This window comes from Euleptes europaea, chromosome 2, assembly GCF_029931775.1.
Source record: "Euleptes europaea isolate rEulEur1 chromosome 2, rEulEur1.hap1, whole genome shotgun sequence".
Lineage (NCBI taxonomy): Eukaryota > Metazoa > Chordata > Lepidosauria > Squamata > Sphaerodactylidae > Euleptes > Euleptes europaea.
In genome coordinates, this window is record NC_079313.1 from 2154873 (window position 1) to 2226613 (window position 71741).

General features: G+C 47.8%; 1 protein-coding gene across 1 annotated transcript; it reads right to left on the bottom strand.

Moving 5' to 3' along the window:
• Positions 1–17640: 17640 nt before the first annotated feature.
• Positions 17641–47407, bottom strand: MIER2 (MIER family member 2). Its single transcript, XM_056867619.1, has 13 exons — positions 47377–47407; positions 38470–38557; positions 38085–38236; positions 37409–37534; positions 32992–33115; positions 31334–31440; positions 30368–30437; positions 27734–27885; positions 26171–26252; positions 24807–24901; positions 22499–22602; positions 19708–19844; positions 17641–18107 (listed from the first exon to the last, which is right to left on the bottom strand). Exons 1-13 carry the CDS (start codon positions 47383–47385, stop codon positions 17641–17643), a joined length of 1713 nt encoding a protein of 570 aa, XP_056723597.1. The 5' UTR covers positions 47386–47407.
• Between the last annotated feature and the right edge of the window lie 24334 nt (positions 47408–71741).

Consider the following 71741-nt stretch of genomic DNA (forward strand, 5'->3'; position numbering starts at 1 on the left):
CCATCAAAGTTAGTATTGTCTACTCAGACCAGCAGTGGCTCTCTAGGATCTCAGGCAGAGAAAGGTCTTTCACATCACCTACTTGCCTGGTCCCTTTAACTGGCGATGCTGGGGATTGAACCTGGGACCTTCTGCATGCCAAGCAGCTGCTCTACCACTGAGCCACAGCTCCTCCCAAATACACATGAAACTGCCTTCTACTGAATCAGACCCTTGGTCCATCAAAGTCAGTATTGTCTACTTAGACCAGTAGTGGCTCTCCAAGGACTCAGGCAGAAAAGGGTCTTTCACATCACCAACTTGCCTAGTCCCTTTAACAGGAGATGCTGGGGATTGAACCTGGGACCTTCTGCATGCCAAGCAGATGTTCTACCACTGAGCCACGGCCCCTCCCAGCCTCTGTTTGTGTCCCCAACCTTCCCAATCTACCAAACTACCCGGGGTGGAGGCAGTATTTTTGAAGCCAAAGATGGCAACTGTGTAGGCAGCCAAACTTTTAATGGCCAAGGTATGAGGCAGACTACACTTCCCCCTTGGCTAACTGGAAAATCATGCCTTTGCGCAAAACAACGCAAACTGTTGGGGTTCGTTTATAACTTGCACGGGAAACGACAGATTTCTCCCCAGACTCTGACGTGTTTCTGGACCCTGTTCCTGGCTTCGGCACGGGCGGCTCAGCTCTTGTCCTTCTGCTCGCGTTTCCCGAAGGCTGCTTGCTCATTCACGGCTTAGCAGAATTCACTCTGAACGTGCTCCAAGGGCCAAGAAGGGAATCGAGGGGAAACGTCAGCAAGAGGAAACAGTAGGGATCTCTCAGGAGGAGATGCACATTGTTGCTGTTCCCGGTGCGGTGTTTCTGGGCTCGATTCGCCCCTTAGCGAGAGCTCTGTATTTGGCTTTACCCGCTGTGGCCAACAGTACAGGAAGACACCATAAGTGGCAAACTTTCCATTTTTCTCCCTTTTGTCCTCCAGTTGGCTAGCAAAGCAGGGCCCCGGTGATGCCATTTCAAAGTCTTCTCTGGGCATTGTGGGGAAGGGAAGGTGATTGTAAGCTGGTTTGATTCTTCCTTAAGTGGTAGAGAAAGTCCTCGTCTTCTTCTTCTCAGGAGAACCAGGTTCGATTCCCCAGTCTTCCACATGAAACTTGCTGGGTGTCCTTGGGCTAGTCACAGTTCTCTCCGAACTCTCTCAGCCCCACCTACCTCTCAAGGTGCCTGTTGTGGGGAAGGGAAGGCGACTGTAAGCTGCTTTGAGTCTCCTTAAAAGGTAGAGAAAATTGGGGTACAAAAACCAAGTCTTCTTCTGTCCCATAGGCAGCAGAATTGACTGTGCCACCTGTGGATTAAAGGTGGGCTGTGCCATTTTCACATTGCACCCCACCCCCATCGAAACAAACTCACTTCAAGAAAAGAGGAGGACATCAAGGGGAAAGGTCCTAACTCCGCCCACTGCCTGCATGCTAATTTTCTACTTGCAGGAGTTTTATTTACATTGGGGGAGCATGGAAGAGACTGCCCCCCTCCTGGCAGTGAGGAAGGAAAAGAGAAGACAGCATAGCTACACTCTTTCCTCCTCCTCCCCTCCTTCATCCTGCCTCTCTCTCACCCCCCACCCCCAGTTCATTCCCAGGGACTTGACCACCTCCAGTCCCAAGAGGCAAAGCAAATTAAGAAGAGAACTGCCTTGCTTCTAGGATCCTTAAGTCCTCTTGACCTTCCCCAGTAATCCTCTCCTCCCGCCGGGTTCGAGTTTTCATCCCAGCCAAGCTGGTAGCTTTTTCTTCCGTCGCAAAAAAACAAGCTGCGTCGAGCATCGGGACGCCTGTGTACTCTGGCCAGTTGGAATGTTTGTGAACATCCCGTACCCTCGTGCCCGCTCGGCCAGTTGGAGTCAGGGGCTCCATCCTGGCAGAGACTGGAGGCGAATTGTCCCATTCGAGACTCTCCGCCCTTGCCATTTTCCCTACCGACCTCCTGCCCAAGATTGCTGCCAGGATCTACGATGGCAGCAAATAATTTTGCCTGTCGTGTTTTTTAAAAAAAATAAATAAATAAAGTGATTAATACTAAACCGTAGGGCTGTGGGGATTCTGCACCGTGTATCTGCTCCTCCACTGAGTCTTTTCATGCCAGGGAGGTGGACAGATGGGAGGATTAATGAAACTTGCTCTGGGGGATATGCCAGACAGCCTGACAATGTTCCTGGAGGCCCCAAAGGGGAGGGAGAAATTGGGATGCTTACGGGCACCCTGGGCAGCAGCTACCTTGGCAGTGTTAGGAGCCGACAGGCTGAAAGCGGCAGGCCGGTCTGCAGAGAGGACCTGCTTTCCATGTTGCCAGACAATTGTACGGCAAGCGGAACGAGTGTGCCTGTCGTCGTGGCGTGTGTGGAGGGCCGAAGATGTGTCGAGCTGTCACACATGAACACACATGAACACATGAAGCCGCCTTACACTGAATCAGACCCTCAGTCCATCAAAGTCAGTATTGTCTACTCAGAGCGGCAGCGGCTCTCCAGGGTCTCAGGCAGAGGTTTTTCACATCACCTACCTGCCTGGTCCTTTTAACTGGAGATGCTGGGGATTGAACCTGGGACCTTCTGCATGCCAAGCAGAGGCTCTACCACTGAGCCACGGTCCCTCAAGGCTGGCACAAGACTGGTGTTGGCAGCACAAGACCATTTCACCACGCTGACTCTCTCTGTGTAAAGTACCGTCAAGTCGCAGCCGACATGACAATCCTGTAGGGTTTTGACATTAGGAAGGATTTTCTGACAGAGCGGTTCCTCAGTGGAACAGGCTTCCTTGGGAGGTGGTAAGTGCTCCTTCCCTGGAGGTTTTTAAGCAGAGGCTAGATGGCCATCTGTCAGCAATGCTGATTCTGTGACCTTAGGCAGATGATGAGAGGGAGGGCACCTTGGCCATCTTCTGGGCATGGAGTAGGGATCACTGGGGATGGGGGGGGGAGGCAGTTGTGAATTTCCTGCCTTGTGCAGGGGGTTGGACTAGATGACCCTGGTGGTACCTTCCAACTCTTATGATCTATGATGCTATGGTTATGGGGCTAAAATAAAGATGGGGGAAAGGTGCTCCTTGAAGAAAGGTTGGGAGAAAATGGAGCTTACTACATAAACTGATAGAACAGAGCCTCATGCAGAGAGACAGCAGGCAGCCTCCTCCACCGGCAGTTCCAATTATTCCATCAATTTGTTTCTTCGAGTCTGTTTGGGGCACCCTCTGCCAGAGAACGGCTGCTTGCGTGGCTTTAGCAGACGTTCTTTGCCGATCAAGAGATGAGCAGTTAAACCCAGCTGTTTCTGCACGTTTGTCTGGTCCCCCCCCCAGCACTTCACTCCCACAAAGCCCCTTGGAGCCTGTGGAGGGGAGGGGGAGCCGATGAAACACAGCTCCCCGAAGAACCGGAGAGAAGACCTGGCCTCGTTCCAGCAATTTCCAGCTTCCGGACACAATGTTCTCTCTGCTTTGGCGGCGAAAATGATAATAATAATAATACATTTTTTGCAATATGGAACAGCACCCAACACGGCTCGAGAGGAGAAAAATAAGTCACCGCAAAACACGCCAGGGCTGGAGGGGACCCCCAGAGAGCCGCAGCGCTTGCAAGGAGCTGGGCAAAGACGCATCTCCGCCAAGTGTGGGAAGGAAGTGGTGGCACCAATCTCAGCTTCAAGAACCTGTGGCAAGCTTACCCTGCTTCCCCCCCACCCCTTTCCCAGCACTGCTCACAACCTGCTGTCTATTTCTCTCTCAGGTGATGCACGACATTTGCTTCCAAGGAGCTTCCATTTTCACCTCTCTCCTCCGGCATCGGATGCCCTGTGGTCCGATGTTCTTTTGTGTTATCAGCTCTTCGGTGACACACGATATGGAGGCATTGTGAAAGAAGGACTTGGGGGTTACTGTCCTCCCCGTGGCGACGAGCCCGTCGGGCTGCCAACCTCCAGGTAGGCCTCAAAAAACAGCACTATGGCCTTAACTAGAAAAGTACATCTATCAAATATAAAAAAAGACTCAAGGCCCTGGATGCTAAACATTTACCTCTGAAAGTAACATCAACGTGAAAGCCCTATCTATCTAGCTACACAAATACCACAGATACAATATTTATAGGGTTGCCAAGTGCCCGGCGGTGGTGGGTAAAATCCCACCAATCCACCGGGCTGCCCGCCGACCAGCTGAGGGCCGGCGGGAACCATGTGCGCCCACACGCGACGTGCCTACGTCGCTTCCGGGTTTACCTGGAAGCAATGCGGGTGCTCTAGCAACTTCGGCCGAAACTCTATGGCTCCAGAAAACCTCCCGCCCATGGACGGACAGGACCTGGTAAGCCTAAATCTTTACAATATGAGGAAAAGATACACTTCCAGTGTACAATTTCAAACCAACATGTACTATAACCGGAGCACCAAAAATAGAAATTTGGTGCTCTATTTTTGGTGTTCCAGTTATAGTACACATTGGTTTGGAATTGTACATTTGAAGTGTATCTTTTCTACGTAAACACTGTATCTGTGTTATACGTGTAGCTAGACAGGGGCTTCACGTTGATGTTACTTTCACAAGTAAATGTTTAGCATCCAGTACCTTGAAGTCTTTTTCATATTTGATAAATGCACTTTTCTAGTTAAGGCCATAGTGCTGGTTTTTTAGGTTTACTTGTTAATTACAGCACGATTGCAATTTTTATGCGGGTTTACTAGCCTCCGGGGAGGGCCTGGAGATCTCCTGGAATTTACAGCTGATCTTCAGACGACAGTCAGAGCGCCTGCAGGAAATGGCTGCTTTAGAGGGTGGCGTCTATGGCAGCGTACCTCGCAGAGATCACTTCCTTCCTCAAAGCCTGCCCTCCCCCCGACTCCACCCCCAAATCTTCAGGAATTCCCCAACCCGAAAGTTGGCAAACCTATGAAACACAAAACTATTCAAAATCCTGCCTTCCAGCTTCATCTTCCAGGTAGGGCTGCCAACCTCCAGGTGGCTTGGAAATCAAACTACAAGGCTAAGTGTCCCAAAAGGAGGAATTACAACAATCACATGGCACTTATGGCAAAAAAGCACGAAACTACTACTGCTTAACAAAGGAAGTCAATGTAATGTAAGCACCTAAACGTAAGCAAAAAGGCAAAGACAAAGTACATGTGCAAAGTCCCAGTGCTCTTATACTAGGTAAGTACCAAAACAACCATATAGGTCAATAAAGTCCAAGAATGCCAAAAAAATATAGGTTTCCTGTACAGAGTCCTATTTCGCATAAGCTTTTTTGATTCTGGCAATCCCGCGACAATCAGTCACAGTTCCACAGAACATATGTTCTGTAAAATACATACATGTATATCCATAAGACAATTATTTAAAGTGAGACACATAACAAATGAAACAAATCAAGGTATCCATGTATACATACCCCAAAACAAGGCTTGTAGCCCCTCAGTACTAGTGGATGGCGAATCTGCGTCATCTGCTAGAGTACGTGTGTTTTCCAGATTACATTCCACCACTCTTAACCACTATACCACTCTGGCTCTGCTTGCAAAATATGCCCAAAGAACAAGAGAATGGCTTTTGGTGGCCTTGATCAGCCTTTGAGTGGCCAAGAATGAACAACCCTGGTTCACTTTTTTTAAAACCTCAGATAAATACCCACGAATCCCAGTTACAAACTCTCCCCTTTTCGTTTCTTACCCAAGCAGGAGAAGGGACAGAGGAGAGCCACGATCCACACCAGAATCAGCCACATTCTGAAAGTCACAAAGATTCACAGGTTGGACAGAGAAAAGGAAAAGTCTTCTGATATTTTTCCCCTCTTAAGTCAAAGTTGGAGGTTTCAAGGATGATTTAATTCCCTCCTCCCCAAACCTGGGACCTTGGAATAAATCTCCTTCTGATAGTTTGACCAAAACTGGGTTTGGACTCTCATACATGCAGTAGAACACACCAATAAAAGCAACAGTGTTTATTGAAAACAGTGTTTATTACAAAGAAAAGGTTCAGACGTAAGCATAAGGCAAAGGACAAGCAGGTGCAATAATTTTTTTAAAAAAATCTAGCTTCCTAACATGCACTTACATACATGAAGGCAAGCAGGATACAACATCTTCAGATCAGCATAAGTAGCGAAGTGGCAGGTAGGAAATGCAGCAAGATGCGTGAACAGAATCTGGGCAGCGGTGTGTGTGAACAGGATCTTGGGGTATGGGTGGAATGTAAGGTAAATATGAGCAGCCAGTGTAATGCAGCGACAAAAAAAGCTAATGCGGTCTTGGGGTGTATCAAGAGAAGCATAACATCCAAATTGCAAGATGTCATAGTCCCGCTGTATGCTGCCTTGGTCAGGCCGCACCTGGAGTACCGTGTGCAGTTCTGGAGGCCTCACTTCAAAAAGGATGTGGACAGAATCGAGAGGGGTACAGAGGAGAGCAATGAGGAGGATCAGGGGCCTGGAGACCAAGCCCTACCAGGAAAGGCTGAGGGAGCTGGGAATGTTTAGTCTGGAGAAGAGGAGGCTGAGGGATGACATGATTGCTCTCTTGAAGTATCTGAAGGGCTGTCACTTAGAGGAGGGAAGGGGGCTGTTCCTGTTAGCAGCAGAGGAGAGGATTTGGTATAATGGGTTTAAATTGAGGGCGGACAGGTACTGGCTGGATATTAGGAATCTTTTTTTTTACAGTAAGAGTTGTTCGGCAGTGGAATTGGCCACCTAGGGAGGTGGTGAGCTCCCCCTCCCTGCTAGTCTTTGAGCCGAGGCTAGACAAACACTTGTCAGGGATGCTCTAGGCTGATCCTGCATTAAGCAGGAGGTTGGACTATATGGCCTCTATGGCCCCTTCCAACTCTATGATTCTGTGTTCCCTGGGCAATTTATGGTCCCGATGGTGTTATTGGGCCTGATTGGTATAAGCCAATCAAGTGACTGTCCCCAAATATATAATACTGTTCATTAAGGCTAGATTAAATGTACTTCCATTGGGGGAGGTAGCAGGCAAGTTTTCAGGGATCCCTTTTTCTGAAAGATTTTGCAATTGTAAATCAGGTAATTTAGATACTCTCTGGCATTGTTTTATAAATTGTAAAAAGTATGATAAATGGATTACGGCAGGGGTGGGGAACCTTTTTTCCGCCAAGGGCCATTTGGATATTTATAACATCATTCGTGGGCCATACAAAATTATCAACTTAAAAATTAGCCTTCCAAGCCCCAAGCAGGCAGCTGCCCCAGATGATCCCCCCACGTGGGCAAGCAGGTAGGCATCCACCTGGTGGCACAGGATGGTCTGTTACACCAGCCGGGCGTAGCCATCCAGCCACACGCTGGAGTTGCTCCTGCTCTGCATGGTCGGGCCGGGTTTTACAGCCGGCTCCTGCTACCTCTGCCTGCAGGGGTGAAATGAGGACACACTGGCTAAGAACTCCCCCCACCCGCACATTCTGGCCCTGCCTCCTTTAACCCCTCCATTGTCACCACTTCTGCCCCCAGCCCTCTTGTAGTACAGAGGGAATACGTTTCTCCACAGTCCGGGTGGGAAAGGGTTAACACAGTTACTTGGGCGGTCCTAGCAGTTCCATAGCTAACAACTCTTCTGCAAGGGGGAAAAAAGGTTCCTTTTCTCAGCAAAACAAACTCACATCCGCCTTGAATAGAGGTTATTCCTGTTCACAGGAGGGGGCAGATCGCCAGTCTTAGATCTTTCTGAGCTAGAGATCTGCCAGGATCCAAGAGGGGCCAGACCAAATGATTTTGGGGGACCTAAATGGCCCCCGAGCCTGATGTTCCCTACCCCTGCATTACAGTATACATTCAGAAGTGGGGGCTTGGTCTAAAGCAAGAGATAGTTGCAATGTTCTTGGCTGATATTGATCCAAATGTAACAGTTTGAGAGCAGCAGTGGGGGAGGGAAAGGACTCAATCTTGCCACTTTCCTGTTCAAAATTGTACACCCCGGTAAGGAGCCCGGGGCTTAGGGCCGAAAGGAATACGTGCAAATATTCATCACTGTTTGTCAGACTGTCCATCAGCTCTGGTTTGAAACGTGAACCTGCTTTGCACACGTGGAGTCAGGCCACTAACTGAACTGTGTGGTCTGCTCCAACCAGCAGTGACTCTTCAGGTGTATGGACCTTAGGGTTGCTACCGCCATGTAGTAGCTGGAGATCTCCTGCCATTACAACTGATCTCCAGCCGCTAGAGATCCCTTCACCTGGAGAAAACGGCCTCTTTGGCAATTGGACTCTATGGCATTGACGTTCCTCCCCTCCCCAAACCCTGCCCACCTCAGGCTCCGCCCCAAAAACCTCCTGCCGGTGGCAGAGAGGGACCTGGCAACGCTAATGGACCCTGATGTCAAAGGAAGACTAATTGGGAAAGGAGGAAGGTTCCTTGAGGGGGGGATGGATAGACAGACAGACCAGCTTGGGTCAGGAGAGCTCCCCCTTGCAGGGAGACCAACTTTCCACCCACTTGTTGCCTCGGGTGTAGACATCCTTGCCTCCAGCTCCTGCACTGAAAGGCAGCGCCTGGTCAGCTTGAACTCAGCTGCCTGCCTGCCTTGCCTGGGAAAGATGGCACAAAGGCAGGGGTCTTTCGTTACCCTGGCCCCTGAGATATTTCTAAACTGGAGGTGCCAGAGATAGAAGCCGGGACCTTTTGCACAGGAAGCGGGGGCTCAGCAAAGTGGCTTTTGGCGGCGGGGACGGGGGGACGGGGACGGGACCAAATGGAAGACCTACTTGATTTAGTAGGGAGCCAGCGTGGTGTAGTGGTTAAGAGTGGCGGCTTGGAGCGGTGGACTCTGATCTGGAGAGCCGGGTTTGATTCCCCGCTCCTCCACATGAGCGGCGGAGGGTAATCTGATGAACCGGGGTTGGTTTCCCCACTCCTCCACATGAAGCCAGCTGGGTGACCTTGGGCTAGTCACAGTTCTCTCCGAACTCTCTCAGCCCCACCTCCCTCCCAGGGTGTCTGTTGTGGGGACGGGAAAGGAGAAGGTGATTGTAAGCCGGTGTGATTCTACCTTAAGTGATAAAGTCGGCATATAAAAACCAACTCCTCCTCCTCCTCCTCTTCTTCTTCAAGTCCCAGGAAGACAGTATGAACCACACCAGGAAGTCACAGGAAGTACAGTATGAACCACACCAGTGGAACTCTCCTCCACTGCACATTATTGCTAGAGGCGTGAACTCTCGCTTTGCATTCTGGCAACCCTTTTCCCGTTTCCATGCAGGGCATTTACTCACCTTTGGCTCTCCGTCTGCTTTGTTTAAGTACGGATCACCCAAGTACTGTACATACACCCGCCTAACTTCCCATTTACCTTACCTATTTGCTACCTGTTGCAAAGGATGGCCGGCTCTCTCTCTCTCTGTGAGTTAATTAATTTCTGGCACAGCTCTTGAGCCTTTGACATTTTCATGAGGACGAGTGGAAAACTAAGCTGGAGGTGGAGAAATGGGGTGGAGGTTCCCCTGCTGTTTTTCTTCCACACTTCTTGAAGGACTTTCCTGTTCCATTAAACAAGGTGTCAGACCCACCCACCCCACACACAAAAAAACCCCTGTGGTGAATTCATTAATTCCCTTTCCACCTTTTCTGTTTATCCAGGCATCATGTTTATTTATAAATGATTTGGATGAAGGAATAGAGGGGATGCTTATTAAATCTGCAGCAGATTCTAAATTGGGAAGGGTAGCAAATATGGGAGAAGACAGAGCCAGGACACAGGATGATCTTGACAGGCTGGAGAATTGGGCTAAAAGTAATAAAATGCATTTCAACAAAGATAAATGTAAAGTTCTGCATTTAGGTAGGAAAAATCAAATGCATAATTACAGGATGGGGGAGACTTGTCCTAGCAGTAGTGTGTGCAAAAAGGATCTTGGGGTCTTAGCAGACCAAACACTGAACATGAGCCAGTAGTGTGATGCGGCAGCTGAAAAGGCAAATGCGATCTTGGGCTGCGTCAACAGAAGTATAGTGTCCAGATCGTGCGAAGTGATGGTATCGCTTTACTCTGCTCTGGTTAGACCCCACCTAGAGTACTGTGTTCAGTTTTGGGCACCACAATTTAAGAAAGATGTAGACAAGCTGGGACATGTCCAAAGGAGGGCAACAAAGATGGTGAGGGGTCTGGAGACCAAGTCCTATGAGGAAAGGTTGCTACTGTTTTGCTTTGTTTTTGCAAAGGGACGAAGCTACCCCTAGCTTTTTCATTGCCACCTTTGGTAAACAGATCTTGTAGGGTTTCCAAAAACCAACCCACTCAATCTGTTTGGCCACACATGACAGTAAGACCTAACAGCAGTGACAGGTTATTGCAAGAAACACATGCTTTTCTCTTATGGCTTTCAGTCTCTCCAAACACAGAGCTGTCTCTCATCTCCTTCCCGCCGTTAATTCCACTTTTCCCGCTACACACTGACAATTCAAAAGACGGCACTCACCTCCGAGAAGAGCTCCCGCTGACGTTCTGAGACAGAGATTTTCCCCTTGCTCTTCCAATAGTCCTTTCTATCTAGACAAAGAGGTCCTGGGGCTCAAACCTGTTGGGAATCTCTGATCTGGAAGCCATCTCCCTCTGTCCCTAAAAAAAGAGGTCTCTGAAGTTGCTTAGGGGTAAGGGGAATGCACTCTGCACCTGCTCAGCGGCATTTGTTATCTAGGTTGGTCTGGACACAGCGACAGGGACTGTCTGCCTGGGCACAAATGAAGCCAAGAAAGGACAGCCCCCTTCAGCCCCCACCCCTACTCCAGAAGTGCCCAAGGATGAAGCCAACAGGTGAGTGAGCAAAGATGGGAAAGGTGGACTCCCTCCTTGCCTGATGAAGGGGAGGGGCCAGTGGCCGCTGGCCAATCAGAAGAAAGGAGGGTCTGATTGGTCTGAGCATACCTGATGCTGTGGTAGAAGGGAAACCTGTGTACAGCAAAGCGACACATTAGGGGGATGATTCTGAATGTCTCAGCTCTGCCGTTCCAGCCTGAAAAATCCCCCTTTCAATGTAGCTTCTTCTCTTGAGCAAATCAAAGTCATGATTCTTTATTTCCATGCTGGGTTTTTTCCCCCCATTCCTTGCATCAAATCTGTCCCCGGTGCACATCACAGTCTTTACTCCAACAGACGAGAATGATGTACGTGTATTATGCTGGGGATGTCTCGGCACCAGGATCACCTTCCTTCTTCGTTTTCTGTCCAAGTTTTAGGAATGCTTCTTCTAGCAATGTTAGAGGGGTTCCTCAGTGGAAAAGGCTTCCTTGGGAGGTGGTGGGCTCTCTTTCTTTGGAGGTTTTTAAGCAGAAGCTAGATGGCCGTCTGGTAGCAATGCTGATTGTGTGAAAGGCACATGAACACATTAAGGTGCCTTCTACTGAATCAGACCCTCAGTCCATCAAAGTCAGTATTGTCTACTCAGGCCAGCAGCGGCTCTCCAGGGTCTCAGGCAGAGGTCTTTCACATCATCTACTTGCCTAGTCCCTTGAACTGGAGATGCCGGGGATTGAACCTGGGGCCTTCTGGATGCCAAGCAGATGCTCTACCACTGAGTCGCAGCCCCTCCCCATTGTGAGAGGGAGGGCAAGAAGAGTTGCGTCAGTGCTTGGCTCTCGTGGACCCTTCTTGCATGCCCAGGGAAATGCTGATTGCCACTTTGGGGTCAGGAAGCCATTTTCCTCCAGGCCAGATTGGCCAGGCATCCTGGAGGGTGTTTTTTTTTTTTGGGGGGGAGCATTTTCTGGGCATGGAGCAGGGGCCACTGGGGGTTTGGAGGGGCGGTGTTTATTTCCTGCATTGTGCAGGGGGTTGGACTAGATGACCCTGGAGGTTCCAACTCTATGATTCTATTCCTTGGAGGTCTCACATCCAAATACTAGCCAGGGTCAGGGCTGAGAGTGTGTGACTGGCCCAAAGTCACCAGCAAGCCTCCGTGGCAGAGCGGGGATTCGAACCTGGGTCTTCTAGGTCCTACAACACCTTAACCACTACACCACGCTGGCTCTCAATCTCGGGCTGCGTCCCCACTCTTAATTTCTACCTGAAGAGGGAGAAGCAGCAGTGTGCCGATTCTAAGTGCCTCTCCAGAAAAAGGAACGCACGATGCGGAGTCACGGCGCACCACGTTCCTCTGCCCTGGCCCCACTCGCAGGGCGTGAAATGCTGAATGGAGGCGGCCACGCTTCTTCTACTAGATGTGAAATGTGTGGGAGAGACGTGGTTGGCAACAAGGTCTCTGCCATGCAGAGGCTGCGTTGGGTAAGGCCCTTCTGGCACCAAGGTCAACTGCCTCACCGGTGTGACGAGGCAGCTCCTGGGCCCCAACATTTCTGAAGGGCTCCTTGACAACTCAATTGCAGAGCAGGAGCCTCCAGGGCTGATTCCCACGCCAGCAGCATGAGGCTCGGATGGAGTACACGAACGTAAGAACACAAGAAAGGCCATGCTGGATCAAACCAAGGTCTATCAAGTCCAGCAGGGGCCAACAGGTGCCTCCAGGAAGCCCACAAACAAGATGGCTGCAGCAGCATTATCCTGCCTGTGTTCCAAAGCACCTAATATAATGGGCATGCTCCTCTGATCCTGGAGAGAACAGGGATGTGTCATGACTAGTATCCATTTTGGCTAGTAGTCATTGATAGCCCTGTCCTCCATAAGAAAACCCTGCTGGATCAGACCAAGGTCCATCAAGTCCAGCAGTCTGCTCAAATAGTGGCCAACCGGGTGCCTCTAGGAAGCCCACAAACAAGACAACTGCAGCAGCATTATCCTGCCTGTGTCCCAAAACACCTGATATATTCGGCATGCTCCTCTGATCCTGGAGAGAATGGGTATGCATCATGACTAGTATCCATTGTGACTAGTAGCCATGGATAGCCCCATCCTCCATAAGAAAGGCCATGCTGGATCAGACCCAGGCCCATCAAGTCCAGCAGTCTGTTCACACAATGGCCAACCAGATGCCTCTAGGAAGCCCACAAACAAGACGACGGCAGCAGCATTCTCCTGCCTGTGTTCCAAAGGACCTAATGTAACAGGCCTGCTCCTCTGATCCTGGAGAGAATAGGCATGCATCATGCCTAGTATCCATTTAGACCAGTAGCCACAGATAGCCCTCTCCTCCATGAACAGGTCCACTCCCCTCTTAAAGCCTTCCAAGTTGGCAGACATCGCCACATCCTGGGGCAGGGAGTTCCACAATTCAACTATGCCTTGTGTGAAGAAATACTTCCTTTTGTCTGTTTTGAATCTCCAGCTTCAGCAGATGACCCCGCGTTCTGGTATTATAAGAGAGGGAGAAAAGCTTCTCCCTGTCCACTCTCTCCATACCATGCATGATTTTATAGACCTCCATCATGTCTCCCCTTGCATGTTGAGCTCCTTCTCTCTGGGCTGGGTGTGTGTGTGTGATTGGCAGAGCCATCCGGCAGCCAGAAGGATGAACAGGCCCTCTGGGGCCCTGCTGGGCACCTACTCTGTCAGCCCCAAAGGATCCCACTGTGGGGCAGGGCAGCTGTCACCTCCCCTCATCCTCGCAAACCAGAGAGGTCAAGCCCGGGACGTGCTGCGTTCTGACCACTGGGACAGCCCATCGCCTGACTGGGCTAAGGAGGCTGTGCTAGATAAGGCCCTTCTGGCACCAAAGAACGGGGCCAAGACACCAGTCACGGTTCAGCAACAATTCCATCCCAGGCAGGGTTTGGGTGGAACTCAGGCCATTTATGCACAGCTGTTTCCTCACAGTCATCCCGACTACTTTGGGGCTTTCCTTTGAATCTGCTTACATTTTCTGACCGTCAGAGGTCGCCCGGCTCTCCCTGCACGTTTTGCCAGCGTTTTCTGGATTTGTGTTAAGCCAGCATCCAGAAAACGCAGGGAAAGCACGCGGGGAGAGCGAGGCGACCTCTGCGTAAATAAGCCTTGGCGGCAACCCCGGCCTTGCTGTCCAGTTCCCTCTCCCTTTTCTCAGCCCGCATCACCCCCAGCCTGACTTCCAGTTGCCTTCATAACCCCACCAGTCCGCCAGCCTTCCTCGGATCCCGGCCTCGGCCTGCGTTCCACTCTGGTTCTGCCCTCTCGAGCAAGATCGCTTGGGCTCGCTGCCCCTCGAGGGGAAGGATCTCTCCTCCTCCGTCTCCCCAACGGTACAGCCCACGGGCACGAAAGGGTTTTTATCAAAAAACAGAAGCCATCAACACGTGAAGCTGCCTTATACTGAATCAGACCCTTGGTCCATCAGTCTACTCAGGCCGGCAGCGGCTCTCAAGGATTTCAGGCAAAGGTCTTTCACATCACCTATTTGCCTGGTCCCTTTAACTGGAGATGCCGGGGCTCGAACCTGGGACCTTCTGCAAGCCAAGCAGATGTTCTACCACTGAGCCATGGCCCCTCCCCTTTCTCCTGGGAGAAAGAGCTATGGAACAAAATAGAACTTGATTCCAATGAAGCATGCAGAAAAAGAAGACGGACTCCAAAATCCTCATGGTTTTCCAACGTAGGCTTTTTAATTAAATAAATAAATGGTGAAGGGCATTTCAAGGCATCGGAACTTCACAGTGGAGGGCTTCCTAGCTGCCGGAGGGGGAATGTAGGATGCAGGCTGTTGGAAGGAAGCTGCTTTTCCGAACGCCGTGCCCCCCTGGAAAGAAGCCCCCAACCGTTGTCAGTCCCTCCCGCTTCTTCTCGGCGGACAGCCCACCCACGTTTTCGCTGCCTTCCCTTTTAAAGACAGGCCACCTCCCCCCGAATCTGTAAACAAAACTGAAAAATATATTTATATATATATATATATATAAATAATAAGACATATTTGAAAGTATGAAAATGGAAATGAAAAGAGATAATGGTGGGCGGAGCAAGAGAGAGAGAGAGAAGGAGGGTGGTCCCTGTGCTGTCCCTTGGGGGGCAGGAAAACCCGTTTGGCAAAAGGGTCCCCATGAACCTGGAGGGGGCTTTTTATTGCAGGGAGGGGGGTTGAGTTTTGTTTCCCTTTTCCACTAACTGCCGAGTGGGGGGGACCATGCATCCAAACCAGAAGCCCCTAGGATCCAGTGCAAACCAAGAGCCTTTGAATGGAAGAGACCCCCTCCCCAGGCCCTTGAGGAGCAAAGGTCGCAAAGGAATGGCTTCCTGATCCAATTTCACCCCAATTTCGCTCCTTCCTTCAGCAGAAAGGGGTGCAAATCAGTCCGGGGGCCTCAGTGTGGCTGTCTGTGGGGCCCTCCGGCCTGAGGAGGCCCAGCCGCACGAAGCCGCCCAATGCCACCACTGAAAGCGGCACGCCTCCCCGTGCCACATCCTCCAACCCCAAGCCCCACAATGTGCAAAACGGCCTTCAGCCACAGGGCTGGCACCTTCACCCCGGAGCACCCAGCGCATTCACAGGAAGTGGAAGAAAGTACCATGGAAGCAATTTTAACCCCTGAGCGTAGTGAGTTGACTGAGCTGGGGCGAAGCGCACCAGAATCCACATCCCCCCCCCCCGATAAAAGCGAAGTGGAACCGAGAAATGGGTCGACGGAAAAGCACCCTGTTCATCTCTCGACAGATGCTGCGGGTCCACCCACCCGGTAGCAGTGGAGATCCAAGAGGGGCTCGACGATCGGCCGTCGAACTGCCAGACGCAATGGCAGCAGAGTGCCACGCCGGCAGCCGACTGAGCCACCCCGGGGTAAGGAGACCCGTTGTAGTACGCGGCATTCTTAGGCCAAACTACACACCAAGACCTCGGGGGGGGGGGCACGGAAGCAGGCGTGGGCAGGTTGACGAGCCTCAGCCAAGCCTGCAGGCACGGCCGCGGCCCGTCTTCCTCTTGTTGTGCCTGCACAAGGTCGGCACTGGGCCTGTCGCTGGCTTCCTCTCGCCAACGAGCCCCGGCTATGGGGATGTGCGACGCGGTGCTGCTCAAAGTGCCTGGTGGCCCTTCGGCAGCTGCCGTCCCGGTCTGTTTCCTTGCCCCTGTTCCCGTGTAGGGCTGGGTCTCCACGGGTCTCTCCCAAGCCTTGGCGCAGCTGGCACGAACTGTGGCCGGAGAGGGGGGGAGCCATCCGTGGGGCTCGCAATGACAGCTGCACCCACAGCCTCTTGTCAGTTCCGCTGCCCCGAGGAAAGGTGTGTGTGTTTGGGGGGGGGGGAATCCGGCAAGGACAAAGCTGGGAGAAAATTTGCGGAAGGGGGTTCCCCACGTTTCCCCTGCCCGCTTGCCCCAAAGTGCTCCCTGCCTACAAAAATATGGGGGGGGGGCAGACATAAGCGCAGTGTTCAATGGATGCGGGATGAAGTATCCAGAAGTATCCAGGGCCCAGGATCTTTTCCCAAGGGCATCGGGCTGAGGGTACAAAGGCTATACCGGTGCCACCCCACTCCAGCCAAGGATCTGTCTGGGGGGGGGACAGCACTCCTCCATGCTAACACACACAATTTCCGTTTGGCACTCCAAAGCAGCAGCAGCTCAATGTTTCCCTGCTGCCCTCTGAACATGTCTTCAAGCCCCGGGAAAAGTAAACACATTCTTTCGCTCGCTTTGACTCCTCACCCCGCTCTTGCCACGAGAGGTATGCCTCATCCTTGCCCAGTACCAGGGGCCGCGCAGGGACACCAGTGGGCCAGATCGCCAAAGTTCGAAGGGCCAGAACACACCCAGTGGACGCCGAAGTTCTGGAACACCCTCCCCGCTGGGGCCCGTGAACCATGGTGCTTTGGCAAGAGGGCTACAGACCCTTTGCCGTTGTGGCTGTCCTCCATGGCCCCTGACCCTGCCTTCTGCTCTAGCCTCCCTCTGTGTGCGCGGGACCAGCCGCGGCTCAGCTGGCCCTTGAAAAGCTGCAGGGCGGGCGCCCTTGCTGGGGGGGGGGGGAAGGACGAGCCAAACCAGAAAGGGCCTTTCCCTTCCTGGGTGACTGAAAGTAAGAGGGCGGATGAAGCCCTAAGGTGGACAAACGGAGTAAAGGTGGCGTCGCCCAGCCCCGCAGCACGGGACACAGCTGGAAGATTTGGCAAGAAACCCTCCCCCTCCCCAAAATTATGCAGAAAAAATACAAGGGAAAAAAAGAAGAAGAGGTACCTATTTCTGCTGTTGCAATTGAAAACTCGAGGGTCTCTCCTGCCCCCAGTTTCTGATTCTTGCCTCCATGGCCAACTGCATTTCATGTCTGTTTCCCAACTGCCCGAAGTCTCCTTGCCTCACCCCAATCGGGTCTCCCGCCTCCAAAAAGCGCTCACAGGAACCCACCTGCCCTCTCTCTCTCTTTGTCTCCCCCCTGGGGCATCCCTTTTTGTGCTGGAGCACCCTTGCCTGGTGACGCCGGATGCCCAGCTTGGGGGAGAACCCACCCGCTCTTCCGCCCCGCGCATGGCTTTGGCCTCCCGTCGATGATGACCCCATGGGGGTCATAGGCTCCTTTCTACCAGCTGTACAAGAGTACGCCGGAGGCGTTTGGTTTCACCGGAGAGCAACCGGGACTTCGAGGAAGGGCAGAAGGAGAAGCCGATTCGCCGGCAATCCGGGAAGGTGGGCTTCCGTGCTGCCCGGGGAAAGGTGACGTCCAGCCCGCCACTCCAACCAGCCTCCGTGATCCCGAGATTTCGATCCATCCTGGTCCGAATCGACCTGGCCCACGACGACCCCGTCCCCCGGGTGCCGTCACTGCGACAAGGATTCCGTGCGAGTCACTGGCGCCGGGCAGGCCTGCGGGGTGGCCAGGAAGCTATTTACATCTCCAATGCCCAGAAGGCTGAAGTCGGGGACCGATAAGGACACTTGAGCAGGGGCCGCCAATGTCTCCGGGCCCCGGTCCAGTCCCGCACGGCCCGAGATTAAAGGCAGCCCCTCCGAAACGCTCCCCGGGAGGGTGAAGTCCACGGCGATGGCCTCCCCGGTGCACGGCATGGGCTCCTGTTTGGCCGCGGCCGCCAGCTGGTAGAACCCGGCTTCTGAGGGGTTGGGCGGGGGCCGCAGGAAAGTGGGCGCGCCACCACCGCCGCCCACAGGGGTCTCCTCCGCGGGGTCGAAGGAACAGTTTGTTTCTGAGGGGGTGCTGCACTCATAGCCGTGGCCCGACTCACTCGTGCTGCCCAAGCTGCAGGCGGCGCTCTCGATGCTCAGGGGCTCTGCGGAGGGACAAACGACAGAGTCGCGTGTGAACACGAGACGCGGCCTTCTCCTGAATCAGACCATTACATGTGGGAGTTTTCCCACACTTGTAATGGCTCGCTCCTTCCTTCCTTCCTTCCTTCCTTCCTTCAGAACTCAATTTCCCATAATTAACTGTAACCTTGCAATCTTCCATGAGGAAGGAAGCAGACCGGCGGCCATTACTGACAACAAGTCTAAAAAGGTAAGTACATTAAAAAGTATCCTGTGGGGTATTTTTGGAGGCAGAGCCCCCAAATTCACAGTGTAGCTTGAAGGGACTCGCCTTGCACAACTCCCGAAGTTTGGTTAAGATTGGATCAGGGGATCTGATTTTATACAATCATTGCAAACTTCGCATTGTTTGTCTGAGGAGGGGGGGGCGACCCCTTCCGAACCCCATAAAATCGGACCCCCTGACCCAAACGTCACCAAATGCTGGGGTTTGTGCAAGGAAAGTCCCTTCAAGCTACGCTGTGAATTTGGGAGCTCTACCTTGAAAAATGACCCCCCCAGGGATGATTTTTTTCAAGAAACTCAAAAAGAAGCCGAATGCGTATATTTAACGGTATGGGCATTCAGCTTATTTCAGGTTCCCCCCCCAAAAAATCAAGCCCAATAAACCCAACCCTGAAATTTACAGATTTTTTTTTTTGCACAGCCCTACTAGTAGCCATGAATACCCCTCTCCTCTATGAACATGTCTGCTCCCCTCTTAAAACCTTAGAACATAAAAGCATAAGAAAAGACATGCTGGATCAGACCCAGGCCCATCAAGTCCAGCAGTCTGTTCACACAGTGGCCAACCACGTGCCTCCAGGAAGCCCCCAAACAAGACGACTGCAGCAGCATTACCCTGCCTGTGTTCCACAGCACCTAAGATGACAGGCCTGCTCCTCTGATCCTGGAGAGAATAGGTCTGCATCATGAGTAGTATCCATTTTGACTAATAGCCATTGATAGCCCCATCCTCCATAAGAACATAAGAAAAGCCCTGCTGGATTAGACCAGGGCCCATCAAGTCCAGCAGTCTGTTCACACAGGGGCCAACCAGGGGCCCATAGGAAGCCCACAAGACAACTGCAGCATCATTTATCCTGCCTGTGTTCCACAGCACCTAAGATAATAGGCCTGATCCTCTGATCCTGGAGAGAACAGGTATGCGTCATGACCAGTACCCATTTTGACTAGTAGCCATGACTACCCCTTTCCTCCATGAACATGTCCACTCCCCTCTTCAAGCCTTCCAAGTTGGCAACCATCACCACATCCTGGGGCAGGGAGTTCCACAATTTAACTACATGACTGGCAGTGGCTCTCTAGCGTCTCAGGTGGAGGAAGGTCTTTCACATCACCTACTACACAAGATAATTTAGACTATTGTATTCTCTACGACTATGTACGGGTGTGAAAGCTGGATAGCGAAGGAAGCGGGAAGGAAGGAAAGTTTATTCCTTTGAAATACGGGGTTGGAGGAGAGGTTTATGGACCACCAAAAAGACAAACCATTGGGTTCTAGATCAAATCAAGCCTGCCCTTCCCCTAGAGGCTGAAATGACCAAACGGAGGGTATCATACCTGCACTCTCCATCGCCAGGTGATCTGGGTTGAAGTGAGAATCCAGGCACGCTGTAGCCGAAGGGAGGGGTGGGGAACCACGGGAGCGGCCACCGCTTTCGACTTCGCCACCATCTAAAAAATTATCCCCGTAATCTCTGCAGGGGGAACAAAATACATGGAGATTACTTTTATTATTGTTACCACCTTTGACCAGTAAAATGCACATTCACATATATAAAACATTCACGTAAGGAGGAAAACAATTTTCAATAGGGCAACACCGGAAGACTAATGCATGATAAAAGTAAGACAGGTTCTTGTAGGTTATCTGGGCTGTGTGACCGTGGTCTTGGTATTTTCTTTCCTGACGTTTCGCCAGCAGCTGTGGCAGGCATCTTCAGAGGAGTAACACTGAAGGACAGTGTCTCTCAGTGTCAAGTGTGTAGGAAGAGTAATAGATAGTCAGAAAGGGGTGGGTTTGAGCTGAATCATTGTCCTGCAAAAAGTATCAAAGGTAATGTGCTAATCATTGTCCTGTAAGTATCAAGCTAATGTGCTAATGAGGGTGTGGTATGTTAATATGGAACCATTGTATCCTGAAGTGATCTGTTAATGTGTGTAATCCAAAGCAAATCTGCATGGCTATTGTGGACTGAGGTCTTTGTTAGTCTGGAGGTTTTCAGGACAGGAAGCCAAGCCTTATTCATTCTTAAACTCTCTTCTTTTCTGTTAAAGTTGTGCTGATGTTTATGAATTTCAATGGCTTCTCTGTGTAATCTGACAAAATAGTTGGTAGAATTGTCCAGTCTTTCGGTGTCTTGGAATAAGACCCTGTGTCCTGTTTGTGTCAGTCCATGTTCAGCCACTGCTGATTTCTCAGGTTGGCCAAGTCTGCAGTATCTTTCATGTTCTTTTATCCTTGTTTGTATGCTGCGTTTTGTGGTTCCGATGTAAACTTGTCCACAAGTGCAAGGTATACGGTAAACTCCTGCAGAGGTGAGGGGGTCTCTTTTGTCTTTTGCTGATCGTAGCATCTGTTGTATTTTCTTGGTGGGTTTAAACACTGTTTGTAGGTTATGTTTTTTCAAAAGTTTCTCCATCCTATCAGTGACTCCTATAATAAATGGCAAGAATACCTTTCCTATGGGAGACTGTTTTTCCTGAGTTTTCTGATTTTTGTTTGGTTTAATGGCCCTTCTGATTTCATTTCTGGAATAGCCGTTTGCTAGCAGTGCGTGATTTAGATGATTAATTTCTTCCTTGAGAAACTGTGGTTCACAAATCCGTCTTGCACGGTCCATTAACAGTAAGACTGTTGTACCACTTGTATAATTCCAATGACAATGGAGTCTATAAATACATTTATAAAAGCTAAAGTAAAAATAAAATACAGTAAAAATATGAATATAAAATCTGAGATTTAAATTCATTTAACATTTTTCCTTGCAGCAAACTTTATATACAAAAGCACAGAAATTAGAAGAAGAGTAGGTTTCTATATGCCGACTTTCTCTACCACTTAAGGGAGAATCAAACCGGCTTACAATCACCTTCCCTTCCCTGTGAGGTAGGTGGGGCTGAGAGAGCTGTGACTAGCCCAAGGTCACCCAGCTGGCTTCATGTGTAAGAGTGGGGCATCGAACCCGGTTCTCCAGATCAGAGCCCACCGCTCCAAACTACACCACACTGGCTCCCATTTCTTGTGACCTGTGAATTTTCATCAGAGATGAGATTTTTGAGTAGTGTTTTATTCCAGAACGACCTGGGATTTTCTTTAGAGGGTAAAGACGTGGAGATTGTCATGAGTAAATTAACTTTTGGGCCAAAGAACGGTGGGCAGTCACCTGGGCTCCCCGCAGCACTGCAGGTACCAGCGCTACGTAAGTACTCAATGCCCTAATGGAGTAATGTGAGCCGTCCCAGAGGTGGCTGTTTAAACATCTCCTAGTGCTCCATGAAGCGTTTGGAAAGAAAAATACTACTGTCATTCAGTTTAGTATCTAGGTGCTAGGTGAAAATCAGTGCTCCGTGACAAATTTCTCTCCTGAAAAAGTGCTCAGTTTGGGAACCGCTGATATGTGTGTGTGTTAAGTGCCGTCAAGTCGCTTCCGACTCATGCAGACCCTATGAATCAATGTCCTCCAAAATGTCCTATCTTTGACAACCTTGCTCAGTCATTTATTGAGTCCATCCATCTCTTGTAGGGTCTTCCTCTTTTCCAGCTGCCCTCAACCTTTCCTAGCTTGATTGTCTTCTCCAGTGACTCTTCTCTTCTCATAACGTGACCAAAATACAATAGCCTCAGTTTACCGCTGATATAGAGCTTGTAATTTAAAGAGGCTGATTACCGAGATGTAATTTTAAAAGAAAAAGAAAGTAAGTTCCATGTAAACTACAGTATGATGATTGTGTATGTCTGTATGTTTGTTATTACATTATGTTTGTCTGTTTATAAAAGAAATAAATCTTTCAAAGGTGGGTGGCACAGTTCTACCGGTGAGGCCAAACAGGTCAACTGCCAGATGCAATTCCTCACAAGGGGGGGTGTTGTCCAACCCCACCCCCCATGCCTGATTCCCTATCTACTGCCCCCTCCTTCCAGCTCTCTGTGAGACGGGCTGCCTCAGCCCCGCCACTGGACACTGATCCCCGAATGACTTGTGTGGTGGACCTGCCCCAGCGCTCGAGCCGGCCCCGATCCTGCCGGGACTCGTGCGCCGGCCTCCCCTGCGCTAGGCTGCTTACGGCCCAGCCGGACAAATGTTACTGATCGAGGTCCACGCACGTGGCTCCAGGTTGGAGGACGTACTTCTTCCTCCCGAACCGCGTCTGCTGGGCGAAGTAATCGTAGCGCTCCGACTTCTTCCACATGTAATAGTACTCCACGCACTCGCCCACCGACCGGGTGCGGACCTGCGGAGACAGGGGAGGGTGAGGAGCGGAGAAAATCACCCAGGAAAGCCTGTCGGGAACTGAACCCACACGTGGTCCTGAGCTGATGGGAGTTGAGCAGGGAGTTCGCAAGAAAGGGGAACCACAGGGAGAGGTCCACTTACGCTAACAGGCCAACGGGAGTCATGTGATGCTCTCGGGCCTCTATGAAGGCTTTCTGGTCAAAATGCCTTGCAGGAGAGGGCAACGTGTCCCAGAATGTCCTGCCATGCGGGGCAGATGCCACACCAAACACTGGTGCCTGCAGATTTCTGCCTTCTCTGCTTTGGCCCCTTCCGCGACAGCAACGGAATGAGTGCCCGCAAAGTCCAAGAAAGCGGTGTGTGTGTTAAGTGCTGTCAAGTCGCTTCCGACTCATGGCGACCCTATGAATCAGTATCCTCCAAAACATCCTATCCTTAGCAGCCTTGCTCAGATCTTGCAAATGGAGGGCCGTGCCTTCCTTTTTTTGAGTCCGTCCATCTCTTGTTGGGTCTTCCTCTTTTCCTGCTGCCCTTAACTTCTCCTAGCACGATTGTCTTTTCCATTGACTCTTGTCTTCTCATGATGTGTCCAAAGTATGACAGCCTCAGTTTAGTCATTTTAGCTAGGGTCACTTCAGGCTGACATATTGTTTCATTATGTTTGTTGTGTCTGTTACTATATTTCTACCCATCTAACTATCTAATACTGCTCATACAGCTATAGCCTTGAGCAGAAAATAAAAGAATAAAAAATGCCTTACTTACAGTGCGTTTCTAAGGAGAGTTACTCCAGTCTAAGCCCATTCATTTAAATGGGCTTAGACTGGCGTAACTCTCCTTAGGAAGGCACAGTTAGTGTTATTCTTTGGGTATTTAATTATTGCCCCTATAAATTTTGTCACAGACAAACAGAATCATTTGTGTCTGATAACAGCCATGTCACATGCCCCCTCGTACTGCCAGATGCCTCGTTGGGACATTTCCATATTTTTAAACAAAGGAGTAATTAAACTGGCCCTGAGCTCATTAAATATAGGATCCTGCATGATCACATGTTCGATAGCTTCAACGTTGTTGTGTGAGCATCTACATGTTCTATTTGAGTGTGGAGCTTTTTTATATCTGTCCCCCAAAACCGCCGAAGGAAGGGCATTCATTCTTGCCAAAGCTAAACCTCTTCTGAGCTTTGGTATTGTCAGGCTATAGAAATACTTCGGCAGTTGCATTGGAAGGGCAATCCTCTTACTGTATTTATCTTTTTAAAGGATGCCATGTTTTTATGTTGGAGCAACGAGAGATGCAGCTCTACAACTAACGGAGAAATCAAAACCAGTTGCGTGATCTGGAAGGCAGACACCCGAGGGTTCTCGAAGAGCTCAAAATGTAAAATCGCCGATCTCCTAATACCAATATGCAACTCGCTACTGAGACCTGGCCTCCCTATCAAGAGGATGGAAAGTAGCCAATGTAAAAAGGGTTTTTAAAAAAGGATCCAGAGAAAGTCCAAGAAATTACAGACCATTTAGCTTAATGTCTGTTCTGGGTACACTGGAAAAACAATGAAAAAAAAGCACAATTCTGGACTAGGTGCACAGAGGTATGATCCAGGTAGTGGTCTGGGGGATGGCTGTGGTAGAACCTGTGCTTGGCATGCAGAAGGTCCCAGGTTCAATCCCTGGCACCTCCAGTTAAAAATGACCAGGTAGTAGGTGATGTGAAAGACTTTTACCTGAGACCCTGAAGAGCTGCTGCCAGTCCAAGTAGACAAGACTGACGGTGATGGAGCAAGGCTCTGATTCAGTAGAAGGCATACCCATGTGTTCAAAGTGTCTAGTAGGGTATATTTTAGTTTATAGAATCATAAGAGTTGGCAGGGACCACCAGGGTCATCTAGTCCAACCCCCAGCACAATGCAGGAAATTCACAACTACCTTCCCCACCAATAATTAAAGGTAAAGGTAAAGGTCCCCTGTGCAAGCACCGGGTCATTCCTGAGCCATGGGGTGAAATCACTAGGCAGACTTTTGCCAGTGCCTTCCCCAGTCATCTTACCTTTACCCCCAGCAAGCTGGATACTCACCAATTATTACATTGCATGAATTTTCCTTTGTAATTCATCATAGTACAAAGGAGGGATATCAATATTCTAAAGAAACAGCCCTGCCTAGACTTTGCTCAAGTGCCAGGGCTGATGTTGGTTACCTTGTTGGCTTGAATAAGATGGAAGTTTTTCCCGTGGACCCGAAACCCGTGCTCAAAGTTTCTGCATTCTTCCTCACTCCAGGCACAGAGTTCGTCTGCAGGGAGGCAAAAAAAGAAAGCGACAGGAGAATTATTTGCAACAGACCGTGTAACGCTTCCCAAAACCTCTTCGCTGAAGTCCGTTCTTTTATTTTTTGATTTAAAAACAGAGGACTTCACTCTTATAGCCAAAAAGGTTTACTTATTGGATCAAAGTGTGCCGCAGTCAGAGTTATGTTCCCTTGGAGGGACTCACTCTCCTCTGCATTAGTTACTGGTATGAGTGTCCCTCAGACTGAGACTGGGAAGGGCAGCCATGAAGGAGCTAGAAAAGATTTTGAAGTGTAAGGATGTGTCACTGGCCACCAAGACTAGATTAATTCATGCCATCGTATTCCCTATTACTATGTATGGGTGTGAAAGCTAAACAGTGAAGAAAGCTGATAGGAAGAAAATAGATTCCTCTGAAATGTGGTGTTGGAGGAGAGTGTTACGGATCCCATGGACTGCCCAAAAAACATATCAGTGGGTTATAGATCAAATCAAGCCTGAACTGACCCTAGAAGCTAAAATTACTAAACTGAGGCTATCGTATTTTGGTCACATCATGATATGACAAGAGTCACTGGAAAAGACAGTCATGGTAGGAAAAGTTGAAGGCAGCAGGAAAAGAGGAAGACCCCACAGGAGATGGATTGACTCAATAAAGGAAGGCACGGCCCTCCATTTGCAAGATCTGAGCAAGGCTGTCAAGGATAGGACATTATGGAGGACTTTCATTCATAGGGTCGCCATGAGTCGGAGGCGACTTGACGGCACTTCACACACACACACACACACACACACACACACGAGTGTCCCTCCTGGTTAGGGAGAAGAAAATGCAAGCCAATTTCCTTCCCTTCCCCTCCCCGTAACAGACACCTTGTGAGGTAGGTGAGGCTGAGAGAGTTCGGAGAGAGCTGTGACTAGCCCAAGGTCACCCAGCTGGGTTCGTGTGGAGGAGTGGGGAAACCAACTCAGTTCTCCAGATTAGAGTCCTCCCGTTCATGTGGAGGAGTGGGGAATTGAACCCGGTTCACCAGATTAATGTCTGCAGCTCATGTGGAGGAGTGGGGAAACCAATCTGTTTCACCAGATTAGCCTCCGCCGCTCATGTGGAGGAGTGGGGGAATCGAACCCGGTTCTCCACGTTAGAGTTCGCTGCTCATAAGGAGGAGTGGGGAATTGAACCTGGTTCTCGAGATTAGAGTCTGCCACTCTTAACCACTACACCATGCTGGCTCTCAAGCAGGCGGGGACCGGGGTGGTGGTGGTCTGCTCACCTCGAATGACCTTCACGTTGAACCGGAGTCGCCGCAGCGCCTCTTCAGCGTTGAAATTGCACTTCACCAGCTCGTACAGGGCCTGTGGAACACACAGCCACAGGGACGTGGCGAGATATATGGAGGAAGCCGTGGGGGAGGGAAAGGGAGCGCAATGACAGAACAACATGAAGGGCCCTCTCCCGACCCAGACTACCCTGAATGGCTAACCAAGCAAACACAGAAGAAGACTGGATGGTGAAAACTGGGGGTGCCCTTCATTCCAAATGGCATTGTGCCAGGGATGTCTCAGCACCAGGGCGACCTTCCCGCTTCAGTTTCTGCCCAAATTCTAGGAATGCTTCCTCTAGGAATGTTAGAGTGGTTCCTCAGTGGAGCAGGCTTCTTTGGGAGGTGGTGGGCTCTCCTTCTTTGGAGGTTTATCAGGAGAAGCTAGATGGCCATCTGCCAGCAATACAGGTTCTGTGAACTTAGGCAGATCATGAGAGGGAGGGCAGGAAGGGTTTGTCAGTGCGTGGCTCTTGTGGCCCTTTCTTACATGCCCAGGGTGATGCCCATCGCCACTTTGGGGTCAGGAAGCAATTTTAAGAACATAAGAAAAGCCCTGCTGGATCAGACCAAGGCCCATCAAGTCCAGCAGTCTGTTCACACAGTGGCCAACCAGGTGCCTCCAGGAAGCCACCAAACAAGAAGACTGCAGCAGCACCATCCTGCCATGAATACCCCTTTCCTCCATGAACATGCCCACTCCCCTTTTAAAGCCCTCCAAGTTGGCAGCCATCACCACATTTTGGGGCAGGGAGTTCCACAATTTAACTATGCTTTGTGTGAAAAAAATACTTCCTTTTATTTTCCGCCAGGCCAGATGGGGAGGGGCCGTGGCTCAGTGGTCGAGCATCTGCTTGGCATGCAGAAGGACCCAGGTTCAATTCCCGGCATCTCCAGTTAAAGGGACTAGGCAAGTAGGTGATGCGAAAGACCCCTGCCTGAGACCCTGGAGAGCTGCTGCTGGTCTGAGTAGGCAATACTGACTTTGATGGACCAAGGATCTGACTCAGTATAAGACAGCTTCATGTGTTCAAGGCTATGTGTTCAAATCGGTCAGGGATCCGGGAGGGTTTCTTTTCCTATCTTCTGGGCATGGAGTCACTGGGTGTGTGTGTGTGTGGGGGGGAGGTAGTTGTGAATTTCCTGCATTGTGCTGGGGGTTGGACTAGATGACCCTGGAGGTCCCTTCCAACTCTATGATTCTATGATTCTGCTGGCAGGTAAGCCTAGGGTGCCTCCGCACTGGGAGGGCTTGAAGGATAGCAGTTGTACCCAATACAGAGAGGCCAGGCAGAATTACTGGTCCCACCGGTGGAGAGCGACTGGAAAGATGCCAAGTCAGAGCAGGGCGTCACGACGGAAGCAGAGGGCAGCCTCCCTTGAAGGTGAGCACTGGGGGCTCGCAGGAGAATGGGCCCCTTTCTCATGGAGCTCTTGCAGTTCTCCTGCAGATGGCTGTTGTTGTTTGCAACACCGCTTGTGGATAAAAACCTTCCCCCCACCCCCAATACTCACTTGTTCGTTATCCTTCACCACCTCTCCCTCTGAAAGGCTGGGGTTGGAGACCTCGTCCCACCTCCTCTTGATGGCACGGTAGAGGAACTCTTCCACCTCTCTCTCAGGGAGGATGTTTGGGTCCCAGAGCAACTGGTCATCATTTTCGTAGACTAGGAGAGAAATGTCCATTAGAAGGTCAGAATCAGATTTATTAATACAGCATACACTGATGTCATTTATACATGAAACAAAAGGTTACATACATAGATTTCAAGAAAATAGTACCAAGTTGTAATTCTTGAACCAACGGGTAGAAATTAAATCAAAAGAGTTTCCATCTAGACATTAGGAAGAATTTTCTAACAGAGCGGCTCCTCAGTGGAAGAGGCTTCCTCGGGAGGTGTTGAGCTCTCCTTCCCTGGGGGTTTTTAAGCAGAGGCTAGATGGCCATCTGTCAGCAATGCTGATTCTGTGACCTTAGGCAGTTGATGAGAGGGAGGGCATCTTGGCCATCTTCTGGGCATGGAGTAGGGGGTCACTGGGGGTGTTGGGGGGAGGTAGCTGTGAATTTCCTGCATTACACAGGGGGTTGGACTACATGACCCTGGTGGTCCAACTCTATGGCGGACTTTGTATGCAACTGCACAGAATTTAACTACCTGTTTTACTGTGTGGACATTTCCCTCCCAAAGGAGACTCTTAATTCTCCCTTCCTCTGAATTGACTGTGATTTGACTGAGCATGGTAATGTTTAGCTTACGATGAGCTTCCTCATAAAAAGGACACCTGAACAAAACATGCTCTGTAGACTCCAGTTCCCCGGCCTTATGAAGGCACACCCATTCAGTTCTCGGAAGCCTCTTAAATCTACCTTCTATAATTGCCAAAGGTAAAGCGGAGCATCTCGCTAATGTAAAGGCTCTCCTTTGCTTGGTCAGCTCTAAGAAAGATAGATAATCAGCTGGCACTTGGATGTATCTGTTTCTGGCGGGAGCCATAAACGCTGGGGAATTTGAGAGCTCATTTTGGCGTTTGCCTAATTATATACCTTGCTTGATCCCTATTTAGTTCCAGCAAGGAATGAGGAGAGAAACCAAGGCCTTCAATTCTCAATGTGGTCTGTTTCCACCACCTAGATTAGAAGGTCTGAGGTGAGCTGAAAACACTGGCATAGGTCCTGCAACCAAGAAGCTGGGTCTACATCTGGGAATCCGGGTTCAAGACCCAGCAAACTGTGTCGTTGAGAGACTGTATGCTTCCTGCATGTCCACAGTAGAGAACCTTTGCCTTTAGCCAGTCTTTTTTTTTCCTTTTAAAGAGCAAGTTTCTAGCCCTCATTGTCACAAAGACATGCTTGCAAGCCTATGGGCAATGCCTGCTCCAATTTCTGAAGCCAGAGGAGTTGCTAACATTTCCAAGGATTTGAACAGCAAAAATTGCAGGATAAATGATGCAAAATAGTAAATTATACCAAGTTGCCAAATTTATGGCATTTACACAGGCCATGTAGTCTAGCTTTTCTGGAGCAGAAGTTGCACCTTCTCTGCCTCAGCTCCCATCCGCCAAATGGTGAACAGAAGCAGCCGGCCCCACCCTCACAGTGTGGTTGTCAGAGCAAGTACAATGTTAGCTTCTCATCCCTTTAAAGCCAGGTGCCTCATAGCTTGATGGATGATACCAGAAGCTGCCCCCATCTTGGGCCTTTTTAAAGCATGGGTGTCAAGCATAAGGCCCAGGGGCTGGATCCAGCCCCTTGAGAGCTCTTATCCGGCCCGCGAGCCAGCCACCCCACCCCCACTCCTGATCTGGGCTGGTGAGTCCGCTGTGGGCTCAACAGCCGAGGCCACCTCCTCCCCCAGTCCCGAGGTGTCAATTATCAAAGACTGTTCAATAAAAGAAAATATTGTTACATATGTTAACTGCAGCTAGAATGCTCTTTGCTCGCCAGTGGAACCAAAAAACCTCCCCTAAGATACATGATTGGTTGTCAAAAATAAAAGAGGTGTATATTTTGATGAAGCTAACCATTTACCAAAAAATAATGATATTAACAGTGTAGACCTGTTACGGTCAAGAACCATTCAAAGAATGGAAATGTCCATTTTATAATAAGATATAGTTTCGGTTAAGCGAGAAGGGGCTACGGATGCAGGGTTGTAAAGTATTTTATGTGACTTTATGTGATTATGTGACTATTTGTTTTTAGTTTATGTATATATTTACTGTTGACTGTCCATTTTTATTAATAAAACTTGAAAATTTAGGGGGGGGAAATACTTTAAGTGTTATTAACAATGTTTGTATTTTAAGTAAAAAAATAAAGTAAAAAATATCATTAGTTGGCTTTGCCTGTGTCTTCTATAAAGTTTGTATCTCCGGTACCTGGGATTAAATTTTATGGTACGCACGGCCCGACCAAGTGACATTTATGTCATATCCAGCCCTCGTAACAAATGAGTTAAACACACCTGTTTTAAAGCTTACTTTTTTAAAAAAAATGACACCTCAAGTTCCCCAGACACTTGAACCCAATATTCCCACCACCATGGAAACTGGAACGCTCGCAGAGCATTTGCCCAGAACCTCAACGCACCAGCTAGCACGGAAACACAGACTGGGAGAGGGCAGGTCCTGCCCAGAGGGGCCTCCTACCTTTTCCGCCGTGCCTGTTCAAGTGGAGGAGGGGGACGGCGGCCTGGTACTGCGGCCCGACCATAATTTCCTGTCAAAAACCACATGCAACGAGAGGTCTGAGTTGGTTGGGAGCATTCAGATCCTGCTGAGGCACAACAACAGCTTTTCCAAAGACCTCCGTTGTTACCTATTTATTGTCACAACAGAAAGGCGAAGCAAGAACTTCAACCCAGAGAAACCAGGTAACCAAGAAGGTTGTAAAAGGCCTCATAACAGAACACATACTAATGGAGACCACTACTTCTGTATTCTGTTCCATCTTGTCAATTCTTTGGAGGCGTCCTGATTGAAGAAGACTTGGTTTTCATATGCCAACTTTCTCTACCGCTTAAGGAAGAATGAAACCAGCTTACAATCGCCTTCCCTTCCCCTCTCCACAATAGACACCCTGGGAGGTGAGTGGGGCTGAGAGAGCTGTGACTAGCCCAAGGTCACCCAGCTGGCTTCATGTGGAGGAGCGGGGAAACCAACCTGGTTCACCAGATTAGCCTCCGCTGCTCATGTGAAGGAGTGGGGAATCGAACCTGGTTCTCCAGATCAGAGTCCACCGCTCCAAACTTTAACCACTACGCCACGCTGGCTCCCCACACACATTGCAATATAAATAAATAAAGTGATCTAAAAAAACCCAGAAAAGATTCTCCCCACCTCAGCTCCCCAGCCCCCTCTTCCCACCTGTAATTAGGGCCGCAGACCCCCAACCACATGAACACATGAAGCTGCCTTCTACTGAATCAGACCCTTGGTCATTCAGTCAGTATCGTCTACTCAGACCAGCAGCGGCTCTCCAGGGTCTCAGGCAGGGTCTTTCATATCACTTACTTGCCTGGTCCCTTTAACTGGAGATGCCGGGGGATTGAACCTGGGACCTTGTGCATGCCAAGCCGATGCTCTACCACTGAGACACAGCCCCTCCCCACTAACCTTCTTACAGTCGTTGGGGGCAATGGAGTCCTCTTCGGAGTCTTCGGCAGAGAAGGAAGCGCAGGGGGAAGAACTGGGGCCCTTGTCTTCGTCAGCGAGGAAGTTGGCTTATGGAGAAGGGAAGACAGGCGTCAGCTTTATTCACTGGCTGGCTGAGATCCATTTTGTTCTGTCCCACCCCAGACATCTGCCTCTGGGTAACAGGGTTGCCAACCTCCAGGTACGAGCTAGAGATCTCCTGCTATTACAACTGATATCCAGCTGACAGAGTTCAGTTCCCCTGGAGAAAATGGCTGCTTTGGCCATTGGACTCTATGGCATTGAAGCCCCTCCCCTCCCCAAACACCAAGCTCCGCCCCAAAAACCTCCCACCGGTGGCGAAGAGGGACCTGGCAACCCTACTGAGTGAAGATACTTAAAACTCATAATATTTAAAGCACTGGAATTTACACACACAAAAGGCATTAAAAAGGACTGTTAGCTTCAGAACATTTTAAATAAATAAACATAAGGAGTTTGCAGTGTTTACCAAGAAGAGCTACTGGTGTAGGGGCAAACACATCAGCCTAGAGCTGGGGAGACTCGGACACACAAAAAACCAACTTTGTGATTATCACCCTGCAGTGAAAAAAGCCATGCGGATTTTATGACCACCGAACATTTTGGAGTATGTTCCAAGCTGTGGGAAACGCTTTGGTTTAGTTGCAAACTGATGTGCTTTAACCTTCAGAGGAAACGCAGGAAGTGGATAAATTTCAAAATAGGGAAATCTGATTTAAATCAGGATTCAACTGTTTTTTTCCCCCACCTGGCGATTTAAATTACAGCCTTCAGACCAATCGATCCTGCTCTTAAATTAGTTTTGCGTACAACTGCAAACTTAATGCAGAGATAATACAACTAAAGTTGTGAAGAGACACACAGGCAGAGGGGCATGCCTGTTATCTTAGGTGCTTTGGAAAATAGGTATGCATCATGGCTAGTATCCATTTTGGCTATTAGCCATTCATAGCCCCATCCTCCATAATAACATAAGAAAGGCCCTGCTGGATCAGACCAAGGCCCATCAAGTCCAGCAGTCTGTTCACACAGTGGCTAACCAGGTGCCTCCAGGAACAGTTTAATTAAGAACATAAGAAAGACCCTGCTGGATCAGGCCGAGGCCCTTCAAGCCCAGCATTCTGTTCACACAGTGGCCAACCAGGTGCCTCCAGGAAGCCCACAAGCAAGACGACAGCAGCAGCACCGTCCTGCCTGTTCTCTCCAGTATCAGAGGAGAATGCCTATTGTATTAGGTGCTGTGGACCACAGGCAGGATAATGCTGCTGCAGTTATCTTGTTTGGGGGCTTCCTAGAGGCACCTGGTTGGCCGCTGTGAACAGACTGCTGGACTTGAAGGGCCTCGGCCTGATCCAGCAGGGCCTTTCTTATGTTCTTAATTAAACTGTTCCTGGACTATAGCTCTTCGAGCTACTGGGGCAGAGGTGGGACACTGGAACAGGATCCAGTTATCTGCACACAACATGCTAGACGAAAGGACCCAGCCTCATCTTCTCCCTGTGATCTATCCGTACGCAAGATGGTGCTGAATCAGCTCCTTCTTCTCTTAAACGAACTGTTAAAATGCTTGTGGTTTGCAAGACAGAGGTAAAACTTACAACCAGGTTGGTTGGGGAAAAGATCTGAGGCATCATGGGATGTGACCGAAGGAGTCAGATCATCGGCGGAAGACTGAGTCTCCTCTTCCTCTTCTCCCGACAGCAAATCCTTTGCTATTTGCTCCTTTTATTAACAATCCAAAAAGAAGGGTGAGGGTTTTTAATCATTTTAATATATGCATTATTTATTTTTTGTTAATATGCATAATTCTTCTTTCTGGTTGTGTATGATAATCTTTCACATATTTCACATATAATCTTTCACATAGATGGGGTGCATCAACAGAGGCATAACATCTAAATCACAAGATGTCATAGTCCCGCTGTACACTGCATTGGTCAGGTTGTACCTGGAGTACCGTGTGCAGTTCTGGAGGCCTCAATTCAAAAAAGATATGGACAGAATGGAGCGGGTGCAGAGGAGAGCGACGAGGATGGTCGGGGGCCTGGAGACCAAGCCCTGCAAGGAATGGCTGAGGGAGTTGGGACTGTTCAGTCTGAAGAAAAGGAGGTTGAGGGGGGACAGGATTGCTCTCTTTAAGGGCTGCCACTTAAGAGGAGGGCAAGGAGCTGTTCCTGTTGGCATCAGAGGACAGGACTCGCAATAATGGGTTTAAGTTGCAGGCGGAAAGGTACCGGCTGGATATTAGGAAAACTTTTTTTATAGTAAGAGCTGTTCGACAGTGGAATCGGCCACCTAGGGAGGTAGTGAGCTCCCCCTCACTGGCAGTCTTTAAGCAAAGGCTGGACAAACACTTATCAGGGATGCTCAAGGCTGATCCTGCATTGAGCAGGGGGTTGGACTAGATAGCCTCTATGGACCCTTCCTACTCTATGATTCTATTTATTTGTATTGGGGAGGTGAACGGTTGGCCCAGGGGTAGGGCCCAGGCCAGGCTCAGCCCATCATAAATGCAAAAATAAAAGCACTCTCACAGAATTAAGGGGTGATTTCCAAATCAGCAAAATTTAAGCAGTAAAGAACAGAATGTTTGCAGGCTGCCCCACGAACAAAGCTTCCTGCACACAGAAAGACAGCATGAGCCTGCGGGCAGTTTGGAGTAGAAGCGGGTTAACTGAAGCTTAATCCGATAAGATGGAAGCGCTACTGGTGGGTGGAAGGATCTGACCCAGGATTTAAGGTGTCACCCGTTCTGGATGGGGTTGTGCTCCCCTTGAAGGAACAGGTCCGTAGTCTGGGAGTGCTCTTGGGCCCAAGCCTACTGCTAGACAAGCAGGTGGCAGAGATGGCAATGAGCGCCCTTTACCAGCTTGGACTGGTTAGCCAGCTGCCACCCATCCTGGGCAGAAAAGATCCGGCCACTACAGTACATGAGAACAACAAAAATATGAAGAGGGAGCTTTAAAGTTGGCACTAGAAACTAGAAACTATAACAACATAACATTATTTATCACAGTGTTCAATTTTTCGGATCGAAATACCTCATAAGGTGCATTTCCGGATGTGTTTTTCATTAGTTTCTAGACGATGGGTAGCCATGTTAAGTCTGTCACTAGCAGAAGAAAAGAGCAAGAGTCCGGTAGCACCTTAAAGACTAACAACATTTCTGGCAGGGGCAGAGCTTTCGTGAGCCACAGCTCACTCCTTCAGATGATGGATTTCCATTCTGTATGGCTAAATGTGGTGCCTTCCATGGAGACAGATCGCGATGGGTAGCGGTATTAGTCTGCCTGTGGCAGTAGAAAAGAGCAAGAGTCCAGTAGCACCTTAAAGACTAACAACATTTCTGGCAGGGTGTGAGCTTTCGTGAGCCGCAGCTCACTTCCTCAGACACAGTTAGAATGTGAGTCCAGCTGTATCTGAAGAAGGGAGCTGTGGCTCACGAAAGCTCATACCCCGCCAGAAATTTTGTTAGTCTTTAAGGTGCTACTGGACTCTTTTCTACTAATTAGTTTCTGTATTTATGACCATTAAGGAAAGCCTATTCAGGCCAAAACGCATATGGTCCGGTATTGGGCATTTATACTAAACATATATCAACGGTGTATAATAATTTTGTAATGGATATTTTCTGTATATAGCCTGTAATATCGGCCCTGTGTTTTTAACAATTGTATAGAACACACCTTGTAATAAATATTATTATTTTGTTATAGTTTATAGTTTCTACCTCAACCTTTGAAGCTCCCTTCGCTATGGTACAGGCCCTGGTTACAGCTAGATTTGATCACTGCAATGCTCTCTACAAGGGGCTGCCCTTGAGAAGTGTTCGGAAGGAGGAGGAGGAGGAGGAAGAAGAAGAGATGGTTTTTATATGACAACTTTCTCTTCCACTTAAGGAAGAATCAAACTGGCTTACAATCACCATTCCTTCTCCTCCCCACAACAGACACCCTGTGAAGTAGGTAGGGCTGAGGGATCTCTAAGAGAGCTGTGACTAGTCCAAGGTCACCCAGCTGGCTTCATGTGGAGGAGTGGGGAAACCGACTCAGTTCACCAGATTAGAGTCCGCTGCTCATGTGGAGGAGTGGGGAATCAAACCTGGTTCTCCAGAACAGAGTCCACTGCTCCAAACCGCTGCTCTTAACCCACTAAGGGAGGGCTGAGAAATTCTCCTAGAGATCCTCAACTTCTCACCCCACTCAGTCAAGCACTCAGGGCTCTTCTCCATAGACGTGACCACGGTGCAGATACTCTCAGAGTTTTGCAAAGGATGGATTAAGGGTTGCCACTGATCCTGCCACCCTGACCTGGATAGCTCAGGCCAACCTCGTCAGATCTCAGAAGCTAAGCAGGATTGGCCCTGGTTAGTATTTGGATGGGAGACCTCCAAGGAATACTAGTATTTGGATGGGAGACCTCCACGACGAGGAGGAAGGCAATGGCAAACCACCTGTGAACGTCTCTTGCCTTAAAAATCCTACAGGGTCACCGTAAGTTGGCTGCGACTTGATGGCAAAAAAAGAAAGAAAATAAAATTGATCCCGGGACTCTTTCTACATCCATTCCATAAAGGCACAGGACTGCCCACAGCACGGGCTCTCAAGCTTGCCAAAGCAAGATTCACTTCCAAACTTACTCTACTTGTGAGGGCACAAGAAGCTGCCTTATACTGAATCAGACCCTTGGCCCATCAAAGTCCGATATTGTCTACTCTGACCGGCAGCGGCTCTCCAGGGTCCTAGGCAGAGGTCTTTCACATCACCTACTTGCCTAGTCCCTTTTAACAGAGACGCCGGGGATTGAACCTTGAACCTTCTGCATGCCAAGCAGATTCTCTACCAATGAGCCACGGCCCCACCCCAGGGCCTGCTTGCACAGTAATTCCACGTTACTTTCCAATTCCCCACCCCAACGTAAAGCGCAAGAATCTCCCATCAGTTAGCGCTAAGTGTTGTATTTTATTTTCCAAGCTTAGTACTCATGAAGATATCATATTACTTGACACCATGCTTTATTTCATGGTCGCTTAGCACCTTATACCGAGGTAAATCCAAATTTGCCACTGAGCCCCCTAGAGCAGGGGTGTCAAACTCAATTGTTATGAGGGCCAGATGTTACATAAAAGCTGCTTGGTTGGGCCGGGCCATGCCTCACCAGCCAAAATCGAGGGGGGGGGGCGTGGCTGCCCCGGATGGCTCGCGGGCCAAATAAGAGCTCTCAAGGGGCTGGATCCAGCCGGCAGGCCTTATTTTTGACACTCCTGCTCTAGAGATTTCTAGACCACCACAGTTTTGGAGCCACTGCCCCATAAGGTTCATGCGCTTGTAAAAGAAGAAGAGTTGGCTTTTATATGCCGACTTTCTCTACCACTTAAGGAAGACTGAAACTGGCTTACAAGTGCCATCCCTTCCCCTCCCTACAACAGGCACCCTGTAAGGAAGGTAGGGCTGAGAGAGTGTGACTAGCCCAAGGTCACCCAGCAGGCTTCATGTGGAGGAGTGAGGAAACCAAACCAGTTCAGCAGATTAGCCTCCGCCGTTCATGTGGAGGAGTGGGGAATCAAACCCGGTTCTCCAGATCAGAGTCTATCGCTCCAAACCACCACTCTTAACCACTACGCCACACTAAAATTGTCATGAAATTATTATGAATAGAAGAAGAAGAAGAAGAGGAGGAGGAGTTGGTTTTTATATGCCGACTTTCTCTACCACTTAAGGGAGAATCAAACTGGCTTACAATCACCTTCCCTTCCCCTCCCCACAACAGACACCCTGTGAGGTAGGTGGGGCTGAGAGAGCTCGAAGAGCTGTGACTAGCCCAAAGTCATCCAGCCGGCTTCATGTGGAGGAGCGGAGAAACCAAACTAGTTTAGCAGATTAGCCTCCACTGCTCATGTGGAGGAGTGGGTAATCGAACCCGGTTCTCCAGATCAGAGTCCACCAGAGACAAGCATAAGAACCAGAAGGGGGAAAGGCTGTTTGTCTGTCTTGGAAGCCGCAGACACACCCTTACCTTATCCAAGGTCATGTCAGGAAGGTTGGGTGCGACATGGTTACTCTCGCTGTCCTGCTCCGAGACGGGGTCCGAGGCCTCGTAGCCGTAGAGGGCGAGCAGTTCCTCAAACGGCATGTCACTGTTCTAAACGAGAGGGTTGTAAAACTCCATCAGCTAGGGCAGGGGTTCTTGCCGTGGTGCCCAAGGGCACCATGGCACCTGCTGGCACCTTTCCTGGCACGCGCTGTTTTTTTGTTTGTTTTTAAGAAAGTGGGCAGGGCCAGGTGGAGCTTTTGCCCAGCAAGGCTGCTGGCTGGTAACTGGTGATTTGATTGGCTGTGCAGATTTCTTTAAAGAAGAAGAGTTGGTTTTTATATGCCTGCTTTCTCTACCACTTAAGGGAGAATCAGACTGGCTTACAATCACCTTCCTGTCCCCACAACAGACACCCTGTGAGGTTGGGGGGGCCGAGAGAGCTCTAAAAGAGCTGTGACTAGCCCAAGGTCACCCAGCTGGCTTCATGAGTCATGAAACCAACCCGGTTCACCAGATTAGTGTCCGCCGCTCATGTGGAGGAGTGGGGAATCAAACCTGGTTCTCCAGATTAGAGTCCGCCGCTCATGTGGAGGAGTGGGGAATCAAACCTGGTTCTCCAGATTAGAGTCCGCCACTCTTATCCATCATACACACTGACCTGGGAAGCATTGAAGCTCTTCTCCAAGTCCTCCAGCGGCTTGGCTTTTCCGTGCTCACGCTCTTCCTCCTCGGTGTCTTCCCGCACTCCGTAGTTCTGGGACAGGATCTCAGCCAGGTTGAACCGGTGGTCAGCTGAGCCCATGGACACCACTGCACGAATTGGAAAGTGCACCGTTAGCCAGGTTCAGTCCGATTGCGGCGGAAAAGCTTCCCGGGTGGGGGGGTGTTAGCTCCGGGCCGGCAGGTTTGGTGTACGGGCTCCCGTTGGGCATCTATGCCTCCAGGAGGCTTCCGATGCGGCGGTGGGGGAAGGGAAGCTGGGAAGAGGAAAGGCGGGAGAGTCTGCGATTGGGGAAGGAGAAGAGACTGTGAGCATTCGGTACCTGCAGTGGTATGAAGGCTCGGTCTCCCAGGGCATAAGTTACGCGCAGGGAAAGACACCACCCGTGGACTCTGCCTCCCAACCGAGGCCTTCGAAAAAAGAAAATATTTATTTATTAGACGTATACCCTCGCCCGTTTAAATGCTGCACCCTCAGCAGTATTAAACGGAAGATATGGAAATCTACCATGCTCTGACAGACTTTGCTCATGCAATTCAAAGAAAATTGACACATTATCTCATCAGATGATGGGATGCCCCCTCTTTAAACACCACCGAGATAAATGGATCAAACCAAGATGTAGAAGAGGTGAGGCAGGTAGGCTTCCTCGAAGGAACTGGGTTCGAACAGAGCTGATGAAGAAGGGATGTGACGGTAGTAAAGTCTTTAGGAGCATCTGCAGGGGGTCCAGCTAGAGCTACAAGCTCTTGATCACCTTTAACCTATGGTATCTATATGACCCCGAGCTCTTTACCTGGCTACTTTTACACTCTGACCTCCCCTTTCTTGAGATGCCTTTTTATGCAAGCTCGCCTAAATTTCCTCCCCACGGCCTGGACCACGGGCAAATATGCCAAGGTCCCCTACGAGAAAAGGCTATGTTCCTGTGCTTCTGGACAAGTCGAAACCGTGGCCCATGTATTGCTACACTGTGAGCATGGCTCACCCTAATGGGAACAGATCACTGAACCCCTTTTGAAAGATTGCCCTGGTGGCACTGATAAGGAGCTAGTTATATTTCTTTTAAATGACAGCTATCCTCAAGTTACTGCAGGGGTTGCTAGCTTCTTGGGACTTATTTTAAAAATTTTAAAACCTTGTATATGATCTAAGGAAGAGACTTGTTCTAAATTTTAAAACCTCCTTTTAACCTCAATATGTATGTATGGATTTATTTTTTATGCCAATAAAGGTCTGATTTGATAAATGGATCACCCCCATATTGGCGAGAATTCCTGTCCCCGTAACAAGAGACAAACTAGTCCCCCTTTTTGCCGATGGATAGAGATCCAAATAGGACATTGGCCAGAGCCAAATATCTCTCCATCGTATTTTCCTCTAAGAAATAACTGCTCAGGACCTATGGGTCATAGGAGCAAAGAAGGAAAGAAAGATGTATACCCTGCTCTATCCCAGCCGAGGCAGGGCTCAGAGTGGCCCACATCAAACATCATGCACAGTACATGCCACATTAAAATGCAAAACATAAATTCTACAATTAAATCCATATGCTAGTGAGACACCAATTGAACAATGTATGGGTGTGAAAGCTGGACAATGAAGAAAGCTGATAGGAAGCCCCTCCCTACGTTGAACACATGAAGCTGCCTTAGACTGAATCAGACCCTTGGTCCATCAAAGTCAGTATTGTCTACTCAGACCAGCAGCGGCTCCCCAGGGTCTCAGGCAGAGGTCTTGCCTGGTCCCTTTAACTGGAGATGCTGGGGATTGAACCTGGGACCTTCTGCATGCCAAGCAGATGCTCTGCCACTGAGCCACAGCCCCTCCCCACATTCCTTCAGGCTCATTGGCAGCCCACTCCCCCACAGGCTCTGCTTCTTGTACCGGTGCACACCTAGGGTTGCCAACCTCCAGGTACTAACTGGAGAGCTCCTACTATTACAACTGACCTCCAGCTGATAGAGATCAGTTCCCCTGGAGAAAAACGGCCGCTTTGGCAACTGGACTCTATGGCACTGAGGTCCCACCCCTCCCCAAACCCTGCTCTCCTCAGGCTCCGCCCCAAAAACCTCCCACCGGTGGAGAAGAGGGACCTGTCAACCCTACTTTACACCCCTCACCTGCTGCTCTTCATCCTCAGAATCCTCCAGCCTCATAACTCAATATTTTTCCTGACATTTTACAATGTGGACCTTTTTTAACACCCCCACAAAAAGCCAGGATTTTCCCGAAAGCTTCCAAAGTCACCCCCATCAGCAGGAAGCCACCCTAGCACCCATTCACGAGGTATCCAGTGTGCCCAGGCTGGCAGCACGGTGGCTGATCCGCGCACGTGCAAGCCTCCAGTTCTTAAAAGCACCCTTTCCTCTGCCAAAAGCCTGAATGCCCCAGTAGCAGCCTAAGAAACGGGTCTTCGGAAGATGAGAAAAACACACACCTATTGACCTGTTCTCGCACACACTCACACAACCCACCGTGAATAACGCTGGCTTGCGCTGACTCAGGGCATTGGTCTGTCCAGCCCAGAACTGACTGGTGGCAACTCTACGGGATCTCTGACACGGAAAGGCCTTTCCCAGTTCTGCTACCCCAGACCCTTCAGCTAGAAATGCCAAGGATTGAACCTGGGGTTTCGCATGTGCAAAGCAGGGGTTTCCACCACTGAGCAATGGCCCTTTCCCACTGCACATCACTCCTTCATGTTCCCTTTACCTGGACCCAGGTCACCTTTCTTTCACCCTCCTCCCCCACCCCCCATGGCAAACTGCAGTCCTGCAGTCCAAGCTTTGCTCATGACATGAGTTCGATCCCAACCGAAGAAGAAGAGTTGGTTTTTATATGCCAACTTTTTCTACCACTTAAGGGAGAATCAAACCAGCTTACAATCTCCTTCCCTTCCCCTCCCCACAACAGACACCCTGTGAGGTAGGTGGTGCTGAGAGAGCTGTGACTAGCCCAAGGTCACCCAGCTGGCTTCATGTGTAGGAGTGGGGAAACCAACCCAGTTCACCAGATTAGCATCCGCCGCTCATGTGGAGGAGCGGGGAATCGAACCTGGTTCTCCAGATCAGAGTCCACCGCTCCAAACCACTACACCACGCTGGCTCTCCCTGAAATGACCGTGAAAGCAGAACCAGAAATTAAACCACCAAAGAGTCTGCATCTTAAAAATAACAACAATAACAAAAACACAGTATTGGAGTACCAAGTTTCAAGAGGCAACCATGGGAATACCCCTTCATGGCCTACTAGGAAACATTTGCAGAGAGGACACTACTGACTTAAAGCCAAGAGTCAACATGTGCAGCAATGCAACATTCCCCAGTGTCTTATTAGCAACTGAGGATGTCTTCTCTTTGGAGACCGCCTTACCTGCTTGCTGAGGGAATCCAATGGATACCAGGAGCCAAAGTTAGGAACTGAGAGCACAATCCGAGAGAAATCTCAGGTCTTTCCGCAAGGGGATCAAAAGAAAACATTGGGTGGTTGGTAGGCAGGGCTGGAAAAATCCCAATACCTGAAATGGTCACCTGGGTAGTTAAAAGGTTGACTCTTAAAAACAATTTTCAGATCTAAGCAGAGTGGAACACGAAAATTAAATGCTCCTGTGTTACGGCAGTGAGGCTATTTTCAAGGAAGCGAAAATATTTTCCCCGCACCTGGCAATGAGACATGAAATATGGAATAGTCAATTTCAAAACATTTTTAAATGACAGCTCCAAGAAATCCAACTGATTCTGTTGGGAGTGATTTGGCCGATGCTCTTTATCAGAGGAATAATTGCGATCCGTGAAGCATGATCAGCCCAAACTTGAATAGGGAGCCTCATGTGCGGGTGTCCCTTGAGAGTACAGGGCCATGCTAACACCTGATTCTGCTGACCTCTTCCTCTTCCATCCTGGAGCCTCGAGCAGCTCTCTACAACCGTCAGGTGGACCTCAAAGCCCCAGATGATCCTTGCAAGGACTTCCGTCGACAGAGGTATTCCAGATGACATTCGCGCGCTAAAGAACGGTCCTGGCATAAAATGTACAGTATTCTCTGGTGCTGACGATGCAGTTGAAGGTCTTAATTGCCTTCCAAACGATACAGTATCGCTCTAGGTTTCTTCTGACATCTCGAGGTGACACCAAACCAAATGGCCACCAAAACCAAACGGATGCCAGGAACAGGGCTCCAGAAAATTCCTTCCCAAGAAAGGACTTGCCTCAATCCACAATTTATAACTCTTCCTTTCCAATGAAAGGCGAAGATTCCACGAATTCCACCACTGAAGCACTACCAGTAAGGAGGTAGTGCTTAGTAGTCCCAGTAGTGGCTACCAGAGCTTGTTTTTCCTTAATATGTCAATCTGCAAATTATTATTTTTAATTACCCAGTGATATGTATTGCCATGTGACTCAAAACAAACAGGGATCAGCCAGAAGCATGGGTAGGCCCTGGACACTCCAATGTGTTTTTATTTTATTTTATTTATTTTTAGACTTATAACCCGCCCTCCCCAGCAAGCTGGCTCAAGGCGGGTGGCATCATTTAAAAACACAAACAATCAACATGTATAATCCTTAATAAAACCCAAACAATAAAACTCTAAACCCCTACCATAATGGCGCACAAATTCTAAGTAAACTGTAGGCGCCATACAAGGTGGCAACCCTTCAATTTATATTATTCCCGTTCAAGGGAGGGAAGGAGGGGAGGCCAGTAAAGATGGTATAAGATGATATGAGCTGATATAAGAGGCTGTCCTCGGTTGTAGGACTGGCGGAAGAGCCCTGTCTTACAGGCCCTGCAAAATACTTTCAGATCCCGCAGGGCCCTGATGGTACCAGGCAGAGCACTGCACCAACTGTTCCATCAAGGGCAACTGTTGAGTGTGCAGGAAGGCTGCCAACAAGATCTGATCTTTGAGAGGGAAGAAGGCGGAACTGACATAGGAGGAATCAACCATTCTTTGGCTCACCGCAATGTGGTTTACTGCTCAGCCCTGGGTCTAAAACCGCTTTAGCAGCTCTAGCGGCCAATCTTTGTTGGGCGATCCTATGGGCACATATTTTCCCTTTTGATTCTATTAGACCGCTCAGTGGCATTTGATCGCAATATTCTACTGGATTATCTTCAGGAATTGGCCAAGGTAAGTGAAGCAGAAGGCATGCTGTATTGAACAGATTGTGCATCTTACTCTTTGAGTATATCCAGAATTCGGATTTTCCCTCCTTACCTTTCTAGGATTTATTATTCTACCTTATTTCCACTACTGTTTACCATCACATTGCTGGGAGACACTGGTCCAAGATTGTGTGTGTGTGTGTAAAGTGCCGTCAAGTCGCAGCCGACTTACAGCGACCCCCTTTGGGGGTTTTCATGGCAAGAGACTAACAGAGGTGGTTTGCCAGTGCCTTCCTCTGCACACCAACCCTGGTATTCCTTGGTGGTCTACCATCCAAATACTAACCAGGGCTGACCCTGCTTAGCTTCTGAGATCTGACGAGATCAGGCTAGCCTGGGCCATCCAGGTCAGGGCGGTCAAATATTAGGAATGTAAATTTATCAACAACACCAAGTTCTGTTTTTCACTTAAACTGATACTGGGAATAGCAGCTGCTTCTCTTAACCAGAGGCTAGAAGCAGTGGTAGAAGGGATGGAGATAAACAAACGGAGACAGAATACAGACCAGACAGGAAAGGATCCTGCCCTCCAAAAGGGAGTAGCCAGTTGTATACAATGCAGTATGCCTTCCAGGTCCAGAATCCAGGTGTGATCTTTGGCCTGCTCTTGGGTGGACTGTCGCTAAAAGGGCATTTAACCAAATGTACCTGGTATAACAGTTGTTACCACCGCCTGGGAATACAGGGTCTGGTTACCCATGCCTCTGCTTGTACTTTCCAAGGACAGCTCTGGAAAAGCATTTGGGAGCAGCAGCTAATACAGAGTGTGGCTGCCAGTCTTACAACAAGAATAAGCTACCCATGTTATGACAGCCAGTGAGATGTAGCTGTTAAGAATACCAGTATCAGACTAGAGACTGACTCAAATCCCTACTCTACTATTAAGTTTACTGGGTATCTTGGGACAGCGAGTCTCTCTCAGCAGCCTAGCCTAACTCACAGGATTATTGCGAGGAGGATATAGAATCATAGAGTTGGAAGGGACCACCAGGGTCATCTAGTCCAGCCCCCTGCACAATGCAGGAAATTCACAACTCACTCCCTCCGACACCCCCAGTAACCCCCAACTCCATGCTCAGAAGATGGCCAAGATGCCCTTTCTCTCATGATCTGCCTACCGGTAAGTCTCATGATTTGCCTAAGAAAGGAAAACCATGTATGCCCCCATGAACTTCTTGGAGGAAAGGCAGGATAAAAATAAAATGAAATGCTGGATATGGGGCTACCAATACCTCTTGATGTATAGCCCCATCTCTCTTGGCCACCTAAACTGCAGTCCTTCCAGTTTCTTCATTCCTTGTTCCAGTGGCACTCTCTCTCGGACCCAAATTATGACGACACCAACTTTCTAGAAGACATCAAACTTCTGCCAAGCTAACTCCCCCCCCCCAAGCATATACGGGCCCCTTCTCCTCACAAATCTTATTTCCCTGGATATCATTGGTCCACTTTGCCAGACCTTGGAAGTTTATAGGACCGGATATGTCTTCTCATTGAAGTAGATTCCCACAATGCGCTCCAGTGGTCCTATGCCGAAATGGGACTGTGGACAAATGTCGCTCGGACATGCTCACAAAATCTGTTCCCTACAAGAGGCGCCACTGGTTTGTTTACATTTGCAGCTGGCCCACCTCCCCCCAAAAAAACTCACAACAGAGAACAAGAAGTTAGAAAGAACAGCACACACAATCCAACGGAAGAAACTAACATCAAGTTACATTCAACTCCACAGGAACAATTCTTCTATTCCTGCGAAGTCCTCATCACACCCAGGCTCAGCAAGCCCTCCAATCGATTCCTATTTTCCTCCCATGGTTTCTCCTACCTGTACACCAAAACCCATTCAGATCCCAACAGTTTCATCTGATCCCGCACACACAGATTCCCCACAGCCCCACCAAGCATCCCGACTGAGCCCCTCTAGCTCAGAAGTCTGAGCCCCTCTAGCTTCCTCACAAGTCCCAGGTACGCCGTCCCCATTTCACATTTCCACCTACTTCTGTCCCTCTCGAAAGTTCCCGTATATCCCAACTACGCCTGTTTTCCTTCAAGTAACAACTATTTCATAGCCCCTTTCTGTACAACCCCCCCCCTCCAAAAGCCCTTTCATGCCTTTTTAGACTAGGGCTTCTTAAACTTTTTCCGCACACGACCCCTTTTCGCCTGAGAAACTTTTACGCGACCCCGGGTATATAGGTATACAAAATAGGTATACAAATCAAATATTTACTGATAATAAATCATAAAGTAATTTATTTTAATTTTTTTAAAATTGCGACCCCCACTTTCAGTTACACAACCCCATATGGGGTAACGACCCAAAGTTTAAGAAGCTTTGTTCTAGACCAGCGGTTCCCAAACTTTTCGGACCACCGCCCCCTTGGTCCCACAAACTCAACCCCAGCGTCCCCTACCCTATACTATAAAAAGCATTATTCAAAATAGGGGTTTGCATGACTCACTAAAGAAGATAATAACAATACAAATTTCAAAACAGTAACAATTAATTGCACATCTATTCAAAATAAAATTAAAACTTTTAAAGTTGAGATTTATTCAACAAAACTGATGAATTTGATGTCCAGTTGAAGTCTGGAAAAAAATTTCTGACAGTTTCCACCAAATTTGCCAGCACGGTGCCATAGCTTGATCTATTGTAAATTAGTGAACAACACAGTTGAAGGGGCCCACCTCTGGCACCCCCCTGCTGCCCCCTTGCCTCTTAGTGCCCCCCTAGGTAATCCCACTGCCCCCCAGGGGGTGGTACTGCCCACTTTGGGAACCACTGCTCTAGACATTCTGTGTCGTGGGCTTTCTTGATGCCGTTTGCGAACGCTCTGGTTTCCCAACCTCTTCCAAGTGTAACCTGGCCTGGTTTTCTTCACACACACCCCCATTCCAGCTAGAACCCCCAAACACCCCCCAAGTCACAGTTATTTCACCTCCACCAATTGCACATTGAACTACAAATGACCCCACGGCGCATATATCCCAAGACCTGGTGGTACCCTTTCGCCCCCAAACATCCCAGCTCCGCCCCCTCCAGGATGCCAATTGTTTCGTTTCCATCATCTGAGCCCCAACGCACATAGCACCCCAAAATTTAGCACCCCCATAATCTTCGGCCGCCCCGTCTTCACCAGCAAGATCCCTTGCGGATCCACCGTAGAAGCCCCAGCCGCTCCCCTATTAAAGTCGCAACCCTTCATCCTCTGCCCCTGCACCCATAAATCTTTGACGCACCCACAAATTTTTGATGCACCCACATACTCTACCTGCGGCACCCCCCAAGTCATCAGTGAGCCCTCTGGAAAAGTCTCTGCAGCTGGAAAGTTCCCCCAACTCCAGATGTTTCGAGCCCATCTGCAGCAATCCCCCAAGCCATCGAGGACCCCCCCAGACAAGCCCCCACACAAACCTTTGACGTACCCCCAAACTCACCCTCCAAGTCATCGGTGAGTCCTCTTGAAAAGTCTCAGCAGCTGGAAAGTTCCCCCAACTCCAGATGTTTCGTGCCCATCCGCTGCACCCCCTAAGCCATTGAGGACCCCCCTAGACAAGCCCCCCAAGAGTCAAGTGGCACACCGCAACCCCCCCAGAGCCCCCCAAACTCTAGATTCTGCATGCCAATCAACAGCACCCCCCTGTATGACCCCCAATACCATGGAAGCCAGGCATCACATCCCCATTCCTTGGCCCCCCAACTCCTTGCAGACCCCCCAACTGTACCTGCTTCATGCCCATCAGCATCTGCATCCCCTGCATGCTTGCTACGACCCCCCCCCCCGCGCACACAAAAGTCCCAGGTGCACCCCCCCAGGTATTTCCCCTTCCTTGCACCCCCAAAGCCTCGGAGGACCCCCCCGGCCCCCAACACCCGCAGCTGCACACCCACCCTCACCTGCCCTCCCCAGCCCTCCACCTCCGCCCCCCTTACTCCCAAGACCCCCCCCCAAAAGCCCCCAAAGGCCCCCCCATCCCTCCCCCAATAGGTGGGGGGCGGAGAGACAGACCCCCCCCCACCACACACACGGGTCCCCCCCAACCACACACTCACCTCCGCCATAGCCGAGAGTGCGAACGGCCGCGGGGGGGGGGAGAGCCCCGGATGTGGAGCCGCCCGCGGATTGGCTGCGGCGCACGGGAGCCGGAGGGGGGGGAGGGGAGGCGGGGGGTTGAGGGGCGAAGGGGGAGGGGGGGCACCCCGCTGAGGCACGGTGGGGGGCAGGGAGGGGAGGGGGGGCGAAGTGTGTCTAGGGGGGCCGCTGGAGGTCTGAGGCGGCTGAGGGGAGGGAGCGTGAGGTAAAAGAATGGCTGAGGAGATGTGGGGGGGGGTCGGGGGCAGGGGGGGCAGGGGGCCTGAGGGAGGAGGAGGGGGTCGGGGGTGAGAAGTGGGGAGAGCTGAGGGGAGAGGTGGGGCGCGGAGGGGGAGTTGGGCGAGAGCGAGGGAAGCTGAGGCGAAGAAGGGGGTCAGGAGAGAAGGGGGAGGTGGAAATGGCTGAGGAGATGTGGGGGGTCGGGGGGCAGAGGGGGTCTGGGGGGCAGGTGGGGAAGGGCAGAGGAAAGAGGGGGTCGAGGGTGAGAAGTGGGGAGAGCTGAGGGGAAAAGTGGGGCGCTGAGGGGAGAGGGCTGAGGGGGAGTTGGGGGAGAGCGAGGGAAGCTGAGGCGAAGAAGGGTGAGGAGAGAAGGGGCAGAGGGGAGAAGGAGAGAGGAGGTAAAAAAATGGCTGAGGAGATGTGGGGGGGTTGGGGGGCAGAGGGGGTCTGGGGGCAGGTGGGGGAGATGTGAAGGGAAAGGGTTGAGGGGAGGGGTTTGAGGGTGAGAAGTGGGGAGAGCTGAGGGGGAAAGTGGGGCGCTGAGCGGAAAGCACTGAGGGGGATTTGGGCAAGAGCGAGGGAAGCTGAGGCGAGGAAGGGCGAGGAGAGCTGGGGAAGGGGCAGAAGGAAGGATGAGAAGAAGGAGAGTTGGTTTTTATATGCCGACTTTCTCTACCACTTAAGGAAGAATCAAACTAGCTTACAATCACCTTCCCCTCTCCACAACAGACACCCTGTGAGGTAGGTGGGGCTGAGATAGCTGTGACTAGCCCAGGGTCACCCAGCTGGCTTCATGTGGAGGAGTGTGGAAACAAATCTAGTTCACCAGATTCGCATCCGCTGCTCACATGGAGGAGTGGGGAATCAAACTCGATTCTCCAGATCAGACTCCACTACTTCAAACCACTGTTCTTAACCAGTACACCACGCTGGAGGAATGGGATGTGTGGGTAGGGTAGGGAAAATTGAGGTAAAATGGTTTGGGAGGGAGGGCATGAGGGGTTCAGGGGCTTTAGGGGCAAGCAAAGGAAGAGAGGTGGGAGGTGAAGGGTAAAGGAGGGGAAGCTGAGGTAAAAGGGGGGAGAAGGGCAGGGGGATTGAAGGGTGGGAGTTGGAGGCAAGGGCAAAAGCTGACGGAAAATGTAGGATGGAGAGAGCCCTGTGAGGGGAATCGTGCAAATGGAGAGATGTGGGGAGGAAGTTGAAGGAAAAGGGGTGTGAATGGCCAAACTGAGGCAGAACTAACGGGGTGTGAAGGGATGAGGAGAGGGGTGTGGGGTTATAGAAAGCAAGCCAGAAAGCAAAGGGAAAGGTGGAATAGGATGGAGACGGGAGCTGAATTTCTCGTATTGCCAACTCTGCAACCTGTGTAAGTTCCTGAACCGGCTGAGGCCTGCGGGGTTGGGTGCAGATGTCAAATGAATGAGTCACCCCATAATTTCCTTGTGGGTTCTTCTGAAGTATCCAGGGTTGGCCGATGCCAAAGATGGCAATAGCAGGGCCTGTTTCATAAGCCAAGAAGATGGAGTTCAGTCCTAGTGGAAGGAAGTCACAGGTGCCTTGCCCTTCTGACAGGTGCCCTGCCTTCTAATTCAAGATGCACTGATGTAGGACACCAGTTGTTTGTGAATGAGGTCATGGCACATGACCCATGCTCAGAGGAACTTCGTCTCTTCAGACAGCCTGGAGGAGCAGAAGCAAAAAATATCCCATCTCTATGAGATATCGCATTCAGCCCTGGGTTCCACAATTCAGAAAGGATGTTGTCATTCAGATCTGGTTCATTCGTCAATCGATAACTGCAGAAATCAATTGGTCACTTCCATTGGGACTGAAGTATTGCAAATCAAATGTCACAGACAACATTCATATCGCTTTGCATCCTTCATATCGCTCAAACACATCACTTTTCAATGCAGTCAATTCACAGATTCAGCTGCATCATCAAATGACAACAGAACTACAAAGATACCAAGTAGAAAGTAAATCCTAGGAATGAGAGCTCCTAAAAGAACTGGGGACATGGAGCCGGGAGAATGAAAATAGTTTTCACGGTTTTCAAATATCCTGGTCAGAAGATGGAGAATAATTGTTTGAGATAAGCATTTTGGATAGGATAAGTAATGGTGACATTTTAAACTATGGGCCAACTAGGTAAAAGTTAAGACTTTTTCAAGAGGCTTAGAATTCTGGATGGAGCAGCAGCTTTGGAAACCAAAATTTTAGTTCATCTTTTGCTCTAGCTAAAAGAGAAAACTGCCCATAGACACCTAGGTGGAGAATTATTTATGCAGTCCTTGATTAGAAGAAGAGTTGGTTTTTATGTGCCGACTTTCTCTGCCACTTAAGGGAGACTCAAGCCTGCTTACAATCACCTTCCCTTCCCCTCCGCACAACAGACACCCTGTGAGGTGGGTGAGGCTGAGAGCTGTGACTAGCCCAAGGTGACCCAGCTGGCTTCATGTGTAGGAGTGGGGAAACAAATCCAGTTCACCAGATTAGCCATCCTCTGCTGCTCATGTGGAGGAGTGGGGAATCAAACCCGGTTCTCCAGATCAGACTCCACTGCTCCAAACCACCGCTCTTAACCACTACACCACGCTGGGAGTGCTAAGCAGGGCTGACAAAGGTGATTATGGGAATATGAATTATGGGGAGGGATAGTAAATTAGGAACTAAAGAAGGAAAGAAGATGCTCCTGTAGAACTTGCAGCTGGTGTTCTTCCACTTGGACCACTCTCCTTCCTTCCTGAAATTATGATCAAAGGTAAATACATTCTTGATCTTCCAGTCAGAGGCACATGGGAAAGTAATGATAAAATCTGTGCCCTCTGCCCAGAGATCTTGCGGTTCCAGTGTTTCACCCAATCACCAGAAGACCTATGAAGAAGCAGCTCAAACCACCAATAAAACCATACACCCAGTCTGAGAAGTGCAAAATCCTTTAATGAATGGCCTAATGTGGCTGAGGGTCAAGAATGAGGAACAGCCACACAGTTCATGCCACTTTGCCTCTTGCGGGACGGCTGATTTCAAGAACACGAGGACTAGGAACATACTGGAGAGCCCCTGTGGAGACCTTGTATGGGTTACGGGCGTCGAGGACGTAGGTCCGGGGTTTGGAGAGTTCGTCAAATCTTGCAGCCCTGAAAACGCCACCATGGACAGGTTTTCTTGGTAGCTCTGCAGCAAGCCAAAACAGAGTAACAGGTTGAATTGGAGAAGGTCAACAGAAGCTTTCCTTTCGTAAAGGTACAAAGAGGCCAAAACAAAATTGATCCATTTCCAATTTTCAAAAGGACCCTGTTGTCTTACAGAATTTATTTCGCAGAGGGCAAAACCAGGCTTCTCTCCAATGAATCTCATGTCAGGATGCCCCAGATATTTTTTTAAAATTAATTATTTATTAAACAATACAATAGAAACAATACGCAACAAAATACATGTAACAAAAAGAACATGTATAAAATACTGGGCCCCAAAACTAGAGAAAGCATTGGAAAAACTAAACCAGAACTACAAAACTGAAGAGCCACACAATGAAATGGTACAATCCATAGAATGGGCAGGACAGTGAAAACTGCAAAACCACAGAAGTGTAAGAACGTTTCCCCCTTCTTTCCCTTTTCCAGTTTTTTATTTGTATAGCTTAATGGACATACATACATACATACATACATAGGGATTCTACCAGTGAGGATGCCTCAGATGTCGAAGGGAAGAAGCCCTGGCTTGGACCCCTGGGTTTATACTTCATTCCCCAGTGGTTCGGCAGGGAAATAGCAACTCATAGCAACCCTATGAAAATATGGATGAATGGAAGGAAAGCAAAGATCCTGCCTCCTGCCTGTCAGACCTTGCTTGCTGACACCTCAGCTAATTAAAAACACTTCTGCTTAAACTGAGAGCCAGTGTGGTGTAGTGATTAAGAGCGGTGGTTAGGAGCGGTGGACTCTAATCTGGAGAACTGGGTTTGATTCCCCCACTCCTCCACATGAGTGGCGGAGGCTAATCTGGTGAACCGGGTTGGTTTCCCCACTCCTACTCACGAAGCCAGCTGGGTGACCTAGGACTAGTCACAGCTCTCTCAGCCCCACCTGCTTCACAGGGTGTCTGTTGTGGAGAGGGGAAGAGAAGGTGATTGTAAGCCGGTTTGAGTCTTCCTTAAGTGGTAGAGAAAGTCGGCATATAAAAACCAACTCTTCTTCTTCTTCTTCTAGTCTTGCCCCACAACAGGAGAGAGACCACGAAATGGTGGCAGAGTGGGATATACTGCGTTGGACTAAGGAGACTCGTATGAATTGAGAACTGCTCTGCCCCCCCGCGTCACAGACTGTAGCAGTACAAGGCAAGTCAGCGTTCTCTCACCATGTTGCAGATGGGAACCTAAGAGTGAGGAATGGCTTGCCCAAACCGCTGAGCAAGCTCATGGCTGAGAGGAAACTTGAACCTGGATCTTTCAAGATATGGTTGGAGACTGAGGGTTCTATCACCCTGCTGCATTCAGCTAAAAATAGAACTTTCTCCAACACCAAAGGCCATGGAGGAAGATGCCACTTTTAGCTGAGCAGGGGTGGCAGGATACTACCCAGGGTGTGCACTTTAAGAGCATCAAAGGCAAGTAGGATAGGCATTGTTTCCTGTGGTTTACAGTTTAATTTCTTTTGTCCCCGTGTCATCTCTGATGAAGCAAGTTTTGCAGGTTCTTTTAGGGCTTTGCAAGGAGCAAGAGATCAGTGATCAGATTCCCCAGCCATCTTTCACTTTAGAAGCACCAGTGTTGGGGGGGGGGGTTAAGATTGTGGCTGGTGCCCCCCATCCTTTCCTGAATAGAAATTTCCCTCACCCTTACCACACAGCTAACTTACTTTATTTTTCTCTGTTGGGGAGGGGCTGTGGCTCAGTGGTAGAGCATCTGCTTGGCATGCAGAAGGTCCCAGGTTAAATCCCCGGCATCTCCAGTTAAAGGGACTATGCAAGTAGGTGAGGGGAAAGACCCCTGCCTGAGACCCTGGAGAGCCGCTGCCGGACTGAGTAGACAATACTGACTTCGATGGACCAAGGGTCTGGTTCAGTATAAGGCAGCTTCATGTGTTCAAGTAATCGATGCTAAGTGGCAGGATTGGGTGGAGATTTCTGTCTGGCAAATGCCGTAAAGTGATAACTGCCACTGTGGCAAACATTCCCCCACCCCACTGATATTTTAGAGGAGGTCAAAGGCATTGGGAGACCTGAGCAGAGATCTCTTCTGTTCTCATCTAGCTAAGTGCCTCTTTAGTGCATGGCAAAGAAAACCACAAAGCCTCAGCACACCATGGAGAACGATGATTCTCCGAGACCACTTTGGCTCTCAAAAAAACCAGCCACTGTTTCTGCACATTCAACCATTCAGCGGCGAGGCTGGTACAAATGTTGAGGCGATGGCCTTTTATGCAGGGACATTTCCCTGCAGTCACTCCCGCCGACTGCTTCGGGGATTCCTTTCAATTACACATTTCCACCTGGCAGAGATCGCCTAACTCTCCCCTCGTGTTTTGCCTGCATTTTCCAGATTTTGGCTAAAACAGCATCTGGAAAACACGGGCAAAATGCGCAGGGGGAGTGAGGTGACCTCTGACAGGTAGAAAAGCCACACATAATTGAAAGGAAGCCCTGAAGCCGTCTGTGGGGGTGACCGCAGGGAAACATCCCTGCATAAAAGGGCAATGGGAAAAGGGCTTCTTCTCGGCTGGGAGGCAGACCAAGCATTTTACTCTTCCGTGATGTAGGCAAACAATGCAGAGATGTACTTTGCTGCAGATGTTAATAGGAGAGTAAACCATGGCTGCTTGGAAAGAAGAGTGGATGAAGAAGAAGAGTTGGTTTTTAAATGCCGACTTTCTCTACCACTTAAGGGAGACTCAAACTGGCTTACAATCACCTTCCCTTCCCCACAACAGACACTCTGTGAGGTAGGTGGGACTGAGAGAGTGTGACTAGCCCAAGGTCACCCAGCAGGCTTCATGTGTAGGAGTGGGGAAACAAGTCCAGTTCACTAGTTTAGCCTTCATGTGTAGGAGCAGGGACTCAAGCCTGAAGAAGAAGAAGAGTTGGTTTTTATATGCCGACTTTCTCTACCACTTAAGGCAGAATCACACCAGCTTACAATCACCTTCCCCTCCCCACAACAGACACCCTGTGAGGTAGGTGGGGCTGAGAGAGCTCTAAGAGAACTGTGACTAGCTCAAGGTCACTCAGCTGGCTTTGTGTGGAGGAGTGGGGAAACCGACTCAGTTCACCAGATTAGCCTCTGTCGCTCATGTGGAGGAGTGGGGAATGAAACCTGGTTCTCCAGATCAGAGTCCACTGCTCCAAACCACCGCTCTTTACCACTACACCACGCTGGATGCATCTCTGAATCAGTATCCTCCCTTCGAGCAGAAGGAAAAAGCGTTGAAGTTGGCACCTGCGATTTGATTGTTGGCAGCTTATCTCCTGGGGGGCACAAGCAGCCACTCCCAGAGCGCTAAGCGGCGGGAAGGGAATCTTGGGATGCCAGGGGGAGTCGTCTTGCCAATGCACACTGGCACCTGTGTTTGTACAACCTATTCCCATGTTCCCCATCTTCTAAAAATGGGGGAAAGAGATTTATTATTTAGCGAGCAGCACGGCCCAGCAACCCCACCCAGTGCGTACTGAACTATCCCTGGAGGAGCAGCAGCTAGAGAGGCGTGAAGAGTAAGCTTACGTCATCGTTAACGAGAAGGGCAGAAGCGGATCACTTACTGGATGGAGTCGCTGGCGGTTCCCTCGGTTTGGCAAGAAGATTTATCCGTTCAGAGGGAACGGCAGCCATTGCTCCTTTACTCACCTGTAGGTAAAAAAGAAGAGTTGGGTTTTTATATGCTGACTTTCTCTACCACTTAAGGAAGAATCAAACCAGCTTACAATCACCTTCCCTTCCCCTCCCCACAACAGACACCCTGTGAGGGAGGTGGGGCTGAGAGAGCTGTGACTAGCCCAAGGTCACCCAGCTGGCTTCATGTGGAGGAGTAGGGAAACAAATCCAGTTCACCAGATTAGCCTCCGCAGCTCACATGGAGGAGTGGGGAATCAAACCCATTTCTCCAGATCAGAGTATACGGCTCCAAACCACCGCTCTTAACCACTACACCATTGCATTCCATAGATGATCTTGGGGCGCCCCACACTTCTTCTGTGCCGTAGATATGGACACAGTGAAGGATGTTGAGTGGAATGGAGATGTGGACAGCCGAATTTCCCTTTGGCTCAGCAAATGGGGTTTGCTCATCTTCAGTGCCTGCCAGCCATACTTAGGGACAGGAACTCCAGGGAATGGTTGCTAAACCGGTTTAAGCCTGTAATGGAGATAGCCCTGTTTAGGAGCCGTCACCGGGGAAGGGCCTTCTCAGTCATGGCCCCTACCCTGTGGAACGCACTCTCTGATGACATCTGTGCCCTGCTGGACTTAAGTATCCACAGGGCATGCAAGGCAGAATTGTTTAGGCTGGCCTTTGGAGTGCCATCTGCATGTTTGAGTGGTTTTTTAGTGTTATGGCGCTAGCCACGTATTTTTAATTGTTTTAACATTTTAATGTTAATATTTTATATTTTTTATGTGCTTTTATGATGTCTTAAACTCATTTCTACTGTTGTAATGTTGTAAGTTGCCACAAGACCCTTTGAGTGAGCAGGGGCTAAAAAAAACACACCAAATAAATAATAAATAAATAAATAAATATCATATGGAGCCCCAATAGGGTTGCCAACCTCCAGGTAGCAGCTGGAGATCTGCTACATACAGGATGCCAAAAGAGGCATCCTAGGGATCACTAGGGATGATAAGCATAATTAAGGATAGTAGAAAAGAGAAAGAGTCCAGTAGCACCTTAAAGACTAACAAAAATATTTTCTGGCAGGGTATGAGCTTTCGTGAGCCACAGCTTACTTCTTCAGCTACTGCTCGTGCACTTTTCTACTACTGCAGACAGACTAACACAGCTACCGACTGTGAATAATTAAGTATAGTAATATTAGATATTGTTTATAACTTTATAACATAAAGACTTGGTTAATCAGAAGATTGGTACAGTTAAAAAGCAAGATGTTTAAATAATATATGCAATTCACCATCTGGTTAAATTTAATGTGTGGCTTATATGAATATAAGGAGCCCTGTGGTGCAGAGTTGTCAGCTGCAGTACTGCAGTAAAAAACTGCTCACGACCTGAGTTCGATCCCGACGGAAGTTGGTTTCAGGTAGCCGGCTCAAGGTTGACTCAGACTTTTATCCTTCCGAGGTCAGTAAAATGAGTACCCAGCTTGCTGGGGGTAAAGTGTAGATGACTGGGGAAGTCACTGGCAAACCACCCCGTAAAACAAAGTCTGCCTAGTAAACGTTGGGATGTGACGTCACCCCATGGGTCAGGAATGACCCGGTGCTTGCACAGGGGACCTTTACCTTTTACTTTTATATGAATGTGTTTGTAAAAGGCAATTAATTACTGATTTCCCTGAAAAATGACAGGACAGTACACATGTGTATGTCTATGTGTATGTAATGGTTAAAAAATTTCCAATAAATTAAAAAAAAAAGAGAGAGATCAGTTCACCTGGAGAAAAGGGCCGCTTTGGCAATTGGACTCTATGGCACTGAAGTCCCTCCCCTCCCCAAATCCCTCCCTCCTCAGGCTCCACCCCTGAAATCTCCAGGTATTTCCCATCCCAAAGCCAGCAACCCTAAGCCCCAACCATATGGGAGGATTCTGGCAGCAATCACAGTGCCACAATAATACTGGAGCAGGACGTTGAAGGAGGAAGGTCAACAGAAGACCCACATACCAAGTACAGTGGACGATTGATTTCCCAAGGATCCGTACAAGTATGGGGCTTTGCCAGCACCTTCAGCCTGGGTGTTGCCTTTGCTTTCAGAGCAGCTCTTGACACGTACCGTTCCTCACCAGTTCTGGGCACAACAAAGGGAAAGAAACAAATGCCAGAAACTCACAAGATAGTTTAAAAAAAAAAAAAAAAACACCCATCCTAGAATCATGGAATCATAGAGTTGGAAGGGACCACCAGGGTCATCTAGTCCAACCCCCTGCACAATGCAGGAAATTCATAACTACCCACCCACCCCCCAGTGAACCCTACTCCACGCCCAGGTGATGGCCAACATACCCTCCCTCTCATCATCTGCCTAAGGTCATAGAATCAGCATTGCTGACAGATGGCCATCTAGCCTCTACTTAAAAACCTCCAGGGAAGGAGAGCTTACCACCTCCCGAGGAAGCCTGTTCCACTGAGGATGAAGAAGAAGATGTAGTGTTGGGTTTTATATGCTGACTTTCTCTACCATTTAAAGAAGAATCAAACTGGCTTACAATCCCCTTTCCTTCCCCTCCCCACAACAGACACCCTGTGAGGTAGGTAGGGCTGAGAGAGCTCTAACAGAGCTGTAACTTGCCCAAGGTCACCCAGCTGGCTTTCTGTGCAGGAGTGGGGAAACAAACCCTGTTCTCCAGATCAGACCCCACCGCTCCAACCACCGCTGTTAACCACTACACCACGCTGGATCCGCTCCAACTGGAGGCCAAAAGGAGGCCTTTTCCACTGAGGAACCGCTCTAACTGTTAGAAAATTCTTCCTAATATCAATATGGAAACTCTTTTGATTTAATTTCAACCCGTTGGTTCTGGTCCAACCAACTCGGCACCCTCCTCTATATGACAGCCCTTCAAGTACTTGAAGATGGTTATCATATCCCTTCTCAGTTTTCTCCTCTCCAGGCTAAACATTCCCAGCTCCTTCAACCTTTCCTCATAGGACTTGGTCTCCAGACCCCTCACCATCTTTCTTGCCCTCCTCTGGACACGTTCCAGCTTGGCTCATTTACTCTCATTTACATTTGCTAAATTGATCACCAGATGATTGGTGAGTTTAAGACAAAGAAAGCACTATACATATGGTTCGGTAACCAAGATGGTTGATAAAAAAACCTAGTAACAAAATAAATACTAATGGATTACATATGATAAATTAATAAAACTTTAATACATTACAAATAGTAAAAAAAAAAATCATTAAAATGAAACGCGTTTCGGCCTATAGGCCTTCTTCAGTGGTACAAATTGTTAAAAGAATACAGCATAAAATAAATTTATTCAAGATATTGCATTTCTGACCAAGCTTTAAAACCTCAAAAAAGAATAAATAGGGGGATTTTAAAAAAAGATTAATTACTGTGTGAGCCATTTATAAAATTTAAAAATGTAATTTCCAAAATAGTTCATCTGTATTACTCACATACTCAATAAGTAGGGCCAGTACATTAACTAGATAATCCACCATTATTTGAATAAATTAGGACCATTAAGAATCATTTTTCAGTTTGTTGTTATATCTGGTCCAAATATCTAAGACATAATGATAAAGCCATGAACCCAGCTTTTTTGCTGGGGAGGGCAGGATATAAGTTTAATTAATTAATTCATTAAGTAAAATTCATTAATACAAAATATGCAAATAAACAAATTAAGAAAAAAAGTAAGAATTAAGGGGGGAAATCTTTCCAAAAATTATAGAAACTTACCTCAGTCAGCAAGGTCAGAGCGAATCATAGCTCTATGGTGTATGTATCCACATTCAGGAAGCAAGAGACAACAAATACTCCCCATTGCTACCACATACTTACATTAGGCAGCATTTTGCACATGAGCAGGAATACATGAAATTTCTAAAAATGAAAAGTGCCAGAGCTGATGCTTTTGTGGTAGACCTGCTATTGTTCCTATAAGTAAATCCTTATAGATGGGTGGACAGGTTTCTCTTGCAAAGAAATGACACTGTAGGCATGCTCAGAGGAATTGTTTGTTTGAAATCTTTTTGCCTTGCTACTAAAGCCACAAGGTTGTACTAGCCTTACGAACTAGTTTTTAAAAGAGGGAAGGAGGTGAGAACCATATATACGCAGCTTTGAGCTCCTCTGTGGAAGGGGAGGGGTAAACGGATAAATACGGAAAACAGACAAAATAAATTAAAAGTACCAATAAAATCCACAAGCCAGGTGAAACCACATCAGCAGTAGTAGAAAAGAGCAAGCGTCCGGCAGCACCTTAAAGACTAACACAATTTCTGGCAGGGTGAGAGCTTTTGTCACAGCTCAAAGTGAGCTGACACTCACAAAAGCTTCTACCCTGCCAGAAATTTTGTTAAGTCTTTAAGGTGCTACCAGACTCTTGCTCTTTTCTAGAAGAAGAGTTGGTTTTTATATGCCGACTTTCTCTACCACGTAAGGAAGACTCAAACTGGCTTACAATCACCTTCCTTTCCCCTCCCCACAACAGACACCCTGTGAGGTAGGTGGGGGTGAGAGAGCTGTGACTAGCCCAAGGTCACCCAGCTGGCTTCGTGTGGAGGAATGGGGAAATCAACCCGGTTCACCAGATGAGCCTCCGCCGCTCATGTGGAGGAGTGGGGAATCGGTTCTCCAGATCAGAGTCCACCGCTCCAAACCACTACTCTTATCCACTACACCACGCTGGCTCCCGGCTACTGCTACTATCTTGGGGGTGGTCAGATTCATCTATTGGCTTGCAGATGTCTATTTTTTTCTGGATTTTAGTGCCAATCGGGGGGGGGCACATTATTGTCCTTTTTATTAGACTGGGCTGGGCTATTTTAAATGGTATTTTAAAATGTTTTATTGTTTTATTATATTTTGGATCATGTAAGCCGCTCTGAGCCTGACCTTCGGGTTGGGGAGGGTGGGGTAAAAATGTAATAGATAAATAAATAAATAGCGCACCCTCCAGGTCTGGGTGTGGGAGACCCCAGCATGACTCAGATATACGCAGCCATGGAGGTTACAAGATAGTTTCATATCAGAGAATTCATCGCACAATATGAGAATACCTTATTTAGATATTCCAATAGATTGAAAAAATTTACTTTTCTTTTTTGGTAAATGACTGCCCATTGGATTACCTTTACACACACATACAAGCACACAAGTTAATTTTGGCATCACAGTTGTATCTCCCCTCCCCTCCCAAACACGGTTTCCTTTGTTGTTGTCCTTCGGTGGATGTTGGTCAGATTCATTCCTTCCCCACCTGTCTGCTTGGAAAGCCGGGTTGACCTTTTTGAATTGAGACAGCTCCTCTTGCCTGGGAGTTAAGACTGAAGAAGAAGAAGAAGAAGAATTGGTTTTTATATGCTGACTTTCTCTACCACTTAAGGAAGAATCAAACCTGCTTACAATCTCCTTCCCTTCCCCTCCCCACAACAGACACCCTGTGAGGTAGGTGAGGCTGAGAGAGTTCGGAGAGAACTGTAACTAGCCCAAGGTCAACCAGTTGGCTTCATGTGGAAGAGTGGGGAATCAAAGTTAAACCCTGATTAGCCTCCGCCACTCATGTGGAGGAGTGGGGAAACAAATCCGGTTCTCCAGATCAGAGTCCACCGCCCCAAACCACCGCTCTTAACCACTACACCACACTGAAGAGAGTTTTGTGGGGGGAAGGGATGTGAAAATTGTACTGTGCCTAGGAAAGTGGCTGGAACAGTACAGAGATATATAACTGTAGATTCTGTAATGTGTGAATCGACCCTCATTATTTGCCACATGGGGCTTGAGCAGGCAGTTTAAACCAGTGAAATACGAAGGAGTACACTGCAGGTCTGTGTAGCCCAATTCTGCCTGCTCTGGCAGTAGCGCTTCTTTTCCAACACCTGCTACATGGGATACGGAAACTGGTGATACCAGGGATTGAATCTGGGACCTTTTGTATGCAAACCACACCTAAAAAAGGATATTGCTGAGCTTGAGAAGGTGCAGAAAAGACCAACCAAAATGATTCGGGGAGCTGGAGCAACTGCCCCGTGAGGAGCGATTAAAGCACTTAGGGCTGTTTAGCTTGGGAAGAAGGTGGCTAAGGGGGGAGATGATAGAGGTCTATACAATTATGCAAAACCCCACCCTCCCCAACCCCGCCCTCCTCAGACTCCACCCCCAGTTTTAACATGAAGCCAGATAACTTCCTGTTGCTAAATTTCTAGTCCCTGTGATGGCAGGGAAGAGTGCAACATTATTCCAATGAGCATCCACCCAAGTCTGGGCCCGGCCAAAACCCAGTGGAAGATCCAGCGATGGGTCCCTCTGCATGTTGTCACTGGACAAGACGCGATGGAACACGCTGTACGTTGAGGCCTGCATGACCCATCTGTTGAAGAGCAATGTTCTAAAGCAGCGGCACATGAACGAGATGCAACTTGCCTGGGACAGTGACTCTGTGATGCTCGGTGGGTATTTTATCTACCCAGTATACAGTTGGCCTACAGCAAAAAAAAAAGAAAAAGAAAAAAAAAGTGGAGAGAAAAGAGTTGAAAACATTACAAAATTCTGTACTCCCATCTCCATGTCAGCTAGGGTTGCCAACTCCAGGTTGACTTTGCAGGGTTTGGGGAGGGGAAGGACTTTAATGCTTAGAGTCCAATTGCCGAAGTGGCCATTTTCTCCAGGTGAACTGAGCTCTATTGGCTGGAGAGCACTTTTAAAAGCAGGAGATCCTCCAGCCACCGCCTGGAGGTTATAGCAAAACAATTCACAGTGTGATACTAGTTGGCTATGCAAAAATAATCAACACTAGGCTCAGTTCTACACATATATTCAAAAGGAGACAGTCAATACAAAAAGTAGTGCAAGCAATATCTACAAGTGAGTGATAGTCAAACAAGAGAACATAGTACAATAAGTATCAATGGACAAAGTCAAAGAACAATATATGCAAGTTATCTATGTCTAATGTTTCCCTTTGAGTCCTTAAGACTTTCCTATTATGATATCAGTCTTTGTAAGAGCTGGTCTGGGAAGTGGAAAAAATTCCTGTAGATTTTTATAGGGTCCGTGTCGGAAATCGGACTCTTTAATCTGCTGGCCGTGTGCTGCGGGAAATTCAAACGAGGACCAAGCTGGCAGTTAAAATCAAATGGAAACGTCTTCCAGGTAACAGACGCTTTCGCCAATAATGGCTTTTTCAGCCTTGTTACTTTGTTAATGCTACATAGTCGTCTGCGAGTTGATTCTTGCCTGTGCAATGGTCGCTTGCACTTTCTGAGTGAGGGTGCGGATGCAAATGCTACATATATAGGGTTGCCAACCTCCAGGTACTAGCTGGAGATCTCCTGCTATTACAACTGATCTCCAGCCAACAGAGATCTGCTCACCTGGAGAAAATGGCCACTTTGGCCATTGGACTCTATGGCATTGAAGTCCCTCCCCTCCCCAAACCCGCCCTCCTCAGGCTCTGCTCCAAAAACCTCCCGCAGGTGGTGAAGAGGGACCTGCAACTCTAGGGTGGAGCCTGAGGAGGGTTGGGGGGGAGGGACTTCAATGCCATAGAGTCCAATTGCCAAAGCGGCCGTTTTCTCCAGGGGAACTGATCTCTGTTGGCTGGAGATCGGTTGTAATAGCAGGAGATCTCCAGCTAGTACCTGGAGGTTGGCTACACTAGTCTGTAGACCATCCTGAGTGCCAGTGTCTGCAGCCTCATGGCTGAGTCTTTTCTCACTCTCCGGGGCCTCGACGGCTTCCCTATGACCAGACCCTGACGGGAAAAGCAGGTCCCCATCCACGGGTCTGTCACGTCAAGTACTGAACGGCAGTGGTTTTCCCTGACCTTCCTTGTGATGTCGAAAATATTCTTTGGATGATGCAAATCTGCAAAGGTGTGTCTCTTGAGCCACAGTAACGAGTCTACTGAACAACCTTAGTGACTCATGGTGAAAGTCAGAAGGAGCCATGTGGGCACAAAGATTACACGAGAGAGCCTCCTCAGCTAGAGGCAGTATATCTGGAAAACCTTTCCATCCATGAAATTGCATGGAAGGAGAGGAGTGTATGTTTTATGTTTTGTGCAGGTTTCAGTCCATTGAGTATCGGCAAGATCAACCCACAGGATGAGTAAATATAAAGGTTTTCTCAGGAGCTAATATGCAGCCACTAGTGTAGATAAAAATGTGCCGCTGTCTCTCTCTTTCATTTCTCTTGATGGTTTCCTTGTTATTCCTCTGCTTTCGCAAACTACCTTTGACCTGATTTTGAAAAGGGTACAGCAATGATGAAGAAAACACAGACAGGCAATGATGTCGTAAGGACGTTTGGAGTCGATACGCTGCGGTTGGGCCCTCAAACTGCAAGAAAATCTCTGTGGGAAAGACACCTCCACCCCCCCAAGTCTCTGCTTCCAGCCCTAAAACTGGTGTCTCCCTTTTATGCCATTTGTTTCCCTAAACAGGATACCTTCCAAGACTTCTCTATTTCAGCCTTCTCCCCTACAGAATTGTAGTTCCCCAGGGACTCCAGCATATGTGTATATTTTCCTACAAAGGCTGCATTCAGCGTGAGCGATCATCTAAGACTTTCTTTACAGGATAAAATTTGTCCCACAATTCACTGATGGGAAAAAAGGTATATTTTGGACATAGACATCACATACAGACAGGTCTTATTCTTTCCCCTCTCTCCTGGGAACTGTAGTTCAGGGCAACAAAGACTCTCTAAATTAGAAGTCTTAAATGACAGTTTCCATATTTCTTGGGGGGCGGTGAGGGGAAGACAACAACAGTTCACAAAGTATAAGAAAGAAGAAGAAGCAGAATACCCAACATGTGATGGATTGGCTCTATATAGGAAGCCACGGCCCTCGATTTGCAAGTCTGTTGACGATAGGCCATTTTGGAGGACATTGATTCATAGGGTCGCCACGAGTCGGAAGCAACTTGATGGCCCTTAGCACATGCATCGATTCAGGACAGACAAAAGGAAGTGCCTCTTTACTCAACGGGTAACTGAACGGCGGAATTCACTGCCAGTGGACTTAGTTATGGCCACTGTGTGAACAGACTGCTGGACTTGATGGACCTGGTCTGATCCAGCATGGCCTCTCTTATGTTCTTATGTTCTTAGAGTTTTAAAAGGGGGTGAGACAGATTGATTGAGGAGAGATCCATCAGTGGCTAGTTGCCATGGTGACTGAAGAGAGGCTCCATATCCAGAGGCAGCAAACCTCTGAATACTGGTGCTGGGAGGAAGCATCAGGGGAATGCCTTGGCCGCTGTGCCCTCTTAGTTTGGCCCCTAAGGCAACTGGATGGCCACTGTGTGAGACGGGATACTGGATTAGATGGACTACTGGACTGATCCAGCAGGGCTCTTCTGATGTTATTATGAAGGCCTTGGCTTCTATCCCTGTTGTGGGACCTCCAGAAGAACTAGTTGGCTGCTGTGAGACAGGGTGCTGGACCAGAAGGACCACTGGTCTGATCCAGCAGACCTCTTCTTAAGTTCTTAAGAAGGTCTTGGCTTCTATGCCCTGTTGTTGGGCCTCCAGAAGAACTAGTTGGGTGCTGTGAGACAGGGTGCTGGACTAGATGGACTACTGATGTTCTTAGGAAGGCCTCGGCCTCTATGTGCTGGTGTTGGCCCTCCAGATGAACTGGTGGTTGGCCACTGTGTAAGACAGGATGCTGGACTGGATGGACCCTCACTGGCCTGATTCAGCAGGGCTCTTCTCATTTGCTCATGCAACCAGGTATTGGTTTGCATACCTGTTTCAAAAGTTTATTCAGGTATACAGCAATGAATTAGAGTTTCATGTGTCTAGAGAGTTTTAAAAGGCTGGATTTGTAGGGTTGCCAGGTCCCTCTTTGCTACCGGCAGGAGGTTTTTCGGGTGGAGCCTGAGGAGGGCGGGGTTTGCGGAGGGGAGGGACTTCAATGCCGTAGAGTCCAATTGCCAAAGCGACCATTTGCTCCAGGTGAACTGATCTCTGTCGCCTGGAGATCAGTTGTTGTTTTTTAATAATTTTTTTTAATTTTCTACTTAAATCACATTCAGTTCCATCATTCAATTTAACATTATTGTACAATATAAACAATATTTATCTAAACAATATAAATTCTAACTTGTTGACTTCCCCTCTCCTCTCTTCTATCTATTTGATATCTCTGTTCTCCCCTTTGTATTTAAATTCTAATTCATTATAGCATTTCATTTATAAATTTAATTACATATCTTTTCGACTTAAAATCTGAATATTAACATCAATAGTATTACTAGTTTAATCAGTTGAATTAGATCAAAACATAACCTTTTATATTTCCCAAGTTAAATTCATTTACACAATATGTTGTCCATGCCTCCCATTCTCCCACAAATTCCTTGTTCTCCTTTTGATTTACTAATGCAGTAAGTTTAGCCATTTCTGCTAGTTCCAACATTTTATTAATCCAGTCTGTCTTATCGGGTGTCTCAATTTCCATTTTGCTGCATAAACCAATCTTGCAGTTGTAGTGGCATATATCAAAAAAGATCTCTGAGTCAGTATAGATTCTGGTATGATACTTAACAACATCATTTCCGGAGTTTTAGGGATGTTTTGTTGTATTATCAGTCTTAATTCATTATAAATCATATCCCAAAAGTTCTTGGCTTTTTCACATAGCCACCATACATGATGAAAAGAACCAATCTCATCTTGACATTTCCAACAATTTGATGACATTGTTCTATACATTTTAGCTAACTTTTTTGGTGTCAAATACCACCTGTAGATCATCTTGTAAATATTCTCTCTTAACGATTGTGAAAGTATATATTTCATATCTCTTGACCAAAGTCTTTCCCATCTATTCAAAGGAATGTTATAACCCAATGTCTGTGCCCAAGTTATCATCGTAGGTTTGATTTGATCTTGTTCTGTATATATTATCAACAACATCTTGTACATCTTCGAAATTAGATGATCTTTGTTATCCAATAACATTTGTTGTAAAGTTGATTTATCTTTAGTAAAACCTATTTTCATATCCTGTATATATACAGATTTTATCTGATGATATTGAAACCAAGTCAGATGTTCTTTTAGGTCTTCATGATCCTTTAGGGCACATTTATTGCCCTCCCATAACAATAGGTCCTAGTATGTTACAAATTGAGATGGTCTCAGTGGTCGTAATGTTAACATTTCTTGTGTAGAGATCCATAGAGGTGTTCTGGTTTCTAAAAGATGTTTATATCTTAACCAAGTTTTTATTAAGGAAGATTTTACAATATGATGTTGAAAAGCCGTATGGTTTTTAAGTTTATCATACCATAAGTAACCATGCCACCCAAATCTGTTGTCAAAACCTTCTAAATCCAATAACCGTGTATTTTTTAATTGTATCCAGTCCTTTAGCCATATCAAAGCCGATGCTTCCACATATAATTTAAAATTTGGAAGAGCAAATCCTCCTCTTTCTTTAGAGTCGACCAAGTATTTATAGGCAATTCTAGATTTTTTCCCTTGCCAAACAAAATTCAGCAAGTCCTTCCTCCACACATCAAAGTATTTTGTTTGTGTAATTATTGGCAAATTCTGATACAAAAACAACAGTCTTGGTAAAATATTCATTTGTATTACTGAAACGACCCAAAAAAGAAATATTTTTATTGGACCACGATATCATGTCTTTTTTAACAAATTCCCATAGTTTAACATAGTTGTTAACTATTAAGTCTTTACTTTTGTTTGTAATCCAAATGCCTAAATACTTTACTTTGTTTATTTCTCCCATCTTGAAGTATTTATAGTCTTTTTGTTCTTCTTTTGAGAGATTCTTAAACAATATCTGAGTCTTATCTTGGTTGATCCTAAATCCAGAGACTTCACCATATTGCTTCAGTACATCCAACAAATTGTTTATAGATTGATTCGGGTCACTCAGGATGAGTAGTAAGTCATCTGCAAAAGCTCTCATTTTGAATTCTTGTTTGTTTACTTTAAGACCGTGGATTGCATCTGTATCACGTATCTTACAACATAATGTTTCCAAAGTCAAAATAAAAAGCAGAGGAGAAAGCAGACATCCTTGTCTAGTTCCTTTTTGTATTTCACAATTATCTGATATGGATTCATTCACTAATATTTTGGCTTTTTGCATATTGTAAATAGCATCAATCCCCGTGCGAAATCTTACACCAAAATTCATTTTTTCCAAAACTTTTTCCATATATTCCCATGAAACCATGTCAAAGGCCTTCTCAGCATCCCAAAAAATAAAAGCAGCTTTATGTTGATTATTTTGTTCATAATATTCCATTGCATCTAATAAAATTCTCAGATTGTCTTTTATCTGTCTTCCAGGTCAGATTGGTCTTCATGAATCAAGGTTGTAATAAATTGTTTTAGGCGATTCGATAATATAGAAGCATATATTTTGTAATCCACATTTAATAGAGAAATTGGTCTATAATTAATTACTCTTTCCGGGTCTTTCCCAGCTTTATGGATTAACGATATAAAAGCATGAGACCACGTCTCAGGAGAAAGTCCCGTATCTAATATCATGTTACATACCTTTAAAAACGGATTCTTCAGATCATCTTTAAACAACTTAAAAAACAAAGCTGTAATTCCAGCTGGGCCAGGTGTTTTGTCTATCTTCTGTTTAGATATTGTTTCTTCTATTTCTGTTGTTGTGATTGGAGCATCCATAGCTTTATGTTGTTCGGAGGATAACTTGTTGATATTTACTGTTCTCAAATATTTATCCATTTTTTTTCTGAAATAAGATCTTTTTGGTATAGTCTGGTATAAAATGATACAAATTCTTTCTGTACGTCTGTTGTAGTGTAAACCGGTCCTTTTTCAGTCTGTATTTTACTGATTATCTTCTTCTGCATGGAGTCTCTTAACTGACTGGCCAAAAGTTTGCCTGGACGATTTGCATGTTCAAAGTATCTTTGCTTCGCATATTTCATATTTTTATTCATTTCTTCCATAACCACCAGATTGAGTTGATGTTTGACAACCTTGATCTTTAGCATAATATTTTTCCTCTGGTCTTCTTTAGATTCCATTATAAGTTGTTGTTCTAAATTTTGTAATTCCCAGAGTATATCATTTGTTTGTTGTAGTTGTTTTTTCCTCCATGCAGTGTTCTTCTGAATCATAAATCCTCTCAACACAGCTTTAAAAGCATCCCAAATTATATTTAAACTGGTTTCTCCATTCATATTGATCTCAAAAAAATCCTTAATAAGAGTAAGTATTTCTTTTCTTATTTGGTCCTCTCGTAAAAGTCTATCATTCAACCTCCATCTGAAAGCTTGTCTATTATTCCATTCAAAGGAAACCGGATTATGGTCTGAAAAAGTTCTAGGTATTACTTGTACCCTACGTAATTGCGTAAATATAGATTTACTTGCCCATATCATGTCAATACGGGAGTGTGAGCCATGTCTTGCGGAATAGAAGGTGTATTCTTTCGATGTCATATTCATTGTTCTCCAAATGTCTTGTATTTTAAATTCCTAAATAAGTTGGAAAAAAGTCTTAGGAAAGCAGCCTTCCTTATCATCCTTGGCCTTTGATTTTTTATCAATTGCACAATCTATAACTCCATTGAAGTCACCCATTAACAGTATTTGTTCTTCAGCATGTTGCAATAGAATGTCGTGAAGCTGCTTATAGAATTGTGCTTTACCCTCATTGGGTGCGTAGATCCCTACCACCAATGTTTTTTGGCCTAATATCTTGGCTCTGATTATAAGTATTCCTCCCTCTTCATCTTTATATACTAGTTTGGAGCAAATGAGGCATGTGCATAGATAACTATTCCTTTAGTTTTTGTATTTGATGAAGAGATGAAGATTTGCCTCAAAAAGTTTCTTCCTAGGTACTTTTTGTCTTTCCTAGAAACGTGAGTTTCCTGCAAACATATTAAAGAGTATTTTTGTTTTTGTAAAAATTTAAAAATCCGTCCTCTTTTCACCTTTTCATTTAGACCATATACATTCCACGAAATAACTTTAGCCATATTGTCAGAGTGTTAATATATAGATTTTATAGTCCACCCACTGCTCCTTTCGCTATGTCATCTTCTTCTTGACTAGAATCTTGCTTCTGGTCTGGTGTAAGGCCTGTGAGTTCCTTTCTGTATTTTCTCAAAAATTTCCCAACATCTTCCATCGTAGTGATAGTGTATTTCACTTCTTTGTAAGTAAATGTTAGTCCTTGTGGTAACAACCATCTGTATCTTATTCCACTTTTCCTCAGAGTTGCTGTGAAGTCTTTAAAAATATTCCTTTTTGTCATCAGATGTCTTGGTATATCCTTAAGGAGTGTTAATGCATTACCTTCCAGGACTATTGGGTCTTTGTAGTGCTGTTGCATTATCATATCTTTCATCCTGACATCATAGAAGGATATCATAACATTTCTTGCCTTTGCTCTCTTCAATTTAGGGGGCAAAGGCATCCTGTAGATTTTATTTATTGCATGGTCTAATTCTTGTTCTTCTATGTGGAATAAGGCAGCCAATGTTTTCATCAGTGATTCTCTTGTAGCACCACAGTCTTCGGGTAGATTTCTCAGGCGTAGATTAGATTCTCTGACTTTCAAGTCCATCATAGCAAGTTGATCTTTCGTGGTTTCCTCTTGTGTTTGTAGTTTTTCCAGTTGTTTTTCATGGCCTTCCACTTTCTTCCTCACTTCTTTGTGTTCTTCAGTCATTTTCTTGACAGAGGCATCCATTGTCTTCATATCAGATTGCAGTGAAGTAACCTGAGTCTTCACCTCCATCACTTCTTTTGTTACAGTGTCCAGTTTTTCAGCTAACATCTCAGTTAGCTGGCTCATTTGCTTTTCTTTCTGTTTGGACATTTGTTCCATTTGGTTCTTGTAGGTTATCCGGGCTGTGTAACCGTGGTCTTGGAATTTTCTTTCCTGACGTTTCGCCAGCAACTGTGGCAGGCATCTTCAGAGTAGTAACACTGAAGGACAGTGTCTCTTCAGTGTTACTACTCTGAAGATGCCTGCCACAGTTGCTGGCGAAACGTCAGGAAAGAAAATTCCAAGACCACGGTTACACAGCCCGGATAACCTACAAGAACCAATGAACTCTGACCGTGAAAGCCTTCGACAATATTTGTTCCATTTGTTTGGTAAAAATATCAGTTTGTTTGGCTAAAAGGTCTTGCATCTTTTTGTCTTGTTTCTCCATTATTATATCTGTAGAAGGTTTAGCTATTGCAGGGCTATGCAGTGATCCAGAACGTTGCCGTGGAGCAGACATATAATCTAGCAGTAATCTCAATATAAAGGCAGGTCTCCAATCTTTTAGTCCTGAGGTATACTGATTCCAGTATAGCCTCCCAGCTAATTCGCCGTAATTTCTTGTAATTTGGCCTCCAAATCAAAGTAAAAATCAAATTTAAGATATCAAGGCACCATAGAGTATGAGGACGCTCTAGGTCGGCTTCTTGGACAGGAAATAGGAAGTACCGCGGACCTTCTGTCGTTTCCTTTCTATGATCAGAGAGGTAGGACGAGTTTACCTGTTGCACACAGGAAATGCACTTCCAGTCCTACGATGTCGCTTTGCAGCCAGTTTTCTCTGCCCGCACCGAATACAGGGTGCCTCTATCTTGCAACGTGGCTGAGGATCTCTACCATGGAGACCATTAACTGGAGGAGGGACTTCTTAAACTTCCTCCTTCTCTCCCAGATATCCCAGCGTTGTTATTGGAGGTTAGTATGTCATTTCAAAGTCTCGTTTGTTTAGTCTATCTCCAGATAGCATTGATAAGCTTCCTGCCGTTTTATTCCGTTGTTTTAACAAAGTCCAATAGAATTATTTTTTAGGGTGGGAGGCTAGGATTCCATCACTATTTGTTGCTTAAGTTTCTTTTATTTATTTTCAAAGAAAAACAAAGGGGTTCCTGGCACTCACTCAGATTTCGGAGGATGAGGCTTTCATTCCTTAAAGTAGTTGCATAGATGGTATTGGATAGGGGAGAGCGAAGCCTTAATCCAAAGAGATGTCTGTGGCGATGTAAATCCCCTCAAGCCGGCGGGACAAGCATCTGAATCTCCGGGAATCTTAAAAAAGCACTCTCGAAGAATTCAGGAGTCAAACCGCTCTTCTTCGGCAGCAGGAGCATTCCTGTCACCCGTTCCACTATTTAGGAATCGGGGGGGGCGCAGGGGCGCCCTGATTTTAGACGTTTCTTGGTTCTCCGCCGGGAGCTCCCGAGAAGACACAGTGCTTCGGTCAGCAACCCTACCGGAAGTCGGCTGGAGATCAGTTGTAATAGCGGGAGGTCTCCTGCTAGTACCTGGAGGTTGGCAACCCTATATACATTTGGGCTCCTCATCGGCTGACTCTGCATGCACAGAATGTCATTTAACATTCTGATTTGAATAAGAACTTCGGGGGAGGAGAAATGACCTTTGATTCACAAAACCAAGCATATACATGCCAGACAATTTCATACACCAAAGCTGCTATGCCCTCTCCTATTGATCTGTTGACTAATATGCATTGGATTGGAGCCATTCTTTGGAGAAGGTCAAACGACATCAGATGATTGATTTTCTCAATACATTAATCACAAATTTATCTTTCATTAATAGGCAGGGTAATCAAAATAACAGCAGTCTATAATGTCACTCTGCTGTTCTATTTTGATGAGAATGTAAAAGTTATTGGCAAGATTTAATACCTGTCTTGGTATACTCCCCAGAGAAGGTTAAGATCATCCAATGCCAACTTATTGGTGGTCCCCGGCCCGAAGAGTGTCCGACTGGCCTCGACCAGGGCCAAGGCCTTTTCTGCCCTGGCCCCAGCCAGGTGGAATAGTCTTTCCAGTGAGATCAGGTCCCAGCGGGACCTTATGGAGTTTTGCAGGGCCTGTAAAACAGAACTGTTCCACCTAGACCTAGGGTTGACCGCTCCGGGTTGGGAAATACCTGGAGATTTTTGGGGCGGAGCCTGAAGAGGGTGGGGTTGGGAGGGGAAGGACTTCAATGCCATAGAGTCCAATTACCAAAGCAGCCATTTTCTCCAGGGGAACTTACCTCTATCGGCTGGAGATCAGTTGTAATAGCAGGAGATCTCCAGCTACTACCTGGAGGTTGAGTAAACAATAGTACAAGGCTCAAACACTCAAATAGCAAAGATGTATATTTGAAAGTTACAATAGTGAAAGTGCAGGAAGTGACAAAAAGGAAACTTAACACAAAATCTATTCACTAAGATCTAAAGGTCGATAAATATGATAA

Excerpts from the sequence above, each read along its gene's own strand:
- MIER2 (XM_056867619.1), bottom strand. Across the intron at positions 30,438-31,333 it reads CCCCCAACGACTGTAAGAAG|GAAATTATGGTCGGGCCGCA; the intron begins GTTAGTGGGGAG and ends GGTTTTTGACAG. Across the intron at positions 24,902-26,170 it reads CAACGTGAAGGTCATTCGAG|ACGAACTCTGTGCCTGGAGT; the intron begins GTGAGCAGACCA and ends GCCTCCCTGCAG.